The sequence below is a fragment of the Nyctereutes procyonoides genome, unplaced genomic scaffold, assembly GCF_905146905.1.
Source record: "Nyctereutes procyonoides isolate TBG_1078 unplaced genomic scaffold, NYPRO_anot_genome, whole genome shotgun sequence".
In the NCBI taxonomy this organism is placed as follows: domain Eukaryota; kingdom Metazoa; phylum Chordata; class Mammalia; order Carnivora; family Canidae; genus Nyctereutes; species Nyctereutes procyonoides.
Genome location: NW_026575047.1, coordinates 9,235,057 through 9,307,145, shown reverse-complemented (window position 1 = coordinate 9,307,145; position 72,089 = coordinate 9,235,057). Strand labels below are relative to the sequence as shown.

Genomic DNA, 72,089 nt, shown 5'->3' with positions numbered 1-72,089 from the left:
TGGTTGTCCAAGCCTCCTTTTTTGTTCCAGGCTCCCAATAGTTGACATTGTGTCAACACCCATTTCAATGTGAATGTTTTCTCATTCTCCCAGTGCATAGAAGTCAATCAGCTAGTTTCTGGAGATCTTTTAGAGGGAATTGCTTCATGTGTAGCTGGAGATTCTGTATATCAGTTGAAATAAATGAGTTCAGGGCCCTCCTAACTCACCATCTTAGACTAGAAATGGCATGAAATATGATATTTTTCTAAAAATTGCTGACTACTCATATCTAGGAGGAAGATGGATTTAAAATTATTTTAAACATCTCAGAGTAGCTAAAACTGTTGTGCCTCTGTATCAATGCTCTTTTACTAAGTTATGTTGTAGTGACGAACAATCCCTGAATCTCTCTGATTTATAATAAGTGTTTATGTTTTGCTTGTACATAAATTGGCCAAAGTCTAGCTTTGCAGATCTTATTCATACAGGGATCTAAGCTGGAAAAGCAGCCCCTCTTTGGGCCATGTATTTATTATGGCCAATGGAAAAAAAAAAAGAAATGTGTGAGAGCATAAGGACTATTAAAGACATCCATGAAAAAGAGTCACATGCTGTCTTTCTCACAGCTTATGACTAAACAAATTATATGAGCAAATTTTATATCAACGGAGTGGAAAAGTATAATCTAATAATAGAAGGAAGAGGTAAGTATTTAAGAAAATTAGTTGACACCATTACTGCCACTTTTCTATGAAAGGCATAGAGAAGTCACAAAGAAAATATTTTTTTGTCACTACTTCAATGTAGTGAAATGTCAGGGAAAATCAGTGTCTGCCCAAAAATTTAAAATATAACTAACATTGAAAGAAAAATAGAGCTTAATCCAGATACAATGTTTTCTTAACCAGGAAAGTTTCTAAGCAAATTGCATACAAGTATTCTCATAAGAAATACAGTACTATTGATAGGGTACTTATATGTCTACCCTTTGGGTAATTAAAATCTAAAAATGGATAACATAGAAGCAAAAACATCTGTAAGAATTTACTTATGTTGAACTCTTATATTTGGTACTTAATTGCATTTTTTGAATGTTTTCCTCTTTCTTATTCTCCTGATGTGAAATATACCTTTACAATAATTTTGACAATGGTGCTTCTCGGGTATTCTTGAATTTGCGATGCAAAACTTGCCCATAATCAAGGAGTTATGCCTACAGTAATGACTTCTTGAGCCAACACAAATCAGTTTGGAGCAAAATCTAGACTAAGGTCATGCAACAAATAGTGACATTAAGAAAGAAAAAAACCTGTGTAATAAATGCTCTCAAGCCATCAAGAGTTATGGTGTCTTACCTAAACATTTAAGTCAAATCCAGTTGTCGGTTATGTCAGTTCACATATAGTTTATACTGTGATATTGCTTTATTTGATTATTAAGTAATCCTTCTTATTATTTGACAGAAATTCAAATGGACTATTATGATGGTAAAAATAGCAGCACATTCAAAGCTGTTGCACAATTATTTTTGTTTGTCTAGGCACGGCTTTGAATTGCATTTGTATATCAATCCTATTTTCATTTATATAGCACAACTAATACCCTGAATGCACGCTCATCTCTTAAATGTCAATCAGAGTTTAAGGAGGATTCATTCAGTTTTACCAATAGCAGTATTGTCCATGAGTACCTCATTTTACATATTTGGATCCTAATATCACCAATCCTGTCCAACGTCTCTTTCAACACATTAAGTATTAAAACAAAGGATTAAATTAGAGGACATACTAAAAGTCATTAAATCCATCCCTAAAGCAAACCTTAAATTGTGACAGGCTTATTTTGAAATATTCCTTTAATATTTACTTAAGTTATTTCATAGAATTTCCTTTTCTCTCTCATCTTTAATTTTTATTATTCAATTACTTTGCAGATGAAATTGTGAAAATCTCTTTCATACATCAATAAATCATAAATATTTATATTTTCAAAAAAAGACATTGACTTAAATTCTTATAACATTAGAAAGAAATCGATATTATTTGTAAATGATTTAAAAAACTATTAAAAGTTTTAATCACTTGCTTATGAGCAGAGAGTATCGTTAAAATTATATAAATATAATGTTATGGATGGTACTGGCATAATATATCAAATCTCTACATGTAGGACATACTATCAATAAACAGGTTATGGATTGAAAATCTGATAATTCTATATTTTATAAAAGTAAGTTTCCAGATATTGAAAGCTTAAAAATACTGAGAAAATTATTAATACTTTGATATTAATATCCCTACCTGTTATTTCTTGTAGTCTAACTGTTATTTTTGCACAAATGCCACCTAGAATTCATCATGGTGGTTTGGAGGCATGTGGTATGACACAGCTGGGGAAGCGAACTTCTTAGTTAATACTCTTAGTCTTATGCAACTCAACTGCTCAAAACGTTTTGATTCTGAATTATTAAGTACTACCAAGTATTAAAACTAATGATCAAAGTTTCTCACTACCATTTAGTCTAAATTTTAAAGATTAAGTTTTAAAATTAAAAGCTTATGTTGTAATTTATGCATCAAATGAGTTGTGGGTTTCCAGATGAAAAGTAACATTTAAATTTCATATTACAATATTCACATACTAATTCTATGATGTTACTATTTTCCAACCTCAATCATTTAAAAACATCATTTTAAAGATTGTGAATGGGATGCCTGAGTGGCTCAGTGGTTGAGCGCCTGATTCGGCCCAGGGTGTGATCCTGGGGTCCCGGGATCGAGTCCCACAACAGGCTCCCTGCATGGAGCCTGCTTCTCCCTCTGCCTGTGTCTCTGCCTCTCTCTCTGTCTCTCTCTCTCTCTGTCTCTTATGAATAAATTAATAAAATCTTTAAAATAAATACATACATACATAAAGTTTACGAACAATTACATTATTGAGATAGTACAGAGAGCCTGTAAAAAATTTTTTTGTGTGACTCCGTTAGATGGTTATTAATGGGAAGCAAATATTCACCTGTTCCCTGACATGCATGAGAGGAATATGTTTACCACACTATGGTTATTGTACTTGGCCTTGTGACTAGCTTTGAGCAAGTAAAATGGAAGGGAGCATGGCATATATCTAGTCTGGGATCTTGTTCAGTATTGCTAAGCTCTTGGCCACTCTCACCTGCAGGAAGACAAATACACTCCATGAAGAAGCTGCCTCTTCTGCCTGGGTGGGTAAATGAGGATGTATGAACAGACCTCAACCAAACCTGTAGCCTGGAGCAGAGCTTTAGTTGCTGATCCACAGGTCTGGGGATGAGAATTGAATGTGTGTTGTTGTAAGCCAGTGAGATTTTGGCATTATTATTTAAGCAAAAGTTGATAAAAGAATATCTCATGATAACAACAGCCACAAAATAAAACAAAATAGAACAGAAAATCCTTGTATTTACCTTTTTATTGCCATAGGACACAGATTACACTATAAAACTGTATTGAAAATTGTTATGGCCTAAAAGTTTACAATAAAACTATGTGAAAACTAAAATGAGTTATTTGACTTAAAATGTATAATGTAGTTGTTTTTTCCCTCAAATTATTTGCCTGATTCGACTATGTTTTATTTATTTAAAGCACAGCTACAAAGAACACTGAATTCATTTATTGAACGTTCATTCAATAAATATTTATCAAGTGACTTCTGTAGTTCTGTTTCTGGTGGGTTCAAACAGGAAGAGAGAGAGAAAGAAAGAAAGAGAGAGACCTATAATGTGTAAATTTAAGGATTGCTGTTTTCTATTCCAGGAATCACATTTTTATCTATGTTCTCATTATTATAAGAATCATTTGATGATTGGTAGATAGATCTGATAGATAAATAAAAGAGGGTGGGGGAAATTTTGTTAGAGTCAATATTGAATTACTTTATAAATAATAATTTAAAGCAGCTACATTGATAGCAGTGATTATTGGAATGATTTCTTTTGGCATTTATAATTTGTAGTAGACAGGGACTATTACCATGTGCATTTTTAAAAGTAAGAAATGGAACTTAAGTGACTTAACTTTCCCAAATACAACCTGTAGGATTGTGATTAGTTTGCACCTTAAACAATTTCCTTGGGTTCTCTAATTGCTCTGATCACTCACTGAACAATTATTTTCACCTGACCTGGTGGCAGGAAGTGAGCAGTCCTGTGCAGTTAGCTAAATGTCTGATGAATAACCAACCATGGTATTTGGTAACTTCACAAAATCTCTTTATCTGCAGAAATATATCCTAATCTCTACCTGGTAATACAGGACCCTCAAAATGCAAATTTAACCTTTACATTTTAAAAACCATGGCTACAAATTGAGTGCTCCCCTGCCACACACCCAAAATCAGTGATTTTTCCCCTCATGCAGTGTTACGTTCCTCTTGTATAAACTGAGCAAATGCTAACATTATTAACTTAATTGTCAAAAAATGGTTTATAAACTTCTGCAGCCCCATGAGGCTTAGAAAGATTCATATTTCACTTTTTTATTTTATGAAAGCAAAATACGTCTTGTGACTTTAAAGAGTTTTGTTTTTTTTTTTTTTTAACATATCTATCACAGAGCTGTGTTTTTCTTTTTAACTTGTGCATTGAGTCCAGGGAAAGCCAAATGCTGTTTCTATACTCCCCAGTTATATTTTGATTAGATTTAGCTACTTTAATTGCAGTCCATTATGAAAGATCCCTCAGAAAAACTTGGAGTTAATTAAACAGGATGATAGTGAATAACTGATTCAACCTACAACCCACAGCAGCATAACTGCATCTAATAAGTTCTCATTAAACTTCAGCTTCTAATAGTCAGTTCTTCCTTATTTTGAATCAAAATCCAGTTCCTCAGAAAAGCTGCCAGCTAATCGTGGCTTTTCCCATCAAAGGAATGACCAAAACAAAGGTCATTCCTCCGGGTTCAAAGGCACTTCAGTGATTTGAAATCACTTTACATTCCTAAGCTAAATTCCCTTAAATTCCTCCCCTGTGTCTTATTATGAATCACTGTATCTTAAGTCTTTCCCTTGCTGATTAACCTGTTAGAGATTCTTAAGATTGTCAAAGTCTTCTATAAAATAAAGTGCTCTTTACCAAAAATATTACTCAAATATAGGGAGACATATTTTTTTAATTTATTTATTAATGAGAGATAAAGAGAGAGAGGCAGAGACACAGGCAGAGGGAGAAGCAGGCTCCATGCAGGGAGCCTGATGTGGAATTCGATCTCTGGACTCCAAGATCACACCCCGGGCTGAAGGGAGTCGCCAAACCCCTGAGCCACCCAGGCATCCCTAGGGAGACACATTTCAATATATCAAGAAAATATATCTGAATAATGTAGTGTGGGTTTGCAACTTTGTAGTTGTATTAGCACAGTCTTGAATTATATAAACATTAATTGAAAATCATCATTTAATTTTTTTTTCACCTATCACAAGAATCGCATCAAGTAACCTCTTTGACCCCAGAACTCAAAATACAATGAAAAGACTGAAAGTACAACTGTTGACCAATGTAATTTTCCATGTTATTGCTCTCTCTCTCTTGGAGTCTGGGTAGGAAATTTTAAAACAGCACATTTAAAGAGGGAAAGGCCATGAAGGCACGCAAGCCTGCCCCTGACATCTATTTCAAGACACTGTTAGTACAGGGCAACTCTATGCTGACTTGATAAGTGGTCTTCAAAGTTTCAGTCACTGAAGTGAGGATTTAATTTTGATTTTTCTTTTTGTTTGTTTGTTTGTTTGTTTGATCTGGTCTTAAATGGCTAGGTCAAGCCTACACAACTCGCTGGGTGGGGGACCATCGGATTTATCCATAGCCAGCCACGTTTTTTGTACACTTTGGAACCCCCGGGTGATAATCACTTGCTCCCATTTATTAAGACAATGACTAGATCCTGTGGCTGGCTCTGATACTGAGATCAGTGTCGGTAATTCCAGGAACCTCCTGGTCAGTTGTGATGGTGAAATCTGGCCATATCTGAGAAGACTGAGCAGGGGAAACGGTTCAGGGTACATGGATGAGCTCTGTACCTCTGTGATTCGTCAAGGGTGGTTTGTCACAACTTGGGTCTCAGTCCCAAAACACAAACATATTGGAGTCTTTCCTGTTTTCTTTTGAGACAGGATGCTGTGACGTAAGAGTTATATATAGAATCCATAGCTACCTGTGACCTGCCATAGATGATTTTTCACATTATTCCAAGGCAAGTTCATTGGATTTTCCTACAAGCCCTAAATATTCACTTAGTATCAGCATTGGGGTACAATATAATTCACCCTGAATTTTCCCTTGTCAGATGTTTTCCAAACTTTTTCAGATACCAAACCCTTATTTCTAAATCTGGTTACAATCTGAATTACCTATTAATTAAAGGAAAGGGTCAGTAGGTAGAATATGGAATTATTTTAGTATTTCTTTCTGAGTTTTTGTTTTATTTGCAAATATTTAGTACTTGTGTCATGCTTTTCCTCAGCTTCGTCTTTTCTTAGATATACGTTGTTTCTCATCTTTCTTCAGGGACTCTATTTTTCTTAAGGTTTAATCATTTTTATAGCTTTTAATATTGACTAAGAAGCAGAACACATAAACACAATATTTATTGCACTTAATATTTGACAAAAATGCAGCATTTGATGATCTACTATTATGCTAGCAACTCAAATATTATTTCCTGAGAAAAACCAATATTTCAAGGGCAATATAAGGGATCAGTGAGAGTATGAAACATTAACTAATGTGCCAGTATCGATAGTCATAGAATCTCCTGACTGTAGGAGATATTGCTGATAGGGGCTAAAATGTATGTGGCCTATAAACACAATCGCTCTTCGTATTCTCTTTGCTACACTTACTGGTCCTTCAGCTATTTTGAAAGTCTTAGGTTAGAGGAGTTTTGTGTTTCTTAAAGAATTCTATTTTCTCTGGATAGCTCTCTATGTTGGAATGTTTTTTAGTGCGATTTCTTTTTATTTCTTTGCAACTTCCTTTTATTACTCCTAACATACCGCTTGGTGTCACACAGGGGGGAAATCTAATTCTTCTTCCCATGATTACATATAATTTTACCACTGAGTCTTCATATAACCTAACCTAAAAGTTTTCTTTTATTTGTACTTTAACCTTCAATGCAATATTTGTATTATTATTATATAACAAATGAAATACCATAGCTTAGGTTTAAGAGGACATATTCTGGACCTAATTCCCCAGGAGCTTCACTGCTTACAAGTTATATATGAATTTGGGCAGAATTTAACCAGCCTGTCTCCATGGTCTTTCCTGCAAAATGAGAATAACAGGATAATTATAATAATATTTCCTTCATTAATTTGGCAGGAGAATTAAACGACTGTACCCAATAACTGCCAAAATGTTTTATTTTAGAATGCACATAGATATTTTAAAAACTGACTCATGTTGAGTCATAAGGAATACCTCAAACATTTTTTTAAAAAACTGAAACCATCAGTCCATGATCTCTAACTCCAGAAGATTTTACCAAAAAAATCCATAATAAATGCATAGTTTGAAAATTCTTTGATAAATATTTGGAAAATAAGTAATACTTTTCTTTTTTAAAAAGATTTATTTATTTATTCATGAGTTACACAAAGAGAGAGGCAGAGGGGGAAGCAGGCTCTTTGTAGGAGCCCGATGCGGGACTCGATCAAGGATCCTGGGATCATGACCTGAGCCGAAGGCAGCCACCCAAACACTAAGCCACCCAGGCATCCCTAAGTAATACTTTTCTAAATAACCCATGAGCCAACTAGGTTATAATTATATTGGAGGCTCAGTCATAACTGGAACTAGTAAGTATTTGGGGATGAAAGGTAATAAAAATATACTATAACTGTGGAAAGGTGTTACGATCATAAACATACACAAATATTTGCCTTAAAAAACTATATTTAAAGAGAAGAAATCTAAAACTCACTTGTCACAGTATCTACTGGAAGAAGCTAGTAAAAGAATAGCAAGTTAACTTGTAAGAAAAATGAAGAAAATAGTAATAAATAGCATAAATTAATAAACATAAAAAATAGAATCCCAAACCAAGGTTTTATTTCTTGAAAAGATTAATAAAATAATCTCTGTCAAAACTGAGAAAGCTAGTTGCTGTTTAGGCAGAAGTAATTTTAGTGATGAGCATGAGATGTAAACGGAGTTAATAAAGTAAGAATTTGGGGAAGAGTGAAGGCCGTATCTGCCTCTGACTCACCCATTTCTCTAGCAAATCACTTTGGTATACGCTGCTTTATATCTTACGCCCAAACTGAAGAGCTAGGAAGATGGTGGCAACTGTTCTTTACTGACATTGGAAATTCCAAATGATGGCTTAAACCATTATAGGCATCTACAATATAAGGATCTCTTTCTCTTTATCTTCAATTATTTCATCAATGGCTTACAATATTTTTACGGAGTTTAAGCACTTGAATAAACATGCTGATGTTTTGCATAAAATCCTCCTGGTCTCAATTCTTCTATCCTTTCTCCTTCCCTCTCACTCTTCTTCACTTTCTTCCTTCTCCCCTTCCCTTCTTCTCTTCCTAGTTCTTTCTCTTCTTTGCTTCTTCTACAAATATTTATGAAGCATGTGACATTTGACAGGGGCCCTGCGGACTTAAAACTGAACAAAAGGAAGTCCCTACTTGATATTCAAGTAGAAACGTCAAGACCAGACTGTATGGTTCATGAGAGTGAGGCTTCCTCATGGAGAGGAAGGATGGAGTATACACTGAGTACTTCTTACAACCTGTCTCTCTAAATATTCATCACAGGTAATCATCACAATGACCCTAGGAGATCTGTACTAAATTCACTTCCAGTTTACAGGATAAAATAACTAGAGTGAAAGAAGATAAAGAACTTACTAAAATTACACTAAAAATGAGTATTGTAACTTGGATTAAGCACAGAAGATCTATAGATTTCTATAGATTATACTATAAATACCCCCAAATTTTCACAGTAAGTGGATGCAGAACAATGGGTAATCAATAGAGTAATAAATGATCTTGTCATTTCTACTGGATCCTATCTCATTTCTATCATAGCTCTCCCATAGCCACAGTGTCAGGACACCTGACAACTTATCATTGTAAATGTGCTACCATCATGACTACAAATTCTGAAAGAGTGCTGATATATCTGTGAAAAGTGAAATGAAATGGGGTCACAATGTCAAGGGATTTTAAAAGGGAGCCAGGAGGTCATTAAGGAGATGAGCTTTATGCACATCCTCACCCAGAGAAATCATGAACTTTTGAACTGGACCAAACTGCAAATAATTCAAAGATTGAGCCCAAACATCTGCAACTTGCTACAGTATGAGACTCTGCTTAGTAATAAACTTAGTAACCAAGTGTATTCAGCTAACATTAGTTTTCTGCTCTACTAACACCATTGAATATTTTTTTGTAGAAAGCATAGGCAAGCAGTCTCTTATTAAAACTCCATGATTTTTGTTCTTGGGATGGTGGAAGTGGTACAGTTTTGTGTTGTTGTGTCCCCCAAATTGCAACTGAGACCCCAAATAAATGCTTTGGTATTTATTGTGGCCTTCCTTTTTTGGCTGATTTATGTTCAGAAGACAAAGGTTTAAATCATAGTTTTTCCATTTACTAGTTTTGAGGATTTATCATTTCTCTTTTCTTTTTGGACCTCAGTTTTCTCATACTGAGAAAGAGAACTTGATTTTTCTAGAAACCTGTGAATTAGGATTTTTGCTAGTTTTTCATCTTTAAAATTATGTGACATATTAGTGTATAAAATGCTTATATGTTTAAGAAAATTTAGATCAGTACACTATAACTTTAGAAATACATAGTATAAGATGTTTTAATATTTAGCTTCTTTCTTTCTCTGGGAAATGGAGATCAAAATATGGTAAGAAAAATTGCATGGTGACGGTGAGCGGGAAAAGTTACAAAATTAAATGTGAGAATCCAACAGCAAAATTAAGAGGGTATCTAAAGTGACGTTGAAATAAATATCGACTATTGAAATCCAAGAGAATATTAAATGACAGGCATGTAGCATGATTTTGAAAAACCTTTGGGAATATAAAACCAAAGGCCCTGGATTACAGTATGATTAGATGGTTTCAAATGTATTACTGGGTTTTATTTAAAGATTTTTAGTTGGTATCTGTGTCACTTAGCTTTTCTATGTATGGTTTTTATTTTTTTGTTGTTTTTAGAGAGAGTGAGCATGAGCAGAGTTTGGGCAGAGGGCGAGAGAGAATCTTAAGGAGGCTTCACCCCCAGTTCGGAGTGCAATGTGGGACTCAATCTTATGGCCCTGAGTTCATGACCCAAGCCAAAATCAAGAGTTGGACACTCAACCAACTGAGCCACCCAGGTGTCCCTTTTTGTGTGTATGTTAACAAAGCAATGCAAACCAAAACTGAATGGGTTAAAACTACACACATCCATGTAACTTATTTTATGGGTTGATAATTTGGGCTGGGCTGATCTGGAATGTTCTACTAATTTGGGTCAGACTTTGCTGATTTCAGCTGCACTTCCCTCAGGCACTAATTAAGTCTGCAGCTTTTATGCTCAACAGGCTCTTTCATCGGTTACTGGGCTGTCTTGAACTTCCTTAACTACCATCAGTGACAAGGCTTGAGGAGTTCAGCTCCTGGTCAAAAATCCATGTATCATTTTTCAGGTGCCACCATAGGCGATCCCAAAGGTTTTCCCTGTCAGGCTTCAAGGGGAAAAGCTTCCCTTTTCACTGTAGACATCATGCATTGCACCTGAAGAGGGTTGCAGGCAAGGATGCAGGCCCACCATGCTCTCATGCCCAGCTGTGTTCCTAGCCCAGGTGCTTTCATTCAGAGGCCTCTTTCACAGAGCCTATGCACAGAGGTCTCTGCACCTTAAGCCAGAGGACTGGAAGTAGCCACTGTGCAGCTATCTTTTCCACTTTGACTCAGTACTTAACACTTTCCTAGACTTAGCTTATCCCTCTTTTCCCTTCTCTTTGCCTGTAGGCCCAGAAAAACTACAGGGACCTTTTGTTTGGGTCTCCAGCAGTGAGATGATCCCAAACATCTCTGCCATCCACCTAAATCCTCCCAAACTCCTTTCCTTCAAGGAAATGGGAAGAGTCCATACTTTGTCCAATTTAGCTAGTCTTTTCCTTATATTAATGCAGGAAGCGATCACAAGCTTGACTCTTATCACCATTTTGGCTTATTGTCTTAATCAACTAGTTCTGTATCTGACAGCTCAATTCAGCTCTCTCCAGCTCAGCTGAACTCCAGACAGGGATACCAAGAGGAAAAATGGAAATGCAAAGCCTTTGCATTTAAACCCAGGTTTAGAAATCACGCCATGTTGACTTGGCTGTCAGGCAAGTCACAAGGACATCCTAAATTTAAGGAGACTCAAGGAGAGGAGAGATGACTTAAGGAGAGAAAGAGACTCCTCTTAATGGAGGAACTGCAATAAATTATGGACCTTTTTTATATATTCTACAATGTCACTCTGGGGATTATAGTTTTATGGTATAGTTCAGGGGTCTTTGCCTACACTATCATCTTTGGTATGTCTTGTTGGTCAGCTGTGCCACACCTGACATATTATTCACCTGTGAAAGTTTATTAGTGACCAGGAGTGTAACCACAGTGTAGAATTAAAATACTGGGGCTAGAAGAGAAAAGTCATAGAACCTCTACAGTCAGGAGAAGTGAAAGTGAAGGCTTAAATAAATGGCTGAAAAACTCGGAGTGTTTCATTCAAGAGGAAAATCTGAGCTTCAAGATGATAGTTATATTGAGGGAATAAGTTTATTGTACATTATCCTGAAAGGAAGAACTGTAATAAAGACCAGAAGATAAGGAATCAAGATTGATTGATTGATTGATTGATTTTTAAAGATTTTATTTATATATTCATGACAGAGAGAGAGAGGCAGAGGGAGAAGCAGTCTCCATGTAGGGAGCCTAACATGGGACTCGATCCCGGGTCTCCAGGATCACACCCTGGGCTGAAGGCAGCGCTAAACCGCAGGGCCACGGGGACTGCCCAGGAATCAAGATTTAAATGTATCATATGGAAGACATTTGTAACTACAAACTTTTGAAAATAGAATAGACTGACTTGCAAAAAATGAAAGATGAAGGATGATGAAAATATCAGAGTATGAAAATGAGAATACTTTTAAGATCTTCCTTAATTACAAAATTCTTTGGTTTTATGTCTTGTCCCTTCATTTTTTAATCTACTCATTGAGCTGTTGCTTTCTTTTTTTAAAGATATTTTATTTATTTATTTGACAGAAAGAGAGTGCACACATAGGGGGAGCAGTGGAGGAAGAGGGAGAAACAGGCTCTCCACTGAGCAGGGAACCTGATGTGGGTTCGATCCCAGGATCCCAGGATCAGGACCTGAGCTGAAGGTAAATGCTTAACTGACTGAGCCACACAATTGCACGTCATTGAGTTTTTCTTACTGCATCAAAACTTTAGTGAAAATATAGAATATATTTTCTTTTTCCTCCTATTTGTTGTTTTTACTAGGAATAAATTTTTTAAATGTGTATTTCATATATACGTTACCTAGAGATGCATTCATCACCCTATGTGTATGTGTGTATGTATGTGCTGGTACATGTGTGCGTTTGTGGTTGTGTTTGTGCCTCTGTGTGTGTGTGTGTGTGTGTGTGTGTGCATGTAGAGGTATGGGGAAGGAGCTGAATGTGAATTTTCATCCTCAGAGAGCGCTGGCTACATTCCATTGAAAAGGGTTATGACTTCACTGTTCATACCAAGCAATACCTTCACCAGTGTAACACTCAGTTGCAGGATAGAATATAGTATTTTTGTGCAGTTCTAAGAATACTTTTAAAGTCCCAGGAGCACATTTTTAATAATAGAAATTACATTGGCATTAATTCATAACAAATTAAACTTTTGAGTTTAACATTTACTAGATGTGAAAATGTAAACACATTGTATTTCAGTTTCTTCATTAGTAAAGTAGGGATAATAAGAGTACCCCTATTTTAAGATGTTTATGAGTTTTTAATTTGACAAATTAAAATTAAAATTGCAAAACACAACCCCTCACAAAAAGACGAATGCTCAGTAAACATAACCTACTTATCACTATTGTCATCATGATCATCATCATTATCATCATTACTTTAATTAAAAGATTACCTAACGCAATAAGGCCAAGTACAAACTTTGGAAACTACCACTCTGTGTTTAAGTCCAGTTCAGTGACTAAATAGTGGTACCTATAGACAATTTAATTAAGTCATCTGTATCTCACTTGTCTCATCTGTAATATGGGGATGATGATATTATCAAATCATATAACTGTTTGAGTATTAAATTAGGGTGATAGATATAAAATTCTAGAAACATAACAAATACTCCAAAAATGTAAACTACTATTTACATTTATTATAATAGAATTTGTTTTTTTATCAATATTATACCAGAGGAGGTGACTTCTTAAAACAACTATAAAAGACTACATTCGTGAGTTGGGTTCTTTGTGTGTTTTTGTGTGTTTTGTTTGTGAGAAGATATCAAAATATTCCTATAATTTATAGATTTGCTGATTGACACCATATACAAAATAATATATGGGTGACTTATAAAGAAATAAACTCAAAATTGTCATAACAATATTATATTTTTGTTTATTAGGGCTTTTTCATCAGTAATTTTTCTGTTTAAATTTTGATAATTTGATACTGGGGCCCCTGGGTGGCTCAGTCAGTTAAGCACTTGCCTTCAGCTCAGGTCATGATCTCAGGGTCCTGGGATAAAACCCTGAGTTGGGCTCTCTGCTTTTTTTTTTCTCTATCTGTTCCCTTCTCCCCATACTCTCTCTCTCTTGAATAAATAAAATAAAATAAAAACCAACTTGATATTTGAGGTTTATTCTTTTATTCAATATTTATTGGTTTAAAATATGACTGAAAGAGATGTGGTAACAACTGCAATTTCCCCATCTATTCTCCCACTGAGCTGACATTCCAACAAAATAGTAAATATTAAAGCCATTTTAAAGTATATATTTTTGGTATTTAGTTATAATTTTCCAGGGAGTCTGATTAAGTTATAAAAGACCAAGAATACAATTTAGGCTCAAACTATGAAAGTCATCTAGAATATCTTTAGATTTTTCCCATCTTAATTATCCCCTTGAGCCAATCACTTACAAAGCTATTCTACAATATAGTTTCCAATTCTATCTTCATGATATTCATCTTTTGTTGAGTGTCCTTCCCTATTCTTCAGAAAAGAATCTTATTGTAATTGTTTACATGTCTCCCCCTCTCTGGGTCATATTTTCTATGGGAGCAGTGGCCCATGGAATTAGTTTCATGGAATAACCAATTGTGGCATGGACTTCAAGAAAGTAGATGGTTTCACTAAATGAAATTATAGAAATATCATGATTCATCCATGACTTAGGGCCCAAAATGCAATGATAATTTCTGCTGTTGAAAGAGTAAGTTCTACTTGGGGAATATAACTTGTATCATGTTCACAAGATGAAGTCACATTCTCTGCCGCTTAAAAAGAAAAAAAAAAGTGTCATTGATTATTAAATGAGCCAATTGGCTGAATATTTGCATGTAATCTGATTAGCTGAAATATACTCTTTACTTCTTTTCATAAATATTTTGGTGCTATATCGGCAAATTTTAATTCTCCTAGTTCAAGGACAGACGTTTGATATGGAGAAGTGTTTGGCTCTTTGGATGTTTGAAGAACCAATATATGTTTAAAAAAAAAAAGAACCGGCATATGTTATTTCAAATTCTTTCGGAATAGAAAAGAGAAAAGAAAAAGGAAAAAAGCCTTCAAGGTAACATTATTTTTTTCAAACCCTAGTGTGGAAATAGCCTGACCCACATTATTAAAAGGGTTTATTGATTTTTCTTAGAGAAGCAACCTGACTAAAAATTTCATTCACATTTTAAAGCACAGGAGTTTATTTCGCTTGCAACAGGATACCTGTGAGAGTTTTAAAGACTCTTCCCGAAGTCTGTGGCAGAAAGTGTAAAACCAAAACAAACGTCCTGAGATTTTCTAGATGTTATCCATCATTCCTACTATTCGTTATGTACTTTACTATGACTCTTTCTCATTTTTCAATCATCCTAAAAATCACTCGAGAATAAATATTATTTTAATAATAGTAATAATAGAGATAAATATATACTATATTCTTTTCATGAAGTAGAGTGTGTCTAGTTCTCTGGTTGTATCCACTTTGATATTTTTAATGGCATTTTTTCTTCTTTATTCTGCAAAATGCACAGCCAAACCATACAGGCCATATCAATACTTTATCACTTGTCATCTACCTAACGATTACAATGCTTGAATCAGAAAAAAAAAAAAGTAAAATAAATAGGCTGCTCTAAAGGATTACACATTTCATTTGACACATGTAAACTGGGTATAATTACTTTATCAACAAGATGACAAAATACAAGCTATATCAAGTGCTCTGAATGGAATGAATCGAACCACTCTTAAGTCTATAAATGCCTCTATTTCTTTTTCTTTTATAATTTATTATTATTATTTTTTACCTACGGCTAATCCTAGTACTTCCAAATGGAATAATCATAAGCCAGCCCATGTAATCTTTATTGCTCTTGATTCTTCTCTGCAATATTTCTGCCAACAAAATGATGATCAAATACATCCGAAATGCAGTAATTTTTTTGTTTATCTGAATTAAAATGTATTTTACAGAGTCAAAATTTGAGTCTTCTTAATTTTATCCAGTAGTTGAGTTCATTTGCCCATATTTTGTTTTATTTATTAATTAAAAAATATAACTGCTAATTCCTAAGACCTGGGATCATCTTGGTGAGCAAGACAAACTGGGTTCCTGTCCCCCTGGAGATGTAAGCCTAGTGACAAAATTCTGATCAAATAAATCACAAAAGAATGAGAAATTGTGATCAGTGCTATGAAGGAATAGTTTAAATGTTTGGAGCTTTAGGAGTTGACAGAGTGAACGAGAAAAGTCAGCACAAAGAAGCAGCATTTATGAAGTTCCTTGTGTGAAAGGCAGCAGTGCACAGATCTGAGGGGCATTTATTAGATAAAAGCATGCATGTGGAGGGGTCGTGAGGAGGAATCAAAGGTAACTTCAAGTTTCTGTTTAATGGAACAGAGTGAAGAATGGTGGTAGCATCACATGAATAAGATAAATACCAAAAATAAATGTAAAGAAAAATAATGAAGATAAAATTAGAAGTCAATGCAGTATGAAATTTAAAAATTGCAGGGGCATCTGGGTAGTTCAGTGGTTGAGCATCTGCCTTCGGCTCTGGTCATGATCCCAGGGTCCTGGGATTGAACCTCACTTCAGACTCCGCATGGAGCCCCTCATGTGCTTCCTTGTTCAGCAAGAAGTCTGTTTCTCCCCCTCTCCTTCTGCCTTCCCCGCCTCATGCTCTCTCTTTCTCTCTCTCAGATAAATAAACAAAATCCTAAAAGGAAAAAAAAAAAAAAGTTAAAACTATCTTCACAAAAAGGAAGAGGGAATGGCTTACTATACAAATGACACACAATCCCACTTTGAGGACCAGGGGCATAGAGATTAGGCTTTTTAGTTCTTAGAGTTTTCCCAGCTCAAGATTTTTAATTAGGTCAATAATATTGGGTGTAGGCCATTTTGGAAGTGTTAGATATTGTCCTGGAAATCTAAGAGTTTGCCATTTTTAAATGACAGGAATCACACATGCACACACACATACACACACATTTAAACCTGAAAACAAAACAACTATCATGTGGTATTAATGAATTTGGGACTGCACTGAAATGATGCAGGAAGATCCCTCTGTGATCCTCTGTTCAGATATGCTTGTGTCATTTTCTTAACTTCATTGTATTAGCAAGCTGAATTTTGCAATGTATTAAAAGTTTGAAATCAACACTTAACCATACTGAAATTCTCTTATATATGAAAAGATGTTTAAATATTATATTTTTAAATGTCATGAAGTTCATTACAAGATTAAATAGAAAAATAAATCATCTCAATGATACAAAAAAAAGGTTTTTATAAAATTTAACATGTATTCTTATTTAGGAGACACAAATAAAACCTATCAGAGATCTAGAAACTATGGAATGTAAGTTTCATGAAGATAGAGAATTTGCCTTTTTCTCTTTATTGATGTATCTCAGGTACCTCAGACAATTCTTCACAAATAAAAGACAATTAACTTTTTTTGTTGAACAAGCAAGTTAAAATTTTAGATTTGATGAATAGTACCTGTACAACTTAAAGTATTAAATATTAATGAACATAAATAGGTAAATGTTAGAAGTATTTCTTTAAAACCGAGAGTAATACCCTCTGTCTCCACTTCTATTCAGTTTTGCACTGAAGGCTTTACATGTTCCAAAAAGAAAATAAAATTATATAAACACATAGGAAATTGAAAGAGGAAAATAAGACTGTCATTATTCATCATCAATGATTTTCTTAGAAGAAAACACACACAAATATGTGGACAAATCATTATAAATAATTGAGAGGGGCACCTGGGTGGCTCAGTGGTTGAGCATCTGTCTTTGGCTCAGATCATGATCCCAGGATCCTGGGATCGAGTCCTGCATCAGGCTCCCCTCAGGGCACTTGTTCTCCCTCTGTGTATTTCTCTGCCTCTTTCTCTGTGTCTCTCATGAATAAATAAATAAAATCTTTAAAAAAATTGGGAATATTAGAAGTTCACTGGATATGACTTAAAAAGCCAACTTTATTTCTTAACATGAGCAACGACTATATGAACAACTGGTTATATGATATAATTTACAGTCGCAAAGAAGCTATATTTTATTTGGCAAGACATTTAGCAAATAATGTATAAGAATTTTTCATAATGAATAGTGAAACTGTAATAAAGCACAGTTGAGAAGACCTCAGAAAATGGAGAGATATTCCATCCTCAGAAGACCTAATGCATCATTTTCCCCCAGTGATCATAAAACAGCCTAAGTGATCAATAAAATACCCCCAAAAAATAGCACCAAAAGGGATTTTTGTGACGTTTCACAATGTGCCATGCATTTTATTTTTTAAAACGTATACTACTAAGATAGTTTGAAAAAAGGCCAAAGAAGCAGAGATGCACTCTAGCACGTTATTAGGTTGACTCTTAAAGTAGCATAGTGTGACATTGGTATAAGGATAAGGATAGAGTAACTGGCCAAGGGAAGGGAAATAAATATCTACACACATGTAGAATTCTGAAAGATAACAGGTGGTGTGTATATCACCAGGAAAAGAAAAACTATTTAATGAAGAGAGTTTTAGCCAGTAGTTATTCAAATGGGAAAGGAATGGAATTGGAAGCCTGGGATATATGGAATATATTACACATTGTAAATATATTGTTCCTATGTTGTCCGGTAGTTTTTGAGTTTCCTATTGTGATCCACAGGTCTATATCTTTGCTGATCTTACACTCTTGTTTAGAATATGTTTATGTTTTTATATCATCTCTTGTCCCTTAATCAAATTATTTGGTTTCTTTTCATCATTTTGCTACTCTGGTCAATCTGTAATAGTGAAAAAAATAACTTTCAAGACAGCACGTTTCCCTAGAATAGCATTGAGTTTAGCTTGAATTCTTGTGCAGCATGCAGGAAGGGTAAGTAACATAAAGGAAGAGTAATAAGCTCGAGTTCATGAATTCGGCAGATCATAAATGAGAGTCTGTGAACCCCATGAAATTGGGTGAAAGTTCTTTTACATGCCTGTATTTTTTTTCAGGGAGACACAATATATTTTTAGTGTATATTTGACCTATTTACTTGGATGCTATTTTGCTCATTGTGCATTAGAATATTTTAAGGCAGATACTCTTTTCCTGGGTCTTCCAACTGCTGTCACATTTCTTTCTTAATCAAAACTTAACATTTTTATTCACCCTCATGTAAAGCAGCTCCTCAGAAGATTTATTGTCCCTGCTTTTAAAGATAAAGAAGTAAAATGGTGGCCTCGATGAGAGGGTGAACCTCTCTTTGTCTAGGTTTATTTGTGTCTAACATTTGGCTTCTTGGCTGTATATTCAATTTTTATTCCTCATGAGATTATTTGCATTTGCCTTGATAAGCGATGCCTATTAAAATCAGTAAGATACATCATTAAAAAGGTGAAATACATATGTTAGTAGCTCTTCTGTTACCTAATGATTTTTAAAGAGGAAATAAGACCAATAAAACTGATAATGAATATTCTCCAGTGATGTCTTTATTGCAGTTTATGAAATTATAGTTCTGACACCATGTTCCACAAGAAAAATAGATTTCAACATAATCAACATAAAATATCTATTTTTGTGGCATGCTCATGGAAGCACAAAATTTTTGTAGAGATTCATAGATCTTTCAAATCCTATGAAATGAGAGTAACTACTGAATTTAAACAAGCTTATATTTATTAATAAAGGTTTGTGAACTTTTCAAAGTTCACAGTTTCATTAACTTCTGAGATTGGTATGTCTTTCTACAGTTAATCTGTTTCCATAATGTCTCTAAGAGGCAAACAGAATTTTTTTTCTCTGCTAATTATTAAAAAATAAACATGATAAATTTTGAGTATTATCTCCATAAAATATTAGAAATTTGTGTCCAGGTTGCTTTAGACAGATGTCAGCTTCAGATAAAATTATCTGAGAATTGGCAGGTGATGTCATATGATGAGACATTCCCAACAGATTTGAGAATGAAACAGCACAATCAACTGGCAGCTTTGAAGACAATAATCTCTATAAAGACCAATTAGTGAGCTATCTGCCAAATTATACATATTGATGAAGAATGAAATCCTTGATGATATTTTTCAGATTATGTATCTTAAAAGAGGCCCCAAACTATGTCATTTTTTACATGATGATTTAACTTCTGTATGCGGGGAAATGTTCAAAGTCTATCCAAAAGGTTGTGATACACTAGAGGCTGAGGCAAATTTGATATTTACAACATGGATTGCTTTATCAACGTGGAAGGTAGATCAACCTTTCATTTGGAATTATGTAGTAGAATATAAGCCATTATTACTCAGCTCACATTTTAAGTTTGTGCCAAGTACAATGCATCTTAATTTTTTTCTAGGTTTTGGAGATGCACAGTCATGAAAACAAAATCTAAAGCTCTAGGTTCTGGAGTAACTTTCACTTGAATTAAAGACTACCAAGGCCAGTCTATACAGAAGTGAAATGTGGAAAAATTTTATCTGTGAGGTAAACAGAAGTTTATCAATGACTCTCATATAAATTTAGAAGCTCTGTAAATCAAAATTACCTCAGAATCATTCATTCTACTTTAAGGACGAAGAAAGTTTTACCCTCTTTCCTCTCTATATCCTTCTCTGCCCTATAGATGATTATATGCAAGGTATGTCATGTTGAGACCTCCAAGACTACACACTCTGCTTCATCCCCTCACATACTTAGCAATATTCCACCCCTTACAGTGAATTATTTCTTGAGCTTGCTGGCCCGCACTGCAGATTTGGTCTTGCCAGTCACTGTAATTTTTTTGTAGCTAATTATATATATAGGTGATAGATGATTGATATAAATAGATAGATATAGATATAGATATAGATAGATATAGATGATATAGATGATAGATATAGATATAGATATAGATAGATATAGATATAGATATAGATAGATGTAGATATAGATATAGATATAGATATAGATATAGATATAGATATAGATATAGATATACATAGATTAGATATAGATATATACAGTTCTGTTTCTCTGGAGACCCATGACTAATACAACCTCTCTTAACTGCTCCGGTGCAAAATAAATGTTCTTACATTTTTCATGATCTAGCAACATTTGAACTAGTCAGGAATCTTGAATTAGACAATTTAAACTTTACCATTACCTGTACTTGGACAATTAAATCTAGGAAAATTTATTCCATGCTATTATGTTGGATTTTCATTGTCCAATAGCATCTTATGTTATTACAGTGGATTAAACCATTGCTAGGCATTGGTCACATTTCAAGAATTTTTATATGACTCTGTGCATAGAAAAATTCTAAGGGAAGCTGTTGGTTAATATATGGTTGTTTAAAAAGAAGAAATGCAATATGATTTCATTTAGATGTTGGAACATTACGAGGAATGCCAACAAAGGAATAAAATCATGGCATTCTACACTTAAGTTATTGAAAGGCTTGTTATCTGTTTTGGAGATTTTCACCATACTCATTTGTTGTCATACACATTTTTACCTGCCAAGAAAAATCAGTCACCTTCTGAGAGAAATGGTTACACTTTATAAATGGTTAATAATACTCAGTCTAACTTCCAACAAATAATTTGCTGGGAAAAAATGGAGGCCTCAACTTAAGAAATATTTGTTGAATTAACAATGTAAGTTATATCCTTGACCTAATAAGGGTATTCTTTAAGACATGTTGTTCCTCCCCTGTTCACTCCCTAACCCACAGTCACAATCATAAATGTAAAAAAATATCATAGTCTGGTAAAGACACATCAAAACTCTTAACGTCTCTATAAATCCTGTAAATAAAATATTAGAACTCTTAAATAATAGGTTACAAAGAAAATTTTAAAAATAAATATGTGTTAGTATGATGAAATAAAAATAATAACAATGGAAATTAACCAAAAGAAAACATAGGCAAACATGTAATCTCATGTTATAGAAATAATTAATCATAGAAAATTAAGAGAAAAAAATGAGAAAATTTTAGTATTTGTACATTACAAGTTACATATAACTTAGAAATATAAATAATATTAGGGATCCCTGGGTGGCGCAGCGGTTTGGCGCCTGCCTTTGGCCCAGGGCGCGATCCTGGAGACCCGGGATCAAATCCCACATCGGGCTCCCAGTGCATGGAGCCTGCTTCTCCCTCTGCCTGTGTCTCTGCCTCTCTCTCTCTCTCTCTCTCTCTCTCTCTCTCTCTGTGACTATCATAAATAAATAAAAATTTAAAAAAAATTAAAAATTATATAAATAATATTAATAGTCAAATTGTAACTAGAAAACGGTTTGCTACCTATGTGACCTAGAAAATTAAATTCTTACCTCAATAAATAAAAACAGGCAATGAGCAAATTATCACTTTGAACAACTCCACCCATGAAAATAATCTCAACAACTACAAATGGTTAATAAATGCATTAAAATATTCAGCATGAGTTATAATTAAAGAAATGCAAATGGGTAGTCTAATGTGCTGTTTGTGGGATACAAATGTATGGAAACTTTCTAGAGGGCAACTTGGCAACATTTATCCAAATCATTAAAACACCCATACTCTTTGACCCAATTATTCCATTTTAGGAATATATCCTAAGGAAATAATCAGAGAAGTGAGCAATGAATTATGCATAAGAATGTTTATTGCAGCATTATTTATGGTAGCAAAATCCTGAGACCAGCCACACCGTCTAATATGAGAGGAATAATTTAGTAAATTACTACAAAATAAGAGAACCCAGTAATACAACACAATATTATGCATTCCTCATAAGTGTTTACATATTAAAAATGGTATAAAATTCATGAAAATGAAAACATGTAATAGAAACTATCAAATGCATATCCTAATTTTCTTAAATTATATATCTATACAGAGACATGTATGCACACATACTCCTGGAAAAAATACACTAAAATTTAATATTTTAATTATCATGTGCTGTGATTATGGATGATGCCTTTCTCTGCTCATGTCTGCATTTTATACAGATTGTGCCTTAAACTTATATTAATTTTATTAGGAAAAACAATCCAAGTTAAAGAAATGTCTATTCATTTTCACTTTCTGAATATGTTAAGCTAAAATAATTATCATCCTGAGACTAGAGAAATACAAATATGATATTAATATAGAACAAAGTGGAATGAAATATTTTTTATTGTTATCGTATTGAAGAAAGTACAAATCACAAACTGATTACTCATTTGTGGATAATTACAGAAGACAATGCTTTTAGAAATGTAGATGAAATTGCCAATACAATTGTAATAGGATCAGCAAACTTAGAGCTCAGAAATTTATCTAATCATGTAACAAGATAATCCTGATTTTAATAGCACATCTAAAGTGATATTTATATCCTACATTGAGTTATATATTTAAAAATTACAACTGTTCAAGCATCCATAAAACATTTAGCAATATCTATTGTATATATATGTAAATATTATATATCAAATATTGGAAAAAGATGCACCAAAACCATGTATTATTTTTAAGTGAATTTAAAACTCACACATAAGAATTTAAACACATTCTGAAATAATTATTGTTCCAAAAATTAAATCGAGTTTTTTGTAAAATAATTAAATGTATAAATACAAGTTTTAAAAGTTCAGTATGACAAAGAGAACAGTCTTATTCATATCAGTGTCATTCAGCAAGCACATCTTTGGGGAAAAAAAGACATATGGGTCAATTAATTATATTTTTATTGTATGTTTTTAAATCTTTTTTTTTTCAGAGTAAAGGATTTCAATGTATACATATGCAGTGTTCAGTATGTATTAGACTTTTTATCCGATTAACGAGTCTGGAAGACTAAAGTACAGTAAGGTAATATATAGAGACTTGAAAGTTGTAAAGACATCTGGAATAAGACTCTTGGGCAGAGACAAGTGCAAAAGGCTCTAAGTTGAGAATGGGTTAGTGTGCTTTAGGAAATACAAAAAAGTACATATGGGTAGAGCCTCATAGGCAAGGGAAACAGTGGATAGTTCAGTAAACGATCAAGCATCTAGATAATTTGGGATGTTATATCTATTTAAGAACTTCGGCATTCCTCTAAGATGGAAAGCCATAGAAGTTATTTAGGTATTAGATATAATTAAATTTCGGAAGAATATCTCTGTTGGGTGGACTACATAGATTACATAATGATGATTTATGTTTAGGCTATTATAATCTGGGCAAAATATGGTTGCTTGGACCAAGGTGTTAGTATTAGAAGAGCTGAAAATGGTCGGAATGGGTCTATTTCAAAGGTAAACTGAATAGGGACGCCTGGGTAGCTCAGTGGTGGAGTGTCTGCCTTCGGTTTAGGGCGGGTTCTCAGGTCGCAGGATGGAGTCCCACACCCACCTCCCTGTGAGGAGTCTGCTTCCCCCTCTGCCTATGTCTCTATCTGTGTCTCTCATGAATAAATAAATAAAATCTTTAAAAAAAGAAAAAGGTAAACTCAATAGGTTTAATTGGTGGGTTCAAAGTAAAGTGTATGATTTACCATGATGAACACTGAGCAATGTATAGAATTGTTGAATCATTATTATACACCTGAAAGTAATCTAACACTGTATGTTAATGATACTAGAAATTAAAAAAAATAGTAAAGTGTATGAGGATAAAATGACAAAGGACATCTGGATTTGCCTGGAGTCACTATATATCAAAATGGAAAAGACGGTGGGTGAAATAGATTTAATATGAAACAAATACTTTGTTATCACTACTCTTGAGAGATGGATTGTAAGCCTCCTTCCCTTGAATTTGGAAAGTCTCTTGATGGACTTGATTGAATGTTAAAGTGTAATGGAAGTGGTGCTTGGGAATTCTTAGCTGAGATCATAAGAGATCTTGCAGTTTCCACCTAAGTCTCTTAGGACACTTACCTGGAAGTTGCCAGTCATCTTGTAAGATGTCTCACTATACAGAAACCTCTTTAATATAAGGAAGCCATATAGAGAGAAGATATGGAAAGAGCCCAAGGATGAAAACTATTCCATCTCAGGTGCCACAAATATACATAAGAAAAAGCCTTCAAATGTCTCCTCCTCAGGCACCATCTTTCTCAAACCACATGCAAGTTTTTGAGTGAAAATATCCATCCGAACCTAGTCAATCCTCAAAGCCATCGGAAAACAAGTAAATAAATAAATGTAATTTTAAGCCTCTAAGTGTTGGCATGACTTATTAGACAGCAATAGAGAACCAGAGCAGTGGAAGGTACAGGGTTAGGGGAAAATTAAAAGTTTTATTTTTCACATGTTAAATACCAGATAGCCATTAACCATCCAGGTGAAAATGTTGAGTAGACCGATAACTCCTGGAATTCACAGATATTTAGATTTGCTCACTGGTCCACGACGGCATTTATTATGACAGTGAATACTCCTTGTTCCTTATTTGAGAGCTTCTACTTTTTCATTGTTAAGAATAATGTCTGCTATGAATTCTGATGGATAGCTGTATTTTTGAGGTTTCTTCTTCTCCATATTGACTAAGGGTTTTTCTTTTACTCTGTGAATGGATATTAATATTTATCCACACTTTTTCTGTATCTAGCAATAGGATCATACAGTTTTATTTACATGCTGAATTTTTTGTTATCAATGAAGCATCACCATCATGCCATTCTAAGATCTCTCCTGCCTCACAAAGGAGAAACTAGATTTTAAATCCCAGAATTCTCTTCACCTAGCTTTCTCTGTGTTAAAAGCTGATGATGGAAGGATTTCTTTTTTTCTTTTTTCTTTTTTTTTTTTTCACCGATGGAAGGATTTCATAGGAGATCTGGAAGGCACAAGAGGAGAGACCATTATTCTGTTAGGTATTTGTGGACAGACACATGTTCATATGATGTTTGAAACAACTTTCAGGGCAATTCTTGAGTGTTACTTAATGTATCTTAGGTTAAACGGGAGAGTTTCTCAACAGTTCCTTCCATTCGCTATAGTTGGTCATCAGTAAATTCATGAAAACCACCTGATCTAGTGGTGTTGGCTGTGTCTTTTGGTGGAGCATTCTCTGACCTTAACTCTATCAGCCTTGCCAATAGCAGTACAAGCTTCCAATTTCCAGTATTAGAACATTTTTCATTTGGAAAGCAGAAAGACTTCTGTGTTCTATACCGAGTCCTGACTGATATGCTGATGGATTTTTATACAATTAAACCATGTTTACATTGCTGAGATAAAACCTACTGTGTAATTGTAATAGACTCTTCACCAATTATTTCATTATAATTTTCTCCCTTTTGGACACCTGGATTAATTGTACTTCCGGGTGCTCTGATTAGGTGGGCCCATAGAACTCATTCTAGCCAACACATTGTGAGCAGATGGGAAGTGTCACTTGCAGGCCAAGCATTAAATTGCTGGCACAAGACCTCAGACTGTTTCTCCCTCTGCTATCACCATTAGCAATGGTGGTGACTGGTTTCTCCATCTGAGTTGTGAAATAAGGATACAGAACACAACCTCTAGCACATTCACTATGGATATATATGACATAATCAATAAATAAAACATCTGTTGTTTTGAAAGCCACCACCATTGATGATAGGCTATTGGGCATAATCAAGGCTATTTTGACTGGTACAGTAATTAGTACCAAAATCAGGTTACTGATCTCATGAAAATACTAAAATAGTTGGTATTAGTTTAAGGAACAGGAGGAAGACAAGAAGAAAACTTACAAGAGCCTGGAAGGATGCTGATGAAAATTCTAAGTTGGGGAAATATTTGGTAAAATTCTTACCTTAATAAACTTATATTTTGAGGGAAGACATTCCAGGACAGATTGTAGGAAGTATTTGATGTTTATTGTAGGCTGTATGTTGGAAGTATTATTAGAAACTGAGCTCAGAAAACTATTGGTTGTTTTGCAGCAAGCAACAAAAAAAGTATACTTCACGAATTTAGGAATCTTTTAGATTGGAAAGGCAACTGTTTCTTTATCCCACACAGTAAAAGATAAAATGAAATAGGTCTTTCACATCAAAAGCAAATTCTAATTGGTCTTTAAGCAAATATTAAATACAGAGAGGGATTTTAGAACCATTAGCAAAATGCTTTAATGAGCTTTGCATCCATTAGAACTCCCAGCTAGACAAAACAGCTCAGAAAAAAGCAGAATAAGAATGCAGCTGTTCTCCAACCAAAGTGGCCCTAGTTATTTATGATTTGGTTAGGAGAAACAGAAACCTGAAGGTAATAAAAAAAAAAAAAAGGAATAAGGAACATATCAAATTTAAGAAAAATGTCTGGAAAATAACTGTAGATATGGATGTTTGCATATCGAGCTGACAGGAATCAACTAGAACTGACAGAAATCAAATACAGAGAAACCAACTAAATTTATAAGATCTATACCACTAAAAAAACCAAAGCCCTATGCATAAAAATTTTGTGAGAGTTGAGGAGTTGTGCCCACTATATACAACTGAAAATGACCCTCGGGCCCCTAAATATTGCCTTAATCAGATATCCTCTAAGTAGGATAGTGGATATGGAAAACTTCACAGAAAATGAAGCAACAGGTTCAGGAGATAAACAGAATGGGTGCTTTGTTCAGGGAGAATCAAGATGTAACTAGGCTTTCCCCTTCCCCATGTGATAGGGCTTCTATAACATCCGTCCAAAGTATCTGAGTTTCTGTGAACCAATTTACCATTCTTTTGTTCTCAAATAGCAACATGTATTTTAGTTACTCTATTCTTGGGATTAAAAGTGGTGCAGACATTCTCAGCAGAAATATGGCTGCTACTTCGTCAAATTTAGTATGTGCACAACTATGATCTAAAAATGCTGCCAGCAAGAACATAATCTTAATAAATAAATGCTTAGCAGTGTTAATTGCAGCATTATTGGCCATAATAATGGCAACTTGCTTATGTCACATTGACATGAACCATGGTTAAATGTAATTGCGAAAGAAGGGGATGGCTGTAAAATTTATGGAATTATACCATAGAATGTTATGCAACAGTTAGAAGGAAAAAAATTGATATATACTGAACTAAATGGGTAGATCAGAAACATTTTGATGAGTGAAAAAAAGTAAATGGTACATGAGACCTATAATATGAATGATTTATTTATATACAATATATTAACACAAACCAGATTACATATTAATAATACAACTAATTAAATTTATGGGGAATGAGGGGGAAAAGAAAAGAGACATACTGAAGGAAATACATGAATTAAGAACAATGGTATTGTATGAATCAATGATTATAATGAACGATGAATTTGAATGTATAATGAACTCAATTCTGAGTACCTGCACGTGCCAAATTAAAACTCCATAAAACCTAAAAGTAAACCAGCTGGTTTGCATAAAAGACACATAAGAATAAAAATCAATTAATCTTCAATCAATGAAAAGAGAATGAACTGAAAATTCCTCCAAAGATAGTAGACAAGTCTCTTTATTTACTGGTGAGGAAGATATCATTTAAAACTGTCAGGTCTATTTTCAGGGCTTTCTTCCACTACCTACTGGTTCAGTGACATTGAGAAAATGTTTTAGTTTCATGATTATTGTTAAGTAACCTATACTATATATATAGCCCTTGTATGAAATGAAAACAAACTATGGAGCACCATGATACGTCAATCAACTTGCTATGATCTCTGCTAGCAAATTTCTAATGATCTATTGGAGAACCCAAACCACAGGTACATATGTGCTATGATGGGGTATAATAGTGCTACTGAAGTCCTCACTAAGGAACTAATCCAGTCTTCAACAGGAAATGGAAACTGTCTAAAGAGAAGGGCTCTAAGCTGAAGTACAGAGAATGAGTACAAGTAATACAACTGAGGCTATAGTGTGTGTGTGTGTGTGTGTGTGTGTGTGTGTTGTGAGAGAGAGAGAGAGAAAATGAGGGAGAGACCCATGAGGAGAGTTAATTCAAAAGAGAATACAAAATAGTAATGTTTTGCAAGTACAAATGGGACATCAAGGAGTGCCTGGGTGGCTCAGTAAGTTAAGAGTCAGACTCCTGATTTCAATTCAGTTCATGATCTCAGGGTCAGGAGATCAGAGTCCCAATTTTGTGCTGAGCATGGAGGCTACTTGTGATTCTCTCTCTCTCTCTCTCTCTCTCTCTCTCTCTCTCTCTTTCTGTCCCTCCCACCCACTAGCTCTCTCTCAAAAATTAAAATAAAAAAAAAGAAATATTAAATTTACAAGGTTATTATTAAAATTACTAGTATCAAAACAGAGGTAGCAAAAGTTAGGAATTAGTAGCAAGACCAAAAAGATTTTGTATGTTTTCTGTTCCTGAAAGGCCACATTCCTGTTTCCCTTTTGGATAATAATTGATGGATAACATCTCAATCTTACAGGCCTTCCTCATAATTTGTTTTTGTTTAATCCACAACTCAGTTTCCAATTCTACTGTATTGTCATGATATGTCACCCAACCAAAAAAAAGATGAGTTTTTTGAGTTTTTTAAATTGTAATGAGGAATCCTTTGAAAAGCAAAACATATGACTTGCAAAGAGTTCCACCAACAATGTATGCACGTTGTGTTTGTGTGTTCGCAGATACTTGTATGCGTGCGTGTTGATTTTTCTCCTTTATCCTAAAACAGAATCTAAAACTTGGAAATTATGTAGTTCAACATATTTTTTGCATTCCAATTCTCTGGAGGTTTCTCATTGGGGAAATTCAAATCTAAAGACACATGCATTGTATGAAACATCAAACTGCCATGTAATTTCTTTTTTCTGTCATCACAGATAATACTATAAGACCAGAGGCATCAATGGCAATAGATGTCATACATTTTTTTTATAAATTTTAGAGTAGCATTCATTTTGTGCTTATGCTGCTTTAAATATAAAGCATATAAGAAATTATCTCGTGCAATAGCACATAATGAAATAAGAAAATGCCACATGTAGAATGTTTTATTATAATTGGTACTATAATACAGATTAATATGTGTCACATTAAAATCTAAAATTCCAGAAATAAAGTATATCAAGTATATCTAGTGGAATATTGTTTTAATAAACTATGACTAAAAATGTTCTTCAAAATGACACATTTTAAGAGCAAAACTACTTTAATAAACTTAAATTATTCATCTGCATCACAGAGTATATCTGAATTTTTGAAAACTACCTAACCCTGAACTTTATTTTGCTTCATTTCATCTTTGTTTTTATGCATAGGATATTGAAAGTGAATGCAGAACCATTCTATACCCCTTTTCCTCCACCACTTTTCTACTCTTACTAAGCAAATAAAACCATTCTATATTACAATTTCTAAATGCAGAATGTGGTACAACCACTATAAGGCAGAGGCACTCAACATGAGTTTTAGGCACTAGAAATGTTTTGAGCAGGGTATTACTGAACCATCATGACCAGATATACCTGTTCTATTTTCAGCTCTTGTATGAAATCCCTCAGGCTCCTTCTCAATATCCTGCCTGGCATTTCAGTCACTATGATTAGAACCCCAATGCTTCTGGACTTCTCAAAATGTGTTTCTTATAGCACCTCCATCAAAATCACTTGAGATGCTTATTAAAAATTCAAATTACCGGGACCATCTTAGCTTTACTAAGTCAAAATCTCTGGTGATTGGATAAAAGAACCTACTATTTAATAAGCTCCCTAGATGATTGTTATGCATGCAAAAGTTTGGGGGAAATGCTGTTCTGGAGGTATGCAATCATATTCCATTCTGCTTCATCTCTTCCTTCCTCTCAAGCCACCCTTTGAATGCATGTCCCAGGCAATGATCTACTGGGTATGCAAGTGCTATTTAATTAGTAAGCAAATTTTCATGTTGAAGAGTCTATATGCTAGTGAATTTATAAAGTGGTAAGCATGGTGTAGAGCGGTGTTTTGTTTTTAATTTTAGTTATTTTAATTAAAAGCTTTGAAATGTTTAAATGAAAATAAGAGATATCTAGATGCCAATAATTTAACGATTTTAAAATGACACTAACAGACAAAATCTTTTAAAAGTCTCTGCTTGTTTGCAAAGTTAGACCTAATATAGCAATTTGCCCTGGGGCTGCTCAGGCAGTAAACATCAGTTATAGAGCACATCCCACTGTTTGTAGCCTTAAGGCCAGAGTTCCTCTTTCCTTGGCACATTATCACCAGTCTTCTGCCTGTAGTACTTACTCTATCCAATTTGAATGGTATAAAAATAAGTGTAGATGTTTTGCTTCTAGTATGGCAGCATGGAGTGGGGGAGGTGGGCCTGGAAACATCTCATAACAAAACAAGCAAAATTGTGAAAATTATTATTTTTTAATCATTTAAAGACTGGGAATTGTACTAAGAACACACAGTAAAGGAATAATTTATTCAAGAAAATCTAAAGTATGGCTGTTGGACCTTGGCTCACGGGTGCCAACGTGTCCCGGTGGACGCCCCAGAGACTCAGACCCCAGACAGGCAGATGCAATTAGCAAGAGGGTTTATTGAACGTTTGCGCAAACGGGCTCTCCGCCTCCGAGGAGGAAAAGAGCCCCGATTAGCAATTACAGGGATCTTTTAAAAGGCAAAAGGAAAGAAACTGCCTAAAGACAAAAGAACCGCGGGAGTCGCATGGCATCCAGGTTGATTTCACAGAGGGTCAACTTGAACCTACTCAGGGACATTCCAATCAGGGTGTGGGGGGAAATGGTTTTCTTATTGTGAACAGAATGCTTTTAGTTGCTAAAATTTCAGGAAGGCGCCTGGATGGGCTGCCTCTGGGTTAGGGCTGGCCCTACTTACAAGGGGGGAGGTTTCTTCATGGCAAGAATACCACTTTTGGCATTGACCAATGATCTATTTCTACTCTTTCTGCCTCCAGTTCAATTTGAATGAAATTCCACTCTAGGACAATATACAAGAAAACTGAACTTTATCTCCCTTCAGCTCACAATCAAGGGTTATATTATCTCACTACAAGGAGGCCATCAGCATTTCCCATCCTCTCAAACTCTGAATTGAATGAGCTGACTTCCTGAGAACAATAGAGGTGAGAGGCTCCCTTCCTCCACCCACCTCCACACATCAGATGGGAGGGTCTACCACAGTTGTGGGAGGCTAAGAACACCTGGTCCTTCACCCCAGTTCTCTCCTAGAGCAGATGTTCCATACCAGGTAAGGCAAGCCCCAAAGCACAGAGGCTACCACCCTACCCAGAGCCCAGATAAGTGACTCAGAGATTTTTCTCATAGGTGCGGAGGCGGAAGAGAGCCAGCCCATAACAAGACAGCTCTGAATCTCTCTTGGCCAAGGCAAGAGGAGGAGGAGCCATCATTGTAAAATGGACCCAGAGCATTTTTCATAACAAAGGCCTACTCTACAGAGGAAAACATTTTGCAAGAGTCTTATCCTAATAGAGGAAATAACTTCCTCCCAATCCAGCACCTTTCTGTTTTATCTGGGGGTGGGGGCGGGGGGGTAGTAATAAGGGTTGTGAACATTAGAGACATAAATTTAGATTGGTAGAATCAGGCATGAATATAGGGGGCGGGGAGAAAAAAGCTGCAGTATCAGTGAAACACTTGTGAAAGTAACAACTCTGAAACATAAGACCAATAATATTTGATATTTAATCAAGCTATTTATAGAATGCCCTATCTCCCATGCCTTATCACTATACCAGCAGAGTTTCAGGATGCTGTGAGTTTTAGCTACAGGAGCTACAAAACAGAGCACCTCCATGAGAAGCAGGTAGGAATACCCAAAGCCAAAAAAGGAGACAAGAGCAAAAAGACTAGAGGAATTTGAAAACTCTCACCCCTATAGCTGCAACAAACACTAAATATCCCAATTCACAGTCAAAGTAACATAAATCCTCACACTTAAAAGGTCTATTTAACTCAGCTCCTGGGCAGCCTGCTTGGCTCAGCAGTTTAGTGCCGCCTGTAGCCCAGGGCATGATCCCAGATCAGGTTCCCTACAGGGAGCCTGCACCTCCCTCTGCCTGTATTTCTGCCTCTCTCTCTCTGTCTCTCGTGAATAAATACATAAAATCTTAAAAAAAATAATTTAGTTCCTATTACCCAATACATCTGCCTTTTAACAAAAAATTGTAAGGTATGACAAAAAAAAAAAAAAGAGTCTGAAGCAACCATCAAAACCAGATTGAGATGTTAAAAAAAATGTAGTAATCACACAGAAATTTTAAAACAACTAGGATATGTTAAGGGATCAAATGGTAAAAAGTAAGTATCATACAACAACGGGGGGCAGTGTAGACAGAAAGAAGGAAACTTTAAGAAAAATCAAAATGAAATGCTAGATATTAAAAAAAAACTGAAAAAAAAAGATGAAGACAACCTTTGATTATTAGACTGAACATTGTTGAGGGAAGAATTCCTGAGCTGTAAGATAGTCAATAGAATATTCTAAACCAAAAGGCAAAAGGAAAAGAAAAAAGAAAAAAGATCCAAAACTATGGGACAGTTTCAAAAGTTTTAGCATACATTATTAGAATATCAGACAGAGGCTAAATTGTGAACAAAGCAGAAGAAATATTTGAAGTGATAGTGACTGAGAATATTCTAAAACTAATGACAGATCCCAAACCATGGATCAAGGAAGCTCAGAAAATATCAAGCAAAATAAATACCCTACTCCCATCTCTAAACAACAACAAAAACAAGCTAAGCATATACTATTCAAACTGCAGATGACCAAAGACACAGAGAAAATCGGGAAGCAAGCTAGGGTGTCAGGACATCTTATCTATAAGGGAACAGGATAATAATTATATTGGACTCCTTGGCAGAAACCATGAAAATAGAGTGTAGTGAAGTATTCAGAGTGATGAAAGAAAATTACCGAACTAGAATTCTATATCCAGCGAAATTATCTTTCAAATGTAAAGGAGAGGACAGCCCCGGGGGCTCAGCGGTTTAGTGCTGCCTTCGGCCCAGGGTCTGATCCTAGAGACCCAGGATGGAGTCCCACGTCAGGCTCCTGGCACCCTGCTCCCTGCATGGAGCCTGCTTCTCCCTCTGCCTGTGTCTCTGCCTCTTTGTGTGTGTGTCTGTGTGTGTGTGTGTCTCATGAATAAATAAATAAAATCTTTTAAAAAATGTAAAGGAGAAATAAAGACTTTCTTAGATGAAGAACATCTAAAGAAATTCACCACTGGAAAAATGGTTCTCCAAGAAATGTTAAAAGAAGTTCATCAGGGAGAAGGAAAGGGATCCAGCTCATAAATTTGGATTTGCATAAAGAAAGGGCATCAGAGAAGGCACTGGAGGAGACCATACTACGTCAAATCAAAATATGCCTTTCTGACATAAAATTATTTTGAGCCCAAAGCCATTAAGAAGCAACAAACAAAGAGAAGTTATCTCTACACTTCCTTTTTCTACCTAAAGGCATGATATAAAATCTCCTTTTAGTGGAGACATGCTCTTAACAGCCTAGACATGGCACCAGAGGAAACCACAAACACCTTGTTCCATTAGTTTTCTGCCTTATAGTTACTTTCCCATAATTTGCTGCCCTTGGAAGCCTAAAACTGCCATGTCATTTCTCTACAAATTTATTGTTCTTTGTTGAAGATTCTATATAAACCAAAATTCCAAGTCACTACTTTGAGTTAGAATAGTTGTAAATGTATTTAAAACTCCAGAGCAACCACTAATTTTGTTTTTCAAAACATAAATTTTTTTTAAAGACTCCATTGATTTATTCATGAGAGACACAGGGAGAGAGAGGCAGAGACACAGGCAGAGGGAGAAGAGGCTCCTGGTGGGGATCCTGATGTGGGAATTGATCCCAGGACCCCAGGATCACACCCTGAGCCAAAGGCAGATGCTCAACCACTGAGCCACCCAGGCGTCTCTCAAAGAATAATTTTTATGAGAGGGAATAAATTAGAATCATATAAAATCTTCAATTAAAACTGGAGAAGAGGGATAATTTAATAAAACCTAAAGCTGTATTTTTTTTAAATGATCAATAAAGTTTATAAATCTCTAGTAGCCAGGCTAATCAAGAATTTTAAAAAATGCACAAATTACCAATATTAGAAATGAAAAGGGTAGCCCATAGACATTAATTCAATCCTATAGACATTAAAATATTAATAATACTATGGGTAAATCTATGCCCACAAGATGTTGTGATTTGATGAAATGTAGCTTGAAATATACAAACTACTGAAATTCATGCAGAGTTCAATGGCTAATCTATTTAAAACAATTTAATGTCTACTAAAGACACTGAGCCATAATTAATAGGATTAATTAATCTCCAAAAGAGAAGTCAATAGCCCAGTTAAAAAATAGGCAAATGATCTGAACAGATAGCTCACCAAAGGAGATATACAGATGGCAAATGAGTATTCAACACCATTTGCCTTTAGAAAAATGCAAATTGAGACAACTATGAGACACCAAGACGTACCAATCGAATGAAAATAACCCAAAACTAACAACAGCAATTGCTGGAGGTGATATAGAGCAACCAGCACTCACATCCATTGCAGGTAGGCGTCAAAAACTGAAATAAACAATTAATTAATGAATTAAAACTACCAAAGTTTAGTAGTTTCTTAAAATGCCAAACAGTTCAACACAGCATGTGAGATCCTAGATATTTGCCCAATGCTCTGAAAATCTAGATCCACACAAAAAACTGCATGCAGACATTTATCGTACTTATTCATGATTTCCCAAATCTGGAAAAAATCCAAGATGTCTTTCAATTAGTGAATGAATAAACAACGGGTGGTGTATCCATATAATAGAATACTATTTTTTTTTTCAAGATTGATTTACTTATCTGAGAGGGAGAATGAGAGTGAGCACAAGTTGGGGAATGAACAGGCAGAAAGACGGGGTGGGGGGAGAAATCCTCAAGCAGACTCCCCACAGATGTGGAGCCTGAAGCAGGGCTGGATCCCAGGCCCGTGAGATGGTGACCTGAGCCAAAATCAAGATTCAGACACTTAGTTGACTGAGCCACTCAGGCGCCAGTATAAAAGAATATTTTTCAGTGATGGAAGCATAGTGCTAACTGAAATAATCAAGGCACAAAACAATACATACGATATGATTACATTGATGTGAACTTCAAAAATAGGGAAAAGTATCCTATGGTGTTAAAAATTAGGGTTCCTTAGAGGGGAGAGAAGTTGTTGAGATTGCATAAAACACAAGGGGTCATAGGAGTTTCTTTCAGATTCTTTCTCTTGTCCAACGGTGTGCTTCTATGAATGTGCTCATTTTGCAACAATTAATTCAGCTGCATACTTATAACTTTCTCATTTTCTGTATGTAAATTTTACCCCTTATAAAAAGTTAAAAGCTTTCTCGCTTACTGACTTCACTTCCTTGGGCAATTTGTTTAACCTCCGTGAGTCTAGATTTGTTTGATATGTAAAATTGCTATGATAACATAAAGTTGTTTTGAGGATTAATTAAATATGAAATATTTGGCACAAACTTTAGCAAATACATAACTGCTAAGTAAATCACAACTACAGCTGAAAACTGAAAAGGTTATTGTAACAATAAACATCTCTTAAAAACTTTATTTTTCAAGAAATCTAATAGTTTAGGGATCCCTGGGTGGCGCAGTGGTTTAGCTCAGGTCTTTGGCCCAGGGCGCGAACCTGGAGACCCGGGATCGAATCCCACGTCGGGCTCCCGGTGCATGGAGCCTGCTTCTCCCTCTGCCTGTGTCTCTGCCTCTCTCTCTCTCTCTGTGTGTGACTATCATAAATAAATAAAAATTAAAAAAAAAAGAAATCTAATAGTTTAGATTCAAATGGAATAGATGTCACTTAAATGACAATTCTGTTGCCAAAAAAGAAATATTTATTATACAAATACTTACTAAGGATGTACTATGTGAACAGAATTATTCTGTGTGTTCAGGAAACAATAGTTACCAGAGCCATCAAAAGTCCTAGTCTCTTTGGAGCTTAAATTCACATAAGAAATAGAAACATCTTCAAGGGGGAAAAAAAAGTTACTAATAAAAAAAGTATAATAGGATAAGGCACATCCATTTTGCAAGAATGAAAGTGAGCTGTAATTCTAATAGAAAGGACAGGGGAACATTACATTAAAAAGAGAAATTTTTGCAAAATCTTGAATGAGGTTAAGAAATAACAGGAGAGGGATCCCTGGGTGGCGCAGCAGTTTGGCGCCTGCCTTTGGCCCAGGGCACGATCCTGGAGACCCGGGATTGAATCCCACATCGGGCTCCCGGTGCATGGAGCCTGCTTCTCCCTCTGCCTGTGTCTCTGCCTCTCTCTCTCTGTGTGACTATCATAAATAAATAAAAAAAAATTTTTAAAAAATAATAATCTTTAAAAAAAAAAAAGAAATAACAGGAGAAAGCAATTTAGTCCAAGAGGCCAATGAAAAAACCTGAAACTCACAGGATGTACTGATGGATTACATGTTTCATAGGTAACAAAATCGTGAGTCAAGGTTGTCACTGAAGGTTTTGGCCTGAGAAAGTGCAAGAATGCAGTTGCTATTAATTGAATTGGAAAGGGGTGGAGAAAAGCTTATCCATCCTTATAGTGCTCAAATTTACACAACATTTTGAGGTTATAGTGGACACTACTTTGTTTACCAACTCCTTGTTTTGCCATTTCACTTCTGGTGAAGGATTAGATGTATACCTTCACCTGAATGTTAATATTTTAAGAGAAAGTGAGGAAGTTGGCTAGTATGGAAGGGATGATCATGGAGTCTTCAACCTTCATCAGGTAAACTCTTATTCTCAAGTTTGTATCACGGCATCCATGAAAAATTAGGTCTTGCTTTCCCTAATCTGAGGATACTTTGTTTTATCTAGGCAAAAGGCTAGACCTCACGTGCCTTGTCAGGTGTGTATGTATGTAAGTAGGTACTAGCTGGGGAGAGCACTGCTGACTCTGGAGGGGTGGGGGGTGGGGACAGGACTTAAATACTATACCAGTTTTTCTTTTTTCTTTCTTTTTTCTTTTCTTTTCTTTTCTTTTCTTTTTCTTTTCTTTTCTTCTTTTCTTTTCTTTTCTTTCCTTTTTTTCTTTTCTTTTTCTTTTCTTCTTTTCTTTTCTCTTTCCCTCCCTCCCTCCCTTCCTCCTTCCTTCCTTCCTTCCTTCCTTCCTTCCTTCCTTCCTTCCTTCCTTCCTTCCTTCCTTCCTTTTTGTTGTAGGTCATATTATGAAATAGTTTCAAATCTGCAGCAAACTTAACTAGAACTATACCAAGATGTCATGTATACTCTTTATGTGCCTTTTTCACATTCAATAATTGTTAGATTTATTACTACTTCTGTATGTTAGTTTTATACATATATGAATAGTATTATTTTTCTGAAACATAAGTTGGAAGCACCAAACCTCATTAACCCTTAAAAAATATGTATGTCTTAAGAAAAAGAACACATTCTTACCAAACCATGATTCACTTTAAAAAATTTGGAAATTATCTCATCCACAGAGAATACTCAGGTTTAATTCATTTTCACAATAATGTCCTTTATAACTATTTATATTCTTTTTCCAGGATCAAATACAGATCACAAAATGCATTCAGGTGTCACATCTCTTTAGTGGTAGTCTTCTGTTTACAGACTTTAACCTTTCTGAAAAATACAAATTATTTTATAGAATGTCTCCCAACTTAGGTCTTTCTGATGCCTCTTCATGATTAAATTCATTGAGGTGAAGGTCTTTTTTTTTTTTTTTTTCTTTTCAGAGCATCTTATTTGACATGTTTTTTTGTCCTAGTTTCAGGGATGCTAGGTTTGATGTCATGGTTCAGGTGGTATTCCAAATGTTTCTCAGGGCCTATAATACTATTTTTCCCCTTAAAACTAGTTAGTAGCCTGTGGAGAGATATTTTGCAACGAGGTAGCCTACTGTATCTGGTCAAACATTGACCCTTTAGGTTTAGTATCCATTGGTGAATTACCAATCCTGCTATTATTTGTCATTATTCTGTAATTATATATATATATATATATATAATTATATATATATATAATTATATATATATATTCAGCATAGACTCATGGATTACTTTATTTAATAGTTCTTAATCCACTATTTTCATTGCTTACTTGATGTTTAAATTATCCTAAATATGGTTGAAGGGAGCTCTGTCAAACTGACTTGTGTCACACTGACATATTTGTATGATTCTTTGAGTTCCTCTTGTGTTTTGCAACAGTATGTTCTGGATTCATATTGCTTTTTCCAGTCCTGGAAATAATCATTTCTCCAATAGGCCCTCCAATCCTTTTAATGGGGAAAAAAGCCCCAAAATTTGGATAAGGAGTAAGTGTACTTATTCTTTTTTTTTCTCCCTTTGTTCTTTTTACTGTCTCCTCCCACCTCCCAACCATGATTATGATACATATTGACAATTTTAATTCCAAGCTAAGATCGCATATTATATACCAATTTTCCTTTCTAGTTCTGAAACTCTGCATTAATTGTGAGAAACATGATAATACATTGTCTTTAATATATTAACTAGAGTCTACTATTTGTTTATTTCTTTTATAAGGTAAAATTTATATATTGATATTTAAAAACTGAGACTATGATTTAATGCATTTAATTGAATACACCCACTTAATGAATATCATACAGCCAGCTCCCTCAAACCAAAAGGCCACCTTATATGCTTTAGCAGTTTGTCACAACTGCCCTTCAACCCTGACCCAGAAGCAGTTCAGATTTTTATTTTACCATAGATTAGTTTTGCCTACTTTGAAACTTCCTATAAGAGAAATCATGTCACATGTCTTCTTTGTTTCTAGTTTATTTTGTTCATCAAAATATCTTTGAGATTTATACATGTTGTTAAAGAATCAGTATTTTTTAGCTAAACAATATTCCACTGTATGAATATAGAGTACAGAGTACATCTGTTTCCTTGATAGAATTTTGTGTTATTTCCAGTTTCAAAATATTATAAATAAATCTCCTCTGATGAATACATCTTATTTTGGTGGGCATACATTTTTATTTTCCTTAAGTTCTGAAAGATGTAACTGTTAAGTCAAAGGAGGAGCTGTACATTTAACTTTATAGTAAACTGCCAACTATTTTCTAGAACACTTGTATTCTTTACATTAAGACCAGCGATGAATGAGAGAATTCATGTTTTTCAGCAAACATGCCAATATTTGGAATTGACAGTCTTTTTAGAATTTTGGTCATTAGTGGAGCTCCTGGCTGGATCAGTCAGTAGAACATGTGACTCTTGATCTTGAGGTCATTAGTTTGAGCCCCACATTGGCCAAAGCAAAAAAATTACTTAAAAAAATTTTGATTATTAAAGTGAAAATATAGTTATGTCTCATTGTAATCATTATTTGTATTTCCCTGTTAACTAATTTTAAACATGGTTTCATGCACTTTGTGTCCATTTAAACATTTCCCTTTTATATGTGTGTGTTCAAGCCTTTTGCCCATTTTATTGGGCTGTTTGAATTTTAACTCCTGAGCTGTAGATTTTTAATATATTCTGGATATATCAGTTATCAGATGAGGTATGTTTACCATCTGTGGCTTGCCTACTAATTTTTTAATGGTGTTTTTTGATGATCAGAAGTTTCTGATATTGAGATATAATTTATAATATATTTGCCATAATTATTTTATTCTAAGAATTCACTTATCCTCAGGGTGACTTTGAGCTGTTTGCTATAATTTATACTTTATAGTTTTAACTTTTATATTAGGTCCTGATTCATTTTGAATTAAGCTTGTGTGTGATGTTAAATATAAATCAAGATTGAGTGATTTTTTGCCATATGAATATCTACTTTTTCCACCACCATTGGTTGAAAAGTCTTTGCATTTCCCATTGAATTGCTTTGGAAGTTTTATTGAAAAATCAATTGAACTTATAAGTGTTAGTTTACATCTAGATGCTCTATTCTGTTCCATTGATCTGTTTGTCTATACTACTCTCTACTGCTGTGTCTGCAGCTCTGTTGTAGCTGTGAATTCTGGTAGTATACATCTTTCAATCATATGATTTTGCAAAATTGTTTAGGCCACCTAATTTCGCATTTATTAATTTGCATTCATTAATTTAATGAGATAATTTGCATTATTTTTACCAAAAGCCTGATGAGATTTTGATTTCAATTTTGGTGACTGCATAGGCCCATTTGAAAGACTTCTCATTTTAATAACATTGAGTGTTCCAGTCTTTCTGGGTAACCATATTTATTTACTTATTTGATCTTTTTTATTTTGATCTCAGAAATGTTTTGTAGTTTTCAGAATAGATGTCTTTCACTGTTAAATTTTTCCTAATTATTTCAGGTTTGTTGGTGCTATTGAAAACGAACGTATTATTTTCTTTTCCTCATTGTATATAGCCAGTATATAGAGATACTATTGATTCCTGATAGAGACTCCTCAGAGTTCATTATATGCATTTCTCAGAACTAGTAGAATTTTCTTTCATTTTGTTGAATTCTGTGGGATTTTTAAACATTAAATTCTTTTTCTAAGAATATTGGCATTTGATTTATCTATTTCCAATCTTTATATCTTTTATTTTTTTCTTGTTTTCTTGCACTAGATAGGACATCCAGTACAAAGCTAAAAAGAAGATTTTAAAGGTGACATCTGTGCTTTTTTCTCTCTAGAGAGAAAACATTCAGTCTTTCATAATGAGATGCAATATTATTTGTAGGATTTGTCAAAGATGATCTTTATTACATTGAGGAGGTATCAATATATATTTATACTTTGCTTATAAGTTTTATCACAAGTGGGTGATTAAGTTGAGTTGTTTGATTTATTCCTTTATTCTTAATATAGTTAATTTAATGGGTTTTAAATGATATGTCATCTTTGAATTCCTGATATGTATTACTCAATTAAATCTATGAGGTCTGTATTTATGAAGAATACTAGTTTATAATTTTCTTTTCTTTCAATGTCTTTGTCAGTTTGTGGCATCAGGGAAATATTGGTCATATAAAACAAATTGAAGAGTCTTTCTTTTTCTCTATAATTCATAGCTTTATTACATAAGAATTGACATTCTCATGATGGCATATTACTCTATACTGAAAAGAAGTTCCTCTTTAATTTAAGTGATAGGCATTTTAATAAACCTTTATTGCATTTTTGGTAAAGTCCAGCATACCTTTTGTTAGACTTATTCTTAGTAACTTGACATTCTGTGATATATTAAACAATAACAAATTATTTTTAGTTGTTTGTTGCTGATATAAAGAAATTCATTTGAATTTTTAATATTATTATCTGCTATCTAGATATACTCTACAATTATATGTAGCTATGTATCTACTTATTTTGCTCAAGTAAATCATATACAATGTCAGTTTTGCTACATCCTTTTCAATTCTCATGTATCTTATTCCTTTTGAACATATTATGATGCATGATAAAGCTACCAGAGAATTTGTCATTTAAAGTTGTGAAAATATGATTCTTTCTATCATTCTTGATTTTAAATTGAAGGCCCTTTACAATGACTCATTTAGAATAATATTTGTTAATTTTTAAAGATAACATGTATTGCATAAATAAGTTCCCTCCTATTTCTAATATTCTGAGTATTTTTATCATAAATGTATGATAAAATGTATCAAGTATATTTTACATTTATGTATAGAATTATAAATGATACCTTCTTTGTATATATAGTATAAATTCAGTAAGTTCATGGTATTTTATCTTCTTAAACACTATTAGATTTGCTAGATAAAAATGCTAAATTTTATGTACTATTTCTCCAATATTTGAAAAAAAATATTATTCCATTATCTTCTTATATCCAGTTGAAAAAAATCTGATGTTGGGGCACCTGGGTAGCTCATTTGGCTAAGCATTCAACTCTTGATTTCAGCTCAGATCATGATCTCAAGGTCCTGGAATGAACCCTGCATTGGGCTCCATGCTCAACAGGGAGTCTACTTGAGATTCTCTCTCTCTGCCTCACCACCCTGCTTGTACTCACTCTCTTGCTCTCTAATAAATAAATAACTCTTTAAAAAAATCTGATGTAGATCTCACCTTTGTTCCTTTGTAAATGTGTCTCTGAGGAAATTTTATTTTAAAATCGCCCTACTCTTTTCTTATATGTTTTAAAATATGACTCTAACATAACTAGATACAAGCGTTTTTCTCCTCTTTAGCACACATTATTAACTTTTGACTTAAGATCTCTCACCCTTATTTCTTATGTGCATTATGTCTCCAAGTATTTCCACTACTATATTTTGGATAGATTTATTGTGAAGGACTTTGAATATAATTGCTTTTACATCAAAGTATTTGATTTCAATTTTTTTTATATTTTTGAGACTTCATTGGAGTCTAGTATGATAAAATATATGTGTTCCAAGATTTAAAAACACCTATGTTTTCTAATTATTGGATACAAAGTTCTATAATTGATATTCACATCTGGCATAACAACTATGTATTTCAAAACATCTATTCTCATACTTGTTTTAAAAATCTGGTTGATTTACCAATTACTAAAAGAGTTAATCATTCCCTACTATATATATTGATGTAGCTTTATTTTCTAGTAATAATTTTATGTACATGTTTTTTTTTTAAAGATTGTATTTATTTATTCATTAGAGACACAGAGAAAGAGGCATAGACATAGGCAGAGGGAGAAGCAGACTCCATGCAGGAGCCTGATGCAGGACTAGATCCTAGAACTCCAGGATCCTGAGCCAAATGTAGACCCTCAACCACTGAGTCACCCAGGTGTCCCCATATACACATTTTAAAATATATTCAATTTAAACATGTATATACCTATTTGGTAAATTGTGCATTTAGAAATATGTGACTTTAAAAAAGAAATATGTGACATTTTATTCTAGTATTGCATTTCGCTCTTCAGTCTTTTCTCTGAAATAAATTTCCAGAGCAACTCTTATTTAGTACTTGCTATGTCACAAGCATTCTGATAGGATCCTTAGTATGAGGTTGAAAGTTATGGCTTATGTCCTCCAAGAGTCTAGATACACAAAATTCAATCTGTGCATTTGTGACTATATATTTATATTTAAAAGTCTGCACAAAACAAAAAAGGAGATCATAGATATATGCTGTTTGCCATATAGCAATGTCACATAATTGGGATCATAAAGATCTTAAACAGATATCACCATATATTTACCAATCTTTTTTTTTTTTTTAATTTTGGTTAACATACAGTGCAATATTGGTTTCTGGAATAGAATTCAGTGATTCATCACTTGCATACGACACCCAGTGCTCATCACATCATGTGCCCTCCTTAAATACCCAACACTTATCCAGCCTATCCCTCACTGATTTCCCTCCATCAACCCTCAGTTTGTTCTATATCATTAAAAGTTTTATATGGCTTGCTTCCCTCTTTTTTCTTTTCTCCCTTCCCATACATTCATCTGTTTTCTTAAATTCCACATATAAGTGATATCATATGGTATTTGTCTTTCTACCTATCTCTTTTATGTGGTATAAATAATAATATTATATTTCAGTAATACAGTTCTATTTCTCTGCTGAGTTCAACATCAATATTCAAAAATATAAATTGATACGGAAACCCATCCTGGCTAGCTTAATGTACTTAGACATTAAGTATTCAAAATATTCTGTACATATACAAAATGTGAGAAGATTCATTTTATTAGATTTTAATACTTTAATCTTGGGCTTATTATTCCCTCTTTGATTTTTTATATCCCAATCTTGCTTATGGTGTAGAAATATAAACATATGACCTTGCACACACATATGCATACTAATAAAGAGCTTTTCTCATTTCAATGGATACAGTCAAGGTCATAAAAACACAATTATTTATGTGAGTTTTTTAAACAGTTAATCTGAAAAAATCTCTCAAATTAGTAAGCAGGAATATAAGCAAGGGGAAAAAATCACTTCTCAGAGCTTTTATTATTTTATTAAATAATGTAAGATGTCTCACATGTTTTTGTCTTCTCTCAGGACTGATATAGGCACTACAGTGAGTGATCTATTAAGAGAGAACTCACTAGTTGCTTACATGCCCTAGGACGAAACAGAAGTCCTATCTACTATTATGAAATACATTATAAGAGTAAGTGCCTTTCAACAATGAATATCCATCCTGAGCTCAAATGTTCATGTAGAAATACCCTCTTTATAAAGAATGTTTTAAAATGCTTTCTTTAATGAAATACTGTAGCAGACAACTAGATGCTAAAAAGGCAAGTAAAAGAGTGAATAATGTCCAGGAGTTTTTATATAATGTCATTTCAAAAAAAGGAAGACATCCTTAAGACAAACTCATCATACTCTTCTAAAAATTAACAAAAAAAATCATAATTATCCCATTCCCTAATGATTTTCTTAAAAGAATGAAAACATATTTCATTATTCTTTAAGAAGTAAGAAATGGGTATTGAAGGGCAGGAGACAAGGTGAGGTTAATAATTTATTTATTTGTTAGTGTATTAAATTATATATGCCACATGAACACTTCTGTATATTCAGATACAAATTAAATCTGATGTCAAATAAGGCTTTTCGTATGGCCCAAACCAAAAATCATCAATAAAAACACATGACTCTTGTAATAAATGCAAAACAATACGGTGATAAGATGAAGATAAGGTTTTTTTAAATAGAAAATACTATTATTTATTTGGCCAACTAACAATACCCCTATAGTGTTATCATTTTAATATATATTTTATTTTTTTGTTTTTTTAATATATATTTTAATAAAATGTTTCTTCATCTATTTCCTCTTTGATGTATGTGATGGTGATGTCTTCTTATCATTTATTTGTTCATGCTATTGCTTGGTGTAGAACTTAACCTTTTTCTGTCTTTCCACCCCTACATCCTGGTCAAATTCAGTCTACTCCACACTGTGTCTTCCTTTCTGTGCAATTCTTTTCTTTCCTGTAAGCTAAAAGTAATTTCTCCCTTCTGTGATTTTTTTTTTTAAAGCTATGTTGTCAGAAGTCTTAAAATCCTTAACCAAGATCTGGTGTTGACCTTTCTGATTTACTAACCAGACTGAAAGTCCCTTGAGAGCAAACACAGGTCTGATGTAAATTTAAATTCAGTTATGCAGGAACCGAGAGCTCCAGCTGGGCAATTAGCAGGCCCCAAAAGGATCAATGCTTTGTGTCACAAAGGAAAATGTGGATGGTAATACTGTATAACTAACATCAGAATTTCACACAGGCTCATTGTTCCAGAATGTCTGCTTTCCATTAACAGTGGACAAGCAGTCAGAATTATTCAGCTCCTGCTGCTAGCAAATCCTCAAATTATGATTAATAGTCAAGTTCTATCAAATACAATTTCCTTCCAGGAATTATAGTATATTATTTCCTTCTCCAAAAAAGGAGAAACTTTCCTCAAGACAGAATAAAGAGAAATACAATTCCCAAAATCTGATTTGAAAAAGGATAATCATCTTAGCTGAGAAAGAAAAGTGCATGATCTAGTAAAAGTTAACCACAGCACAGCTATTTTTGAGATTTTTAAGATCCAGTACACATATACATGCATGCACATGATTCTTCCTTCGTTTTTTTTTAATTATAAATTCAGGGCTATGATTTATAATAACCTCTAATTTCTTTAAGACCTTACTTAAATACAGAGTCCTCTTAAACAATTCTATATTTAATTACAGTAAGTTTTTCTATCTAATTAGCAGAAAATAATATCCTGAGGGATAAAATAATGGGAATTCCCATTTTTAACATATCACTATATTTTCTCGGTACAACTCAGTATCTTGCACGTTAGTGTAGATGGAAAAGTCCCTGCTCAGAAGCACAAAAATACTAGCTATTACTTTTGTGATATAATTAACAATGTAATTTCTTTTTACCTTAAGTGCTCAAGGTATGCTAGCCCCTAACTGTTACTGTTTGAATCTCTTTCTAGGATTATATATTTTTTCTTTAAAAAAATAAAGAAACTTTATCTGAAGATTATGTCTATTGATGGTGTCATTAACACAATACTCTTTATTTTTAGGAAAATATCCAAACCAAGAATTCATGTTTGATAAATGCAAAATTGATAGCTAGGAGACCAGTTTAGTGGTCTCAGTGCACATGACTTAATATGCATTATCATACACACAAAATCCTTTCTCTTTCTTGTAATCACCTTCAGAGGATAGTACCAGCATATGTCTCGAAAAAAAGTTATATATGCAAAGGAAAAATTGAGTTTTAAAGAAATGAACAGTGAGACATAAACTTTACACACTTCTGAATTCCGATTGTCGTATCAAATCATCAGATCTTACGGTTTGTCTTCTTTGCATCACAGTTAACAAAATGATAGTCATTAAAAATATATGCCTAAAAATGACTACATTGTGAATTCACTTTTTTTGTAAAAAATCCTTTCTTCCCTGCTCTTCCATCTCATTTCTTAGAAGATCCAAAAAGGGAAAGTAGGGGGATCCATGGGTGGCTCAGTGTTTTGGCGCCTGTCTTTGGCCCAGGGCGTGATCCTGGAGTCCTGGGATCAAGTTCCACATCAGGCTCCCTGCATGGAGCCTGCTTCTCCCTCTGCCTGTGTCTCTCCCTCCCTCTCCCTCTCTCTCTCTTTCTCTCTCCCCCTCTCTATGTCTATCATGAATAAATAAATAAAATATTTTTTTAAAAAGGGAAAGTAAATTTGTATACTGACAATTTTACTTAAGAAGAAAGCAGTATTTTAAAATGCCATAGATTGAAATTCAAGTATGACGTGTTCTTGGGAAGTCTGGGAAGCATAATCCATTTAAGTTTTTCAATACCTTGAAAGCAATTTCAAACTGATGTTGAGCATACAAGAAAACAATAGTGTATAACACTCAGCATTTAAAAAATACACACTTGAAAAATTATACCCCGAAAAGAATAGTGATTTCTAACCCATCTCTAGTCTGACATACAAATTTAAATGTTCTACTGGATGGACTCTGGCAATGATATTCAAACTCAGGAAATGTTATATTAACTGGTAAGTGATTTACATAATTTAAGAATAGAGAAAAGGTTTTCTTATGGATACGATAGGTGAAAAATACAAACAATGAAATTTGGTGATTACAATTGTGTCATCTAATTTGCCTGCATAGTGCTTTGAGATTTTTAAAAAAATCTTGTATTTGTTCCATATTCAAAATAGCTAGGATTCTTGGTAGGCAAAATTCAAATCATCCTTACATTTTGCTTTAAGATATCCCTAAAAGAATTTTGAAAAATTGATTGCTTCATTGCATTTAAAAAAAAATTATTAAAAAAATTATTTTGGGGAAACTGGGTGACTCGATTGGTTAATTGTAGACTCTTGATTTCAGCTCAGTTCATAATCTCAGGGTGGTGGTATCAGACCCCACATCAGGCTCCGCTCGCTCTCAGTGAGAAGTCTCCTAGAGATTCTCTTTCCTTCTCTTTCTGCTCCTCCCCCCACCCATTCTCTCCCTCTCTCTCAAATAAATAAATCTTTAAAAAAATCACTTCTACAATATAATTCTTAAAATAACTACATTATGTCCGGCTTCTGTTAATATTTATCTTCTTGATGAAACAACGTGCCACCACCTTCTATATATTTAATGTCAGAGGAACGATGTCTTCTTTCCCTTTCCTCCTCTCTTTTTTCCTTTTTTTTTTCCTTAGTAAGACCAAATGAAAAAAGTGACTTTGTTAAATAAAAAATGTCATTATCTCTACCACTTATTTTATAATTCAGAATGTCTTCATATCAATCAAAATACACAGTTTCTAACATCAGCTTCAGAATTTTCAGAAATATGTTTGAATCATGAATCTCAACTGTGGGTTTGTGTTGCCTTGTTAAAAGATGCTTTGTTAACACACCAAGTTTTCAGCCATATATCTTATAGGAAAGAGTTCATGAGAAAGTTGGGTTTCCTAAAACAGTGGTTCTAGATTGAGCGGTTCTCCCTCCCAAGAGACATTTGGAAACAAAGAGACATTTTTGCATGTCATAGCTTGGGTGGAGTCTAGTGGTAGAGAGTAGACTGTTGCTAAATATCCGGTGTACAAGACAGTACTCTCCAACAAAGGATAATGCAGCCAAAAAATTTCAATAGGGCTGAGATTTAAAAAAATCTTTTGTAAATAATATTTGCCTTTGTTAAGTTTCATGTATACTCAGGAGTCCATAAATCCCATTTTGAAGACGTACCTTGGCCTAATCTACCAATTCATTCTCAACAGTCCATTGATTTCTATTGGGGGGGTGAAGGAAAACTAGTTGCATGGCTAAATATTTCTTCAGATAGAAAAGACAGAGGGATATAGGACAAGCAAATTCTGGCACCAGCACACCCACACATATACCTGCAAATATGCCAAATGCTCTCCTTACTCAGAGTAATCCTGCTTTGGGTGAATAGGAAATATAAAAACAATGTTAGTCTTTCATGGGTTAAGAATGTACCAGCAAAGTCTCACTTGGAACCACAGCTTCCCACCTTACCTCTCTCCTTCCCCTGCTTTTATCTTTATGATTCAACATTTCTTCTTCTTCTAACATGATGCAATTTTTCTGAGTTCTACTATCTGTGTTCAAGGTTAATTCTTTTAAAAATATTTTATTTATTTATTCAGGAGAGACACAGGGAGAGAGAGGCAAAGACACAGGCAGAGGGAGAAGCAGGATCCCTGCAGGGAGCCCGATGTGGGACTCGATCCCAGGACCCCAGGATCATGACCTGAGCCAAAGGCAAATGCTCAACCGCTGAGCCACCCAGGTGTCCCTCAAGGTTGATTCTTAATTTCTGCTTTTCATTTTCATATGCAATAGCATATAATAGATTAAATAATGACTTAAGATTTTACATTAACCTTACATTAAAGGAGACTTCTACAGGCACAATGCTTTGTTTTTGTTTTTGTTTTTAAAAAAAGGACTTTAATAAAGGGAATTTCAGGTAATATGATAAGACAGTAGAGAAAATAAATTAATGCAAGCAGGCACCTCTACATCCCATCAGTAAGAATTTGTCTATGACATGAAAAGTACATCAAATGATTTTAGTAGGAAAAAAAAGTTACATCTTTCTAAGAAGTGAAAGTGGACTATCACATCTGTTAAGTCTGTTCAAAACTATTCATGTGAGTGGTATATTTGAAATGAATTGGAGAGAAGGATAAATTATTAATGTGGTTTCTGCTGGTTTTTAAGGAAAATAATTCAGTTCTAACTTCAGCTCTTTAGGAACCTCATACACACACACACACACACACACACACACACACAAATTCTGTCATAAAATAACTACAAGAGTCCCTTCTCATTGCTTCTTTCTTGTAGTACCCCAAATAACTTCCTCACTAAATGTAAATTTTTTGTGTGTATTACTTCACACTGATACATTTTAAAGTCTACATAGTAAATATAACTTACAGTAAGATTAACAGAAGTTATGCATTTAGTTCAAGGAGAAAATTTACCTTTACCTATCTGTTATGAGACATAACTCATCTGCTATTCATTGGAACATCTTAGAGGTTCTATAATATATCAAAAGAAGAAGTATCCACAATGCAATACCATTTATTTTTATATAGAAAAACACATGCTGTATATCACAAAATGCTTGTAAAGACTGGTAGTCACAGCAAAAAGAAAAAAAAGAAAGAGGACTTTTATAGTGAGATTAAAAAAAAAAAACAACATTTAGTATTTCTGTGCCCTAATATAGTAGCAATAAAAGTAAAAACTAAGGAAAACTTTTCAAGCTTTTGGAGTCTAGGGGAGACTTTCATCTTGCTAAATCCAATATTCTCTTGGATTTCTTCTAAGTTTCATGTTATTCTTTAGTTATTACAGTCTTATGAAGATTAAAGGAAAGAAGCAAAAACAATTCTTTGACTATAATTGTTAAACCACTCCCAGGGACATTATTCAAAACACCATCTGAGGAGCCTGCTTCTCCCTCTGCCTGTGTCTCTGCCTCTCTCTGTGTTTCTCTCATGAATAAATAAATAAAATATTTAAGAAAAATAAACAAAAAACTGTCTGAGCTCTGGTAGACCATAGATGATGCTAATTTTGTTAAGAGTTGAGACCAATCTCCTACGTTGATAATCCAAATGGCTGATGTGGCAGCAGAGTGGTAAGTAGATGAGTAGGATGCTGCACATTTCCACACAGATTAATACAACTCTATTTCAATCTCCATAAGTTCACAAAAAAATAAATCAGGTTTTAAAATATTATTTGCGCTGATAATACTCCTTGTTAACATTCTCATTTACAGGAACATAAAACTATACCTATTAAATATTCAAACATCCAATTTACACCTACAGAATCCACAGAATCAAATAAGACATGTAATTATGAAGTCTTTCCCCTTTACCCATTCTTGTATTCCATCACACCTAGAATAAAAGACAAATTCCCTAGGATTGCTGTGAGGCCCTGCATGGAATGAGTGGGTCCCTTGGTCACCCTTCAGTCCTTATGCTCATAAATCCTCACTGTCCTTACACACTCACCTTACACTCCACCTGGCCTTTGTTCTGAGCCCCTCTGATTCTTGCCCTTGGTGACCTCTTTATGATAGACACGTCGATGCCTATGGTCCCCTGCTTTTAAACTCTCAGTAAAATATCTTCATCACTCTGTATCCCTTGACCCTCTAAGTTCTCTCCATGTCCCCTGTAATTATCTCTATTTTATCTTCATCCATCTATTTCCTCACAGTGTCTTCTCTCAATAGGATATAAAAGTAAAAGAGTAGAGTTTTGAGGGTTTTTTTTTGCTCAGAACAGTATTCCTGGCACCTAGAGTAGTACAGGAACACTAGGAACTCAATGAATATTTATAGAATAAATGAACGAATCAATCAAACTAATAAGCAATTTGGTATATATTCATATGTAAAATACCGTGTGATAGCTTTTTGCTTATGTTGTTGTTGCTGTATGTATGACATTCTGACATTAAATGGATTGGGAGCAGTTAAAAGCCAACCCAGCACATATTATGAATCTGAGAAATGTGCTGCAAATAATAATGTATCAAACGGAAGGTACAATAAAATGACTTTTGGTTCAGGTACTTGAATTATCCCAGACTCCAGCTCATAAAATCAGCTAGCAAACCCAATCTTAATTTTTTTTTTGTTTTCTTTTAAAACAAACAAAACCCAGACATAAACAAACCCAAAACTCTTTCTGCGACACCTGGTTCCTTCAAGCCATCGCACTAAATTGATTTTTTTTTAAACAATTTTTGGAAAGAGATTTTTATCATGGCTTCCTATCTCCAGTGTCCTTTTTATCATCTTATTTTTCTGGACTTTGTTAAGTGCTTTCTAATTATATCTTTTAGATTTTTGAACATAATAAATACAATAGACCTCCAGGCCAACTGCTTCTGTTCCTAAAATAACTCTTAAACATATCTCTCCCCTTTTTTGTATCTTATCTCCAATAACTCAACAATTTCCTATTCACATCTAGTCCTTACATGAAATAAGTAATTTCCATTAATCCATAGTCTTAAATCTATTTATATACAATATTCCTTTGTTGTATCTGGGGTGTAATATTCACTGGTTTTAATCAGTCTCTTGCTTTCAGTTTTTTTTTTTTTGTTGTTGTTGTTGTTTGCTTTCAGTTTTTAAGTGTATAATACATTATTGGTACAATGGTATGTAGATTCCTAGAGTTTACTCAGATTGCTTAACTGAATCTTTAGAACCTCGGATCTGTAATATCCCATTTCCCTGTGGCCCACAGCCCCTGACAACCAGCATTCTATGTTTGATTCTATGAATGTGACTATTTTAGATAATTCCTGTAAGTGGAATTTGCCATATTTGTCTTACTGTGAGTGGTTATTTCACTCAACATAATGTCTATAAAATTTATTTTTGTTGCCATATATTGCAGAATTTCTTTCCCCTTTTTAAGTTTAATTGTATTCTGTGTGTGTGTGTATCTATAGGTAGAAATAGGTAGACTGATGATAGGCAGTTAGATCAATCGATCGATTGATCGAACGATGATGGATAGATGATAGATCATATTTTCTTTATGCATCTGTCATCTTAGCTATTATGAATAGTGCTGCAATGAATATGGGAGTGCTAAAATATCTGAGATCCTGATTTCAATTCTGTTGGATAAACAGAAGGTTTTCTGGATCATACATTTGTTCTATTTTTTGAAGAATCTAATGTTTCTATAGCAGCTGTACCATTTTACATCCCCATTAAAAGTGTGTAAGGATTCCAATTTAGTAAATGTGGATTCCAGTTATTCTAGTAAATGCTTGGTGTTTTTTTCTGTCAGCCATCCTGACAGATATTAGATGAAATTTCATTATGATTTTGATTTGTATTTCCTTGATTAGTGAAGAGCATTTTTCCATATACCTGGTGGCTATTTGTATGTCTTATAAGGAGAAATGTTTATTCAAGTCCTTATTCAACTTTTAATGGGATACCCGATTTATTGCTACCAAGGTTTCAGAGTTCCTAATATATTTTGGAGATTAACCATTTGTCAGATATGTGGCTCACCAATACTCTGTCCCTTCCATTGTTACTTTTCACACTATTGATTGTTTCCTTTGCTATGCAGAAGTTTTTAGTTTGATATAGTCCTACTTATTTATTTTTGGTTTTGTCCCCTAGGCTTTTGATGTTGTATCCAAGAAATCATTGCTAAGATCAGTTTGTCATACATGCATGGATTTATTTCTAGGCTCTCTATCCTGTTTCAATGGTCTATATGTTTTTCTCTATGCCAATGCCATACTGTTTTGATTACTGTAGATTTATAATACAGTTTGAGGGCAGCCCCGGTGGCGCAGCGGTTTAGTACCGCCTGCAGCCTGGGGTTTGATCCTGAGGACCCTGGATCGAGTCCCACATCAGGCTCCCTGCATGGAGCTTGCTTCTCCCTCTGCCTGTGCCTCTCTCTCTCTCTCTCTCTCTCTCTCTCTCTCTCTCTGTGTCTCTATGAATAAATAAATAAAATCATTTAAAAAATATATAATACAGTTTGAATTCATGAAGTGTGGTGCCTCCAGCTCTGGTTTTGTTTTAAGATTTTATTTATTTATTCATGAGAGACACACAGAGAAAGGCAGAGACATAGGCAGAGGGAGAAGCAGGCTCCCAGTGGGGATCCTGATGTGGGACTCCATCCCAGGATCCCAGGATCATGACCTGAGCCAAAGGGAGACACTCAACTACTGAGCCACCCAGGTGCCCCTCTTGAGATTGTTTTAACTATTCATGGTCTCTTGTGATTCCATATGAATTGTGAACTATTCTTTTCTATTCCTGGAGAAAATGCTGTAGGGATTTTGATAGGGATTGCATGGAATTTGTAGATTACTCTTAACAATATTAAGCTTCTCAATCCGTAAACTTCTATGTCTTTTCATTTATTTGTGTCTTCTTTAATTCTTTTCATCAATATTTTCTAATTTTCAAAACATAGTTTGGTACTTCTCTTTCCCATAGTTAATTAAGTTAATTACTCGTATTTTATTCTTTCGGGTCCTATTCTAAATGGGGTTATTCTCTTGAGTTCCTTTTCAAATAGTTTGTTGTTAGTGTACAAAATACAACTGATATTTGTATGTTGATTTTGTATCCTGTAGCTTTATTCAGATAATAGTTCTAACAGTTTTTCTATGGAGTTTTTAGGATTTTCTATATATAAAATTATGACAGCTACAGATAGGAATATTTGACTTCTTTATTATTTCTTTCTTATATTAATGAAATGTCTCTAGTTTTAGTTAATTTGTTTCCTTTGAATTTCTCTTGCCAAGGCCAGGATATATTTTCTGTTTTTCATGTTTGATATATACATTTTTAGTTCTGGTCTTGGCATACTCCTCTCAGCTGTACTACTGCACATCTTTCTTCTTAGTTTTCTATCTTATTTATCTACATATTTCAATTATTTCATAATGTTATACCTAATGTGTTATATTCATGCAATCCCTTTTACATGTCTCTTTTTGCTAGGAAAGCTATTTTGAGTTATTTTTTCATATAAGACTAAATTCTTTCTCATGGAAATTCATCTGTGCCCACAAATTCAGCTATCAGTTTATATGATAACACCTTCCTAGATTACCTATCCTAGATGAGTCTCTCTCCTAAATTAGAGTAGTATACCTAATGGCCTAATAGACACTTCCCCCTAATAATCTAAGATCCATAACTGAAAATATAATGCATCCTCTCTTACTAAATTCCATTACTTTAAAGATTTGTTCCACCATCTTGCAAGAAGGATAAGCTTCTAATTCTAGACTGTATTGACATGACAAAAATGCTCGATTAATATTTCTTAAAAATTAAACATTCCCCGATTCCTACACCTATTGTTTGCATATCCTCTTACTCCTATAGCTTAGATACACTGGAGAACTGTAATTCTAAAGCCATCAAACCAATGTCTCAGGGGTAAGCTGATTGGACTCAAATCCTGTATCCACTTTCCAATAACTCTGTGGTATGAGAAATGTGACCTAAATGCCTCTGCTTTCCTCTGCTCATCTAAGATTTGAGGATAATAATAATAGCACTCATTCTGGTGGACTAAATGAGATAATACTGATAAAGCACTTAAAACAGCTCCTAGCATGAAATTACTCTTACTAAATAGTATATTTTATTATTATTTCTTAAATTAAAATTGTACTTACCAGTCCAATGATAATGTATAGACCAATTCTAACTTTTACCTAAAAAGATTTTTTTTTAAGATTTTATTTATTTATTCATGAGAGAGAGGCAGAGACACAGGCAGAGGGAGAAGCAGGCTCCATGCAGGGAGCCGGATGTCTCCATCACGGGACTCCAGGATCACCCCCTGGGCCAAAGGCGGCACTAAACCACTGAGCCACCGGGGTTGCCCTTAAAAAGATTTTTACTTTTTATATTTGTGCACCCTCCAACTCACTGTGGAGGGTAGAGGAAGATTTTGCAATATGCAAATTTATCATTCTGATGCTAAATAGTTTTCATTGACTTCTTAATTCTGTCTAGATAATGGTTCCTCTCCTTGACATTGTTCAAAATGCCTCTGGAAACTTTCCCTACCTGTTTCTCCAGCCAGATCTCTATAAATCAATCACAGATTCAAGTGGATAAAAATAATATGGTTAGGCTAATACATTATAATCAAATACTAATGGAATTTTTAAAATTTGACATCAGAAAAATTTTTGGAGCAAATATTTTGATAATACTTTATTCCATAATTAAATGTTATTTTCACATTTTATCCTTCCCTTCCATAAATTTTACTAACTCATATTTTCTGGAGAGTTACCTATTTATTAAAAATATACTAGCCTAATTTAATAGATAAATATCATATTAATATTTCTTCAGAGCATAAAACAAATGACTTTTTTCACTAAGTTAATAAATTCCCAATAACAAAAATGCTAAATATAATGTGGGAAGACTCAAACCAATATTAAAGATTTAGAGTTTTTAAAATCCCTAAATAAAACATGTGAAAAGCAAAATCCAATAGTATCTTAAAATAGTATAATATTGTCTGCCTCTGAAACACAGGGTAAAGTTCAGGGCTTGGGAAATACACTAGAAAGATATAAATATATGAAACTTTCAGATTGCATAAGATCACCAAAAACAAAACAATGAAGGGGAGAGTGGAAACATTTAATGTTATAATAATTAGAATCTAGTTAAAAAAGGAAAATGGCAAGAAAAGACTGATAATGGAAAGCCAATGGAGTTAAAGTGCAATTAAGTAAAGTGGGGTATAGTGGAAATTTAACTTGCCCTAGAATGCAGCTATGATGCTATGATGAGCACATAAAAAGTCATCTGGGTTCTGAAGGATTTGGCCTTTGGTATTATTCATAAGATCATGAAGGCCATTTGGGGGGATTAAAGGCTGATTGGTGAGGTCTTAAGTTCAGACAAATATTGCAAAAAAACAAAGCCGAAACCTAGACTTCGTCAGTAGAGAAATAAGACGTATAGAACATCTGCAACCTTTCCTATTTTAAGAAGATTGATACTATTAAGAAGTATGTTATATTTTTTTTCCAAATATTACATTGTCTGATATAGGTATGTTAGACAATATTAATAATGGTATTCATTATATTAGTAGATGAAGGTAAGAGAGAGAGAGAGAAAAACAGATCATCCATACAGACACCAAAGAGTCTTCAATGGTATTTGGTATCTATTACCTGATTCATAAGTCATTGTGGTAAACTGTTCTAGGAAACTTCTATAATGTATGAGTTGTCCACAGATTAATATCTAAATTTAATATATGCTAATTAAAACTTCCAATATATTTCTGTAACTAGTCCAAGTGATATTTGAATTCATGTGAGAAAAAATTTCCATCACAATTGTCAAGAAAATTATAAAAGTGAACAGCAGTGAGAAGGGATTTGTATTATCTGTATATAAAGGATATTAAATTACATTAGATGGTGAAGAATACATAAGTAGATTTTTAAACAGAATGGTAAGCTTCTTAGAAGACTGTATGTGAGAATACGTGTACATAACCTTGTTTATATGTGTTTATTTGTACACAAAATGACAGTGTTTCAAGACTGTAAAAAGGAAGAATATTAACCAAATGATATATGGACATTTGGCTTGTTGTTTTGTATAAAATTAAGTAAAAATTTATCCCTCAGAAACAAATATTTTAAATGTAAAAGAACAACATTATAGTCTCTGACGTTGGCCATAGCAACTTTTTTCTAGGTAGGTTTCCTAAGGCAAGGAAAACAAAAGCAAAAATAGACTATTGGAGCCATATCAAAATATAAAGCTCTGCACAGCAAAGGAAACAATCAAGACAACGAAGGGGCAACCTATGGAATGAAAGACAATATTTGCAAATGATATATTTGATAAAGGGTTAATATCCAAAGTATATAAAGAACTTATAAAAGTCAGCATCCAAAAAAACAAAATTAAAAAATGGGCAGAAGACATAAACAGACATTCCTCTCAAGAAGATATAAGATGGTCAAGAGACAAGTGAAAAGATGCTCATCATCACTCATCAGTGAAATGCAAATCAAAAGTACAATGAAATATCACTTTGTACCTGCTAGAATGACTAAAATAAAAGAAAAAACACAAGAAACAACAGGTGCTGGCAAGAATACAGAGAAAAAGGAACCCTCTTGCACTGGGAGGGAATGTTGGTAGGAATGCAAACTGGTGCAGCCACTCTGGAAGACAGTATGGAGGTTCCTCAAAAAGTTAAAAATAGAACTAACATAATGATCCAGCAATCACACTACTGGGTATTTACCCCTAAAATACAAAAAAAAACAAAAAAAAACCCACTAATTCAAAGGAATACATGCACCCCCACGTTTATAGCAGCATTATTTACAATAGCCATAGAAGCAGCTCAAGAGTCCATCTGCTGATGCATGGATAAAGAAGATACATATATTGGAATATCATCAGCATAAAAAAGAATGAAATCTTGCCATTTCTAATGACATGGATGGAGCTAGGGGGATAATGCTAAGTGAATTAAGTCAGAGAAAAACAAATACCATATGATTTCATTCATATATGGAATTTAGGAAGCAAAACAAATGAGCAAAGGGGAAAAATAAAAGAGAAGTAAACCAAGAAGTTGAACAAACTGACAGTTACTAGAGGGAAGGTGGTTGGGGGATGGATGAAATAGGTGATGAGGATTAAGGAGTGTACTTGCCGTAATGAGTATCAAGTGATTAAAATAAGGCTTAAAAAATAAAAAAAAGAACAACACTATTATCAGAAAATTAGCCCAAAATATAGTGTGCATTTATCTAATGGAGAGATTTCTTACATGTCTAAAAGAAAATTTTGCAACATTTGGTCATGTTAATATTTCAATGTGCATATTAAAAAAACAGTAAACAGTATACTTAGAGACAGAACGTGAAAGCAAGCATAAATTGAACATTTACTTCACATATTTATATCTTGTTTAATACACCTAATAGTAGAAAGAATTAGAAATCCAAAAGAAAAAGAGAAAGAAACTGATAAATTTGGGCAAAAAAATGGTACAGGCAATTTACAAAATAAATGTACAGATGCCAAGAGATATTTCCTATCCAATTTACAAAAATGAAAACAGTCATAAGTTCCAATAATAGCAAGTGCAAGGAGTATTCAGCAATTCCCTCTATGCTGCTGCTGTTAGTGCAGAATGGGGTAATATTTCAAGATTCCTTGAAATAAACTTGCCAGTTTACATTAAGGACAATTTTTTAAAAGATTTGGTTCCCATTTATTCTACATTTAGGATTTTTTTCTTTTATGGTAGCCATAAATATACAAACATAATTACTACAAAGTTATTTAGATAGGACAACTATTAGAAAGAATTTAAGCTTTGGCAATAGAAAAGTGCTTTAAAAGAGGCTTATCTGTAGGATAAATTGGTAGATATAAATGTAAAATGCAGAGGATATTTAATCATGAACATGAAAAATGCCTCTAAATATTGGTAAATTCGGCAATGTCTATTTTACATTCATATTCATGTGTTTATACATGTGCGCATGCACATACCAGAGATAAATCTTCTAATTAACACTTTGTATTTTGATTAAAGACTGACTTTAATTTCTTTTTTTTTCTTTCTTTTTTTTTTTTAAATTTTTTTATTTATGATAGTTACAGAGAGAGGCAGAGACACAGGCAGAGGGAGAAGCAGGCTCCATGCACCGGGAGCCCGATGTGGGATTCGATCCCGGGTCTCCAGGATCGTGCCCTGGGCCAAAGGCAGGCGCCAAACCACTGCGCCACCCAGGGACCCCTCTTTTTTTTTTCTGACTTTAATTTCTTCAGTGAGATTTTCTGCCCTTCTTAAATTTCTATAATAAATATATGCTGATTTTATAAAAAAAATTAAAAGATCATTCAAAATATTAAAAATAATGAGAGATTACTTGTCTTCTCTCAGCATGCAAATCTTTTCTTTTACTGTTTTTTTTCCTTTTCATACCTCTAAAAAATATTTATTTATTTCCATATGTATTCATGCCTATTTGTGTGTATGTGTGGTGTGTGTGTATGTGTGTGCATGTGTGTGTATCAAGGAAGCTGGACCTGAAGGGCGAAACTGCCCTTGTAATAGATTTCCAACTTCCATGTTTTGTAGAAATCATTCTAGAATCTGCAGGCTACCAAGGAGGTCCTTATAAATAGCTATCCTCTAAGTTCTTGATCAGTCTTTTTGCAATTACTATATTGTTAAAGGTATCAAACTTTAGAGTTATGTTTTTTTTTCTTTTAAATGGAATTGGAGATCATAGAAAATTGGCGTCTGCTGTTTCTAGCAGGTGAAAGCCATACTTATTCCTATATTTCCTATATTCATGACTGCCTTCTTGTATTGCCAAGTTCCTGGAAAAAGAACACATCACTATGAATCCCATTTCTATATTTGCATGTGATCAATTTGAAAAGTATTATAAGAGTTCGTTGCATACAACTTTCTCTTTCTCTCAAGGAAGTTGGAATTTATAAAATTAGATGTATTTTTCAGGGGTCAACTCAGGGTTTTTCCAGGGAAAACCTCTGGAAATTGGTTCTTTGCTTATCTTGAATTAGGTATATATGAGATAAGAAGGGTGTACTAGCAAATAGATTCGAGAAACAGGACTTGAACACTCAAAACCAATCTTAAAAAAAGAAAAGAGAAGAGAAACAAATGGAAAGAAAACAAAAAATATCAGAACAAAAAATAACTATTTTGGATATAAGCTGGAAATAAAATTTCTCTCATTCTAAGTTTTATCGGATAAAGTCAATTCATTTAGCCACTGAAAAGACCAAAATTAAAAACAAAGAAGAAAAATAACTAATAGAAAGTATTATTAATCTAAAAATGAAAAATGTTCTCAGACTTTATAAAATAAATTTTGAGGAATATGGATGTGTAGAGTAGTGGGTATTACTTGGCACTTTCTATTATATTGTTTATTTGAACATTTTCAATTCTCTCTCATTAGCATGCAAATTCTATGAGGCAGTGAACTTGCCAGTCTCTTAGTGATTAGCAAATGTATACTGAATGGCATAATTTACATATCTATATTCTAACTTGCTTTATTCTCAGTGCAAATTATTTTCTAAGTTTTATTCTCAGAGATTTAAAAACAAATCTCTTTTTTGTGAGAGTACCTCATCCTAACCTCCAAATGCTTACAAAAAAATGTATTTTTTTCCTTTATGAACTCTTTGTTCACAGAAATAAAAATGGTCAGGTCAAAGTGAAGAGTTTTAAAGCATGATCTTAAGTGATTTATTCGAAACACTTTGAATATTCTAATTGATCATAACAATCTATTGTCTAACTAATTGATCATAACAATCTATTGTCTAACTAATATGCAAACTCTCTGCTTATCTGCAGATTCTTTTACTCTGTGACAGAGGTTCTCCAAACTTTTTTTTTTACATTTTTTTTTAATTTAAATTCAATTTGCCAACATATAGTATAACTAACACCCAGTGCTCATCCCATCAAGGCCCCAAACTTATTTTTCTGTTTGTTTCCAATGTACCCCCAGGAAAAATGTGTGGTGGATGGAAGTCAACCTAGGCCAAGATGCATCCAGGCGTGGCTGCACAACTTTTATTTTCATGTGAATGTAAAAGTTTAGGGAGCACTGATAAATGATATTCTACTATCATTGTTAGTAAGCAAAATGAAGTATATCAGGCATGAGTTGTTTTTAGGTATCCCAAGCAGCAACCTTCTTGTCACTTTTTAAGAATTTAGTCCCACAAATCTTCTCTTTGATTAGCAGAGCCCTGGGTTTCTGGCATAGGTTCTGACATTATAAACAAATCCAAGGTGCTGGCCTGGCTCCCAAATATGGAAGCAAAATGAACCTCAAAATATGCTTGGGGGACAACAATCCAGGCAAATACACACATGTGCACACACGTACACACACGTACATGGAGTCTGAAGGAGGAGAAAGTGCTAAAGTAGCAGGAGGAAAATGTAGATAAAACTAGAGAGGGATTTGATTTCTGGGTATGATACTAGGCTGGGCCAGCTATTGAAGATCCTGGTTAGTGGCATATTCTTCCACCTATCCTCCAGGAACATATTCAGAAGGATAAGGAGAACAAAACTTCTAGCGCTAGCTGGGAGACAATAAAAACATAAGCTCTAAGTTGTATGTACATGTAACCAGAAGCCACTGAGACACAAATGAAGAAGGAAGAGGTAGAAATGCAGCCATGAAGAAGGGGATGAGAGAAGCACCTGACAAGGGCAGAGGAGTAGTCATGACTATAATATTAAAGTTACCTTCTTTAAAGCAGGAATTGCAGAAGAGAGACAATGGCAACTATTTGTTAGGTACTTTGTATATGCATGTCTTATCCATCACATTTTATCCTCACAACTACTTCATAAGTAGATGCTACCAGTAATCCATTTGAAGAAGAGGAAAGTGAGTGACTCAGAGACTAGTTAGTAGTTTCTGGATCATGGTTAGTAAATGATAGAGGTGGTATGTAATCACAATCTGCCTTCAGAATTAAGTCCTCAATGCATTATACAGAGTGATATGCTATCACTGAGCCAACCACCAAATGTGCATTTATATGAACCTACTTACCTCCTTAAGGTTCAATCTAGTTACTTAAGTTAATTCCATTGTTGTGATCAATTCTCTATACTAATCACGACCTTCTTGTATGACTCCATAGGTGTACCTAAAATAAAAACAGGTAGAATGAATTATGTTTCTAATAAATGCAAAGGCATTTACCAGGCAACACATGATTAGTGTCAACTGTTCTTAATGCTTCTGACAACTAGCAAATTGCTTGGTTACAAGCAAATAGATGCTTCAACGGAGACCTGTGACAAAGGATAAATGACAAAAATCTAGGATTGAATCCTGCCCAATCTCTCAACCACCGTTAAATCAGCCCTAAATTAGTGAATTGAAGTTTTACCAAAAGAAAACAGATGACCTATGCTCTTTGTGTCATTCTATCAATTCAACAATGGACACCAACCTGTGAATTCTCTTTACTTTCATCTACTTCTTCTAGGTTTCCTAGAATAATATGCCTAATAAGAAAAAGACAAAAAACAGAACTCAATTTGATTAGTGCACTAAATTTCTATTCATTGCACTAAACTTCATCATTCTTGTTCTACCACTAGGATATTTCAATGTCTCTATTCCTCACTATGGTTTAAGTTCCACAGAAGACCACTACAGATAGTTCTGGGTTTTTTTTATTGTTTTCTTTTTTATGTCCAGCATAACATATAACACATAGTAGTTGATCAGTAAATACTTGTTGAAAGAAGACGTGAGTCATAGGAATATAAATATTTGCTAAATAGATGCATACATATTTACAAAGAAAAGTGTTCTACTATAAATCAGAGAGATTACCAACATTTAAAAAAATATTAATCATGAATTTACATAAAATATGAATAACCGGGATCCCTGGGTGGCGCAGCGGTTTAGCGCCTGCCTTCAGCCCAGGGCGCGATCCTGGAGACCTGGGATCGAATCCCACGTCGGGCTCCCGGTGCATGGAGCCTGCTTCTCCCTCTGCTTATGTCTCTTCCTCTCTCTCTCTCTCTCTCTGTGATGATCATAAATAAATAAAAATTAAAAAAAAAATAAAACTTAAAAAAAATATGAATAACCAAAATAAGGCCTCATCATTATCAGTGTTTCTGGCCATGCTTCCAATTTACTACTTTCTTATTAGAGATGGTCTTTTTTCTTTGTCCTCAAGCCTTGAGTAGAATTGTTTCCACTTGCTCTTCTACCTGACACTTTAAGAACTTATTTAGAATGTTTTCCTTTGTTTTTGAGCCCAATCACAATCCCATGAATGTGTATAGCAATAACATGCAATTAAAAACAAAAATACATAAAAGTAATCATCTTGGTGTTGTACAACACAAAGGATCGATGCAGAATTTCTGATTTGGTTGTTTTAAAGTGAAATAAGATAATGTGTAGGGATTCTCTACATAAGCTAGCATATAAATGGATATGTGTAAAATTGAGCATTTCAAGAAGGTTGCATAAGGAGCCTTCATTCACCTCCTCCCGCAGCACATCAAATATATAGCTACATATGAAACAATTTGCTCCACAACAAAAGATTAAACGGTCACATCAAGACAGGTAGGAGAGAGAGAGACACAGTCTCATCAAAACTCCTCCCCCAGCACTGCAACCAACAATCTGGAGGGATCTCAGAAATATAGAGCGAGGTGAGCCCCTGAAGCTCCAATTCTGAAAATCAACAGGGCTTATGTCCAGGAGACACAAAGAAGTGTAGGAAACTGAGATTCCATTCCTAAAGGGCTTGGACATAGATTCTTCTTTCATTTCAGAACCCAGCAAAAAAACCCAGTAGTTTGAAAGTACCTAGATCATATGTGAAAGGGATTTGTTAGCTAACCTTAAGGCATCTGCCAAAGGGACAGTGGCCTGTTGGAACTCTCCTCAAGGCTGGATGTCCTGGACCCCCCCCCTTTTTTTTTTATTTTAAAATTTTTATTTATTTATTTATTTATTTATTTATTTATTTATTTATTTATTTATTTATGTTTTCTACACTCTCCCTTTACCTTGCAAGGATGGGCAGGTATATGCAGTCATAATACGCTCCCCTGTTCACTAGAGCCATTCCATTAAAATGAGCATGCTCTGCACCCTACCACTCTCCTGCTGAAACCTATGGGCATATCTTGGCCTTATGCCCTCCTGTTGCCTTGCCAACACTGGCTGATATGCAGTTTACACAGGGCTAACTCTTGAGCACCTGGCTCTAGCAGTCAGTGAGGCTTGCATTCTGGACCCGATGGAATTGAAACAATCAGAGAGACAGAACTTAGTAGGCTCCAGACCACAGGGTACTGCACAAACCGTGTTGAAACATAAATCCAGTCTGCCTATGAAAAAGGCCCATTTATTTATCTGGACCTTTAGTTTGAAGGGCAAGTTTTGTTACAAATCTAGAGGCTATGGAGGTGCTCCCAGGGAATGTAGGCCATCTTTGTGCTCTCTCTTGACCTTGCTACAACTCCCTGGTACCTCCAGAAAGGAGCTTATACACTTTTCTAGAGACCTCATTTTATAACTATTGCCAAGGGGACACTTCCATATCACCAGGTCTGGAGGTCAGCAGAGTTCACAATTGTGGTCCCACAGAATTATATATATTTGAACACTTTAAAGGCTGCTACACACAGGTCTGGTTTCCAATCAGCCTCAATCTAGGTGCTGCTTGAAATCTCTCCCTTCAGAATACTGGCTGGTCTTGGCACACCACCACCAACTGGGACCTATCAAGAATAAATCAGATTGGTTAGACCAAATAAGTTTCAAGGGACAACCAAAAGGTAGGGCAAAGTTGAAGTTTCATTTCCTACAAAATATCACTCATTCAGGACTGAGAAAAGTAGGTGTTTTGCCTGATACATTGAAATAAACACAGACACTTAGGCAAAATGGGGAAACAGAGGATATATTCTGAGTGAAAGAACAAGATAGAACCTCAGAAAAAAAATATACCTTAAAAAATGATGAGCAATTTATCTGTTAAACAGTTCAAAGTAAAGGTCATAAAGATGTTCACCAAACTCAGGAGAAGAATGAGTGAACACAGTGAGAACTTCAACAAAGAGATAGAAAATATAAGAAAGTAACAACAGAAATCAGAGTTGCACAATATAATAACTGAACTGAAAATACACTAGACAGTTTCATCGGCAGAATTGATGAAGCAGGAAAACAGATCAGCAAGCTGGGAGACAAAGTAAGGAAACTCACCTAGACAGAGCAGGAAAAAGAAAAAAAAATGATTTCAAAAAGTGAAGATAACTTAAAGAACCTATGAGTCTCAAGTGGTTAACATTTGCAGAATAGGGGTCCCCAAAGAAGAAGGAAAAAAGGTAAGAAAAGTTATCTGAAAAAATAATAGCTGAAAACTTCCCTTATCTGGGGGATAGTTCCAAATAAGATGATCTCAAAAAATCCACACCAAGATATATTATAATTAAAATGTCAAAAATAAAGAAAGAATCTTAAAAGCAGTAAGAGAAAAACAGCTTGTTACATATAAGGGTACCTTCCAAAGACGATCAGCAGATTTTTAAGCAGAAATATTGCAGGTGAGAAGAAAGTGGCATGATGTATTCAAAGTACTAAAGGAATGAAAAAAAAAAAAAAAAGCTCTGGCAAAGTTATTATTATTATTGAAGAATTGAAGGAGAGATAGAGTTTTTCAGACAAGCAAAAAGTAAAGGAGTTCGTCATCTCTAACCAGGTCTTATACAAAATGTTAAAGGAACTTCTTTAAGCAGGAAAGAAAGGCCACTAATTAGTAACAAGAAAACATATGAAAGCAAAAATCTCACTAGAAAAAGGTAAATATATAGTAAATATAGTGGATTAATCAATGTTAAAGCTAATATAAAAGTTAAAAGATAAAAATAATTTAAAAATAATTGTAAGCATAGTAATTACATAAGGAACACCCAAAATAAAAATATGAAAAATATAAAATGTGAGAAGGGTAAAAATATGGAAGTTTAGAATATACTGAAACTTAATTTGCCATCACCTTAAAAAAGACCATTATATGTGAGCCTCTTGGAAATCACAAACCAAAAAACTTTGGTAGAATCAAAATATAATGAGAAAGGAATCTAAGCATAACACTAAAGAAAATTCTCAGACCAAAAGAAAGAAAGAGAAGAAGAAGAAAGGAATGGAAATGAACTACAAAACAGTCAGAAAATAATTAATAAAATGCCAGTAAGTATATATATGCCATTAATTACTTTAATAATTATAATTATTACATTAATAATCCAATAAAATGAATTTAGTTCAATAAATGGACTCAGTTCACCAGTCAAAAGACATAGAGTGGTCGAATTAGATAAGATGATGATAATGATGATGATAAACATCTGGATGCTGCCTAGAAGAGATTCACTTCAAATAAGAACACATAGGCTGAAAGAATGAAAAAGGTGTTCCGTAAAAATGGAAAGCAAAAGAAAGCTGGGTAGCCATGCTCATAACAGACAAAATAGACTTTAGAATAAAGGTCATAATAAAAGTCAAAAATAGTCATTAATTACATAGGATGTCTGGGTGGCTTAAGCACTGCTGAGCATCTGCCTTCAGCTCAGGGTGTGATCCCAGGATCCCGAGATCAAGTCCCATGTCGGGCTCTCTGCAGGAAGCCTGCTTCTCCCTCTGCCTCTGTCTCTGTCTCTCATGAATAAATAAAATCTTAAAAAAAATAGTCATTACATAATGATAAATGCATCAATCCAACAAGAAGATATAACATTTGCAAACATTTATGCAACAAACATAGATATAGCTAAATATATAAAGCAAATATTAGCATATCTAAACAAAGAAATTAACAGTAATACACTAATAGTAGGAGGCTTTAATACCCTACTTACATCAATGGATAGACCATCCAAACAGAAAATCAACAAGGAAACATTGACCTTAAATAACAAAATTAGACCAGATGGTTTTAATATATATATATATATATATATATATATATATATATATATATATATATATATATATAAACATTCCATTCAAAAGCAGTGGAGTACATATTCTCAAATGCACATAAAATAGTCTCTAGGATAGGTCACACAACAAATCTCAATAAATTTAGGAAGACTGAAATCATATTAAGCATGTTTTCTGACCATAATGATACAAAACTAGAAATCAGTTATAAGGAGAGAATAGGAAAAATCATTAATGTGTGGAGATTAAACAACATGCCACTGAATAACCAATGAGTCCATTAAGAAATCAAAAGGAAAAAAATTAAAAATACATTGAGACAGGTGAAAATGGAAATACAACATCCCCAAATCCATGAGATTTAGTGCAATTTCTAAAGGAAAGTTTAAAGTAATACAAGACTATCTTAAGAAACAAGAAAAATCTCAAATAAACATATCACATATAAACAAATAACTTCGCATCTACAGGAACTAGAATAAAAAAGAACAAATGAAGCTCAAAAGTAGAAGAAGAAAAAAAATAAAGAGTAGAAATAAGTGGAACAGAGACTAAAAAGACAATAGAGAAGGAAAGTAAGAGCTAATTCTTTGAAGGGGTAAAAAAAACTGACAAACTTTTAGCTAGACTCACTATGAAAAAAAAAGACAGGGGACTAAAATATAAAAACAGAAATAAAAGAAGGGAAGTCACAACTGATACTGAAAAGTCATAAGATAAAGGTTATATCTATTAACCAGTTACATGCTAACAAACTGGACATCCTAGAAGTGGATAAATTCTTAGAAATATACAGTCTTCCAAGACTAAATCATGAAGAAACAGAATATCTGAATAAAGAAATTACTAGTTGTATGGACCTTGACTATATGCTGAGTGATAAATCAGAGGAAGACAAATACCATATGATATCATTTATATGTGGATTCTAACCAAACAAAACAAACGAACAAACTAAGTATAACAAAACAAAACTCATTAGATACAAAGAATAAATTAGAGTTGTCAGAGGGGAGGGAGGTTGGGGTGGGTAAAGGAGGTCAAAAGGTACAAACTTCCAGTTATAAAATAAGTAGATCATGGGATGTGATGTATACCACAGTGACTATAATAAAAAATATTGTATTGCTTATTTGGAAGTTGCTAAAAAAGTAAATCTTCAAGTACTCATCATAAGAAAAAAATGTAAGTTTGTATGGAGATGGATGGCAACTCTACTTATTGTGCTAATCAGTTTGCAGTGTGCACAAATATATTTTTTAAAGATTTTATCTATTTATTCATGTGAGACAGAGAGAGAGAGGCAGAGACACCGGCAGAGGGAGAAGCAGGCTCCTCGCGGGGCGCCCAATATGGGACTCAATCCTGGACCCCAGGATCATGCCCTGAGCCAAAAACATACGCTCAACCACTGAGCCACCCAGGTGTCCCCAGTACATACAAATATTGAACCATTATCTTGTATACCTGCAACTAGTGTTATATATCAATTATATCCCAAACTGCTTAGTTATTAATTGATCATCTATCAGTACAAGACATTTAATTGGAATTAAATACCCTGCACCCCACTCCTCAATTTTACTGACCCCAGGTTTTAGTTTTCCATTAAAAAGAAAGTCATAAAAAGTCAGAGCAAAAGGTTAAAAGGAGAGGCATATAATTGAAAGAGCATCAGTGAATTCCAATCTGCATAGATTTTTATGTAGAATACACAATAGTCAAAATCATGTTAAGTGAATATTAGAACCTATAGATTTTTCTTTCAGGAATTTGAGTAAATTATTTTGCCCCAATCTCAGTCTTCTCATCTATAAAATGACAACTATGATATACATTTTACCCTTCCCATGGTTCTTTTTTGGAGGAAGAAGATACTATACAAATGCAATATATCTGCCCCAGATTTTCAGCCAATTATTGTGAACAGAAGTGTACTCACCGCTTCTATTTTTTCTTCTATTTAGAACCATTCTAATCAAGTTTGGTTTGGGTTTTATCAGTCTTCACCATTGCTTTTCTTTTCTCTATTTCATTGATTTCTGCTCTAATCTTGTTTCTTTTCTTCTGCTTGCTTTAGATTTACTATTCTCTCCCTCTTTTCCCCAGTGAATTGAAGTGAAACCTGATTTATTTATGATGATTTTTCATGTTTAATATAGGCCTTAGAGCTATAAATTTCCCTCTAAGCGCTGTCTTATATTGTATCCCTTATTTACATCTGCATTTTAACTCACCTAAAGGTAGTTTCTAATTTCCCTACCAATTTCATGGCCTTGCATATGGTCTATCCTGCAGAAGATTGAACTTGAAAGAATACATATCATGCCATTTTGGAATGGACTGTTCTACAAATCTGTTAGAATACTTGCTTTATAATGCCTTGTTATCTTATTTCTGTCCATGTTTCTATCCATTATTGAAAGTAGGATGTTGAAATCTCTATTAGTGTTGAATTGCCTTATTTTGTTCTTCAGGTTGTTCAGTTTTTGTTTCATATATTTTGGGACTGCGTTGTTAAGTGACATATGCTTATAACTGCTATAGCTACCTGATGGATTAACTTTTTCATCACTAAAAAATGCTCCTTTAGTTCTAGCAACCTTATTTTCTTTTAAACCTATTGTATTTTAAATTAGTATAGACACTCTAACTTTCTGATGTCTGCTATTTGTATGATATATCGTTTTCTATCTTTTTGTTTTATTTTGTTTTACTCTAACCCTATTTCTTTGCATCTAAAGTATGTCTCCTGAAAACAGTATAATTGGAACTTTTAAAAAAATCCAATCTGATAGGAGTGCGTGGGTGGTTCGGTTGGTTAAGCAATCTACTCTTGATTTCAGCTCAGGTCATGATCTCAGAGTTGTGAAATCAAGCTCAGAGTTGGGCTCCATGCTTAGCAGGGAGTCTGCTTGAGATTCTCTCCTTCCTCTGCCCCGCCTCTGCTTATGTGCTCTCTCTCTCTAAGATAAATCAATCCTAAAAAAAAAAAAAAAGAAAGAAAGAAAGAAAGAAAAGAAAAGAAAGGAAAATAAATAATTCTCATTGTTTTCTCTCATTCCTTTCAAGCTTTCTCTTTGTCTTTGTGTTTCAGCATTTTTACAGTGATATGTTTATTTTATTTTTTTTTTTACAGTGATATGTTTAAATGTAGATTTCTTTGTATGTATCCTACTAGGATTTTTTTTTTTAAGTTTCCTCAGGGTGGAGATTAATGTTCTTAATCAAATTTTAGATGTTTTCAGCTATTCTACAGATATTTTTTCTATCACTTTGTAGTCATAATAATGCCTCTCCCCACATATGATGATGTTCTAATTGCCAGGACCTGTGAATAATTACCTAAACATGACAAAATAAATTTTTCAGATATGACTGAGTTCAGAATTTTGAAATGCATAAATTACTCTAGATTATCTGAGTAGCATCAATGTAATCACAGGGTTATTATAAGTGAAAGAAGGAGAGGACAGATACAGAGCCAGGGAAGGAGATGTGACAATGAAAGCAGAAGTCTGAGGAAGGTGAGATTCCTAGATTTGGCTTATGAGCCTAAGAATACAGGATCTTTTAGGATATGGAAAAAACAAAATGAAACAAAACAAGTACAAACAAACAAACAAACAAACAACAAGAAAACAGATTCTCTTGTGGAGGCTTCACCCTGCTGACACCTTGAATTTAGTCTCAAAAGACCCATTTTGGACTTTCAGCCTCCAGAAATGTAAAATTTAAAAATTGTGTTTTTTTTTAAAGTCATTGTGTTTTGGTGATTTATTATAGTTGCAATGGGAAACTATTATAGTTCATCTTTTCTCTCCTTTCTTTCTGAATTTCAATAAGTAGTATATGGGTATTTAATGTTTTCACATGCATAAGAAAGTAGAGATAAAAAAAGATGTTACTTATAAAGAACTAACTCTTCTTAAGGGGAGATATATAATAATTATTTTCAAAGTGTCTGTTAAAGTACCAGAGTACACAACTAAAAAAAATTAATAATTTGAAATATTTGAGCATAATAAGTCAATTATCTTTGCAGAGCCATCAAATGTGTTTACCTCTGGATGCCAGTGCTTTTTCAAACCTATTTTCTCATATTTTGTTATTTCAGCTGATTTATAAATAAGCACATTTTGCTGATGAATTATAATTAGATAAAAGAACAGAAATTATGGTTGATAAAATAATTGTTTTTTCTGAAAGAAAAATAGTGTTTTACATTGTGAACCAGTATAATCAATTAGTGTATCAATTAGGGGCATTTTCATCTATTTTAAAATCTCATTATTTCATTTGCCAATGCTTTTTAATAAGTCACTTTTAAAAGAAGTAGTTGAAAAATTTTTTAAAATGGAATTTATTGCAAGGTTTTTTTTTTAAAGAAACGTGAGTTAAAACTATTGATCTTGCTTAAAGTTTACTTTTTAATAAAAGTGCCTAAAGTATATCCAGATTGAGATTTTAAAACTTAGAAAAACTAACCAAGTGTCATTTATATTCTTAATTTAAAAAAGCTAGAAGTCATGAGGATTTCTGTTATTGACACTACTGAAGGGTAGACTTCCTAAATTTCACTGCTAAACAAAATATTGCTCATGGTTTTGCTTTTAAAATAATTACGACAGGCAGAAAAACAAAGGTATGAACCATGGACTACCATCAAGTTTCATTATCTTTAGATTCGCCACCAGAGAGAAACTGGCTTGCTTGCCTAACTGCAAGCTCTT

At 34.0% G+C, this 72,089-nt stretch overlaps 1 long non-coding RNA gene across 1 annotated transcript; it reads right to left on the bottom strand.

The window, feature by feature from the left end:
* Positions 1–23,418: 23,418 nt before the first annotated feature.
* On the bottom strand, positions 23,419–63,373 carry LOC129510438 (uncharacterized). The gene is made up of 4 exons (XR_008664594.1): positions 63,244–63,373; positions 62,822–62,876; positions 62,416–62,512; positions 23,419–25,571 (listed from the first exon to the last, which is right to left on the bottom strand). It is a non-coding gene; the product is annotated as an uncharacterized LOC129510438 (long non-coding RNA).
* Between the last annotated feature and the right edge of the window lie 8,716 nt (positions 63,374–72,089).